The sequence below is a fragment of the Tamandua tetradactyla genome, chromosome X, assembly GCF_023851605.1.
Source record: "Tamandua tetradactyla isolate mTamTet1 chromosome X, mTamTet1.pri, whole genome shotgun sequence".
Lineage (NCBI taxonomy): Eukaryota > Metazoa > Chordata > Mammalia > Pilosa > Myrmecophagidae > Tamandua > Tamandua tetradactyla.
In genome coordinates, this window is record NC_135353.1 from 172,628,829 (window position 1) to 172,700,917 (window position 72,089).

General features: G+C 45.2%; 1 protein-coding gene and 1 long non-coding RNA gene across 7 annotated transcripts; one reads left to right on the forward strand and one right to left on the reverse strand.

Annotated features, from left to right (window-relative positions):
• Positions 1-6,690: 6,690 nt before the first annotated feature.
• CD99 (CD99 molecule (Xg blood group)) lies at positions 6,691-42,428 on the reverse strand. 6 transcript variants are annotated; one of them, XR_013169362.1, is made up of 11 exons: positions 42,285-42,423; positions 27,720-27,749; positions 26,728-26,778; positions 26,021-26,065; positions 24,801-24,860; positions 23,184-23,228; positions 20,448-20,486; positions 17,338-17,451; positions 12,908-12,965; positions 10,413-10,460; positions 6,691-8,966 (listed from the first exon to the last, which is right to left on the reverse strand). XR_013169362.1 is itself a non-coding variant. In XM_077145259.1 (10 exons), exons 1-10 carry the CDS (start codon positions 42,349-42,351, stop codon positions 8,941-8,943), a joined length of 525 nt encoding a protein of 174 aa, XP_077001374.1. In that variant the 5' UTR covers positions 42,352-42,424; the 3' UTR covers positions 6,691-8,940. The 6 variants fall into 6 exon arrangements, 4 of the variants coding, with proteins under 4 accessions (XP_077001374.1, XP_077001373.1, XP_077001375.1 ...); XR_013169361.1 differs by having other exon boundaries at positions 10,413-10,463; XM_077145259.1 differs by lacking the exon at positions 12,908-12,965 and having other exon boundaries at positions 42,285-42,424.
• An 87-nt stretch (positions 42,429-42,515) lies between these two features.
• On the forward strand, positions 42,516-47,172 carry LOC143672174 (uncharacterized). Its single transcript, XR_013169655.1, has 3 exons — positions 42,516-43,081; positions 44,479-44,813; positions 46,775-47,172. It is a non-coding gene; the product is annotated as an uncharacterized LOC143672174 (long non-coding RNA).
• The last annotated feature ends 24,917 nt before the right edge of the window (positions 47,173-72,089 follow it).

A 72,089-nucleotide genomic window follows, 5' to 3' on the forward strand; every position in this document is an offset into this window, starting at 1 on the left:
CTGGCCCGCCCTCCAGGCTGTTCTCTTCCATAGGTATGGGAGGTGCCTCAAGTTCATAAAAGCCAGCCCTACTTCCAGAGAAGCCATTGTCTCAAGAGACACACCGCGAAAGCTGTCCCAGGCACGGCATCTTCCTGAAGGGTGGGGCTGAGCTGAGCTGGTAAGACCAGGCATCGGACGAATGCAAAGCTCAGTGCCTGGACCTGAATCTCAAGTCTCAGCTTTTGCAACTCATAAGCTCCGTGAACTACAAGGGTCACCCTTCAGTTATCGGTAGGTGGGGACATGGTGGCAAGCAAAGTAGATGACACCTGGCCTTTTGTGCTTCCACTTGAGCTGCGGTAGAGCTGATGAGATCACCTGCATTGATGAACTCCATGGTTTCTACTTCGTGGATGTGCGCCCTCAGGCAAGTCCTGCATTCATTCAACCAATGCTTGATATGCACCTGTCCTGAGCCAGGTTGGTACAAGATTCAAGGTGTCAGGTGCACACCATTGAAGAACCCAAAGATGGTTACAAAAATGAGGGGGGTGCAGATGGTTAAACCAGGTTTAAGATATTATTACATCATATTGGAATGCCTACGGGGGATTTGGGGTACCTAGGAGATCCTTGAACTCAGCTTGATACCAGGTAAGTCTTCTGGACAGGGCAGTAATTCCATACTGATCTTAATGCATGGGTGGAGTGGTGGCTTGGAGTCACCTACCCAGAAAAACATGCTCTTGAACTGTTCCATTGCTGTGAGTGTGAATCCATTGCTAGCAGGATATTTTGAGGAGGCTACTTCAGTTAAGGTGTGACAGAACTGAGTGAGAATGGGGCTTATACCTATTATTTGAGTCCTTATAGGGAGGGTGACAGAGAGAAAGAGAAAGCCAGAGGGAGCAGCCAGAAACAGGAAATCAAGTAAACCCAGAATAGAAAAGAGAAGCTGAGAGAGGACGCCGTGTGCATTGACATGGGATTGAAAATGTAAGGACCAAGGATCAATACCTGCCAGCCCCAGAATGCTACATTCTTCTGGGAAAAGCCATCACTTTGCTGATGCCTACATTTTGGACTTCTCCTGGCCTCAAAATCACGAGCCAAAACATTCTCATTGTGTCAAGGCAGTCCATCCCATGGCATGTGTTTCAGCAGCCAGGAGACTAAATCAGGTAGAAGGGAATAGAAAGGGAGGAACTGTAGTCAGAGGGAGGCCAGTAAGAAAGGAACAAGGTAGGCTCGAGCCTGAGGTCAAACTCCAGACGGTACCATGCGTTGCTGAAAAAGACTCATTGATTGGTGATTGGCCAATGGCTGTGCAGTAACTAGTGACATAGAGAAAGAGTGAATTCAATCACGCCACTCTAACAACATATGAGGGACTGCTTATGATACTCTTTATATCCTGGGAATTATATGTTCTCCAAACAAACGTTCTTTCTCCATGTACCTGATTAATGATTTAGGGGTTAGAGGGTGTGTGGATTTACATGTTGCTGCAGTCAACAAAAGATCCATTGCGTTGAGGCTTTCAGAAGAGAGGGCAAATTTTCACCAACACTTGGATGATGCAAATACATAAAGGATGTTGTAAGAGAGTGTAAGTTCACACCAAGACTTACAGGAGGTCAGAAAAGAGTGTGGATTCATACCAAGACTTAAAGGGTGCCTGTTCTAGTTTGCTAGCTGCTGGAATGCAGTATACCAGAAATGGAATAGCTTTTAAAAAGGGGGATTTAATGAGTTGCTAGTTTACAGTTCTAAGGCCGAGAAAATGTCCCAATTAAAGATGGAAATAATCTAATCAAAAGTTACCACCCACAATTGGGTGGGTCACATCTTCTTGGAAACAATCAAAATACTCCCACCCAGCAAAATTGAATGAAGATCAAAGGGCATGGCTTTTCTGGGGTCCAACACAGATTCAGACCAGCACAGTGTCATAAGAGGATGCAGGTTCACATCAAGACTTATGGACCATCAGAAGAGAATGTTGGTTCACACCATACAAAGGGACGTCAAAAGAGAGCGTGTATTCTCACCAATACTTACGGGAGGTCAGAAGAAAGTGTGAGTTCACACCAATGCTTATGGGAAGACAGAAGAGCGTGTGTGCTCAAACCAATGCTTACAGGACATCAGAACAGTGTGGATTCACACCAATAATTATGGGCCATAAAAAGAGAGTGTGGAGTCACACTAATACAGGACATCAGAACAATGTAGATTCACACCAATACTTACAGATGTTCACCAGTTCCATTTTTTTTTTTTGTATGCAGTATGGCAGGGTCACATTTTATTATTTTTCCATGTGAGTATCCCATTATTGCAGCACCTTTTGTGGAGTTTTTATTTGTATATTTGTTGGTTTTGCTTCTTTTTTTTGGGGGGTGGGGGTGGGGTGGGGAGTGCATGGGCCAGGAAGCAAACCCTGCTGTCCTATATGGCAGGTAAGAATTCTACCATGGAACCACCCTTGCACCGCCTTCACCCGTTCTATTTTTCTGGGCACCAACACCATATTGAAATAGACTGTGGGTGAGTTTTCCAATGACCCAGCTGAGATCAGTTCTATTTGTGAACCATTTTTGTTCTGTGGCACAATAGGCTACTGAAAGTGGGAAATGATGGAGGCCGAGTGTCATCTGGGAGGGGCCAAGGCAGACCCTCAAAGCTCCTGAACCCCAGCAATGCCTCATCTCTCTTCCGCTGTCAGAGAACGCCAGCCTTGGCACTCCAGAGATGGGGTTTCCCTCCTGGGAGCCCCAAAGGAGATTCCAGATCAGAGGCGCACAGAGATGCCTACAGAAGATGGAGGGAAGGATGCTGAAGGAAGCAAATCAGTCCCAGTAAATGCTGGGTGAACCTTCCCTTGTATTTTCTTCTCCTACTTCTCCCTCTCTTCCTTCTTCTTTCTCGTTCTCCTTTCTTTTTCTTCTCCCCTTCCTTCTTGATCTTCTCTCCCTCCTTTCTCCTCCTCCTCTTCCTCCTCCTTTCCCTTCTCCTTTTGTCCTTCTCCTCCTCCTTCTCTTTCTCCTTCTTTTCCTCCCCTGGTGAAATCCTGGAATGCGTGCTCCCTGCTTGACACTTTTTAAGAGGAAGATGAATCAGTAAAGGCATCCAGAGCGGACAGAATAGTGACCCTCCACGATGAACATATCCTCACGCCAGGAATCTGTGAATGTGGCATCTTCCATGGCAAAAGGGACTTGCAGATGGGACTAGCTAAGGATCTTGGAGTAGCTAAGGATACTCCAAAGGTATCTCTTTGGAGATGAGATGATATCCTGGATTGTCCACTCAAGGGTGTTTCCATGAAGGAAGCCAGAGGGAAGGTCCAAGGCAGAGAAGGAGTTGTGATGACGGAAGCCAAGCTTGGAGTGAAGGGGACACGACCCAAGATAAGGAAGTGGAAATCCAGAGAATGCAATGGAGCCCCCAAAAAGACCCAGCCCTGCCATACCTCCACGTGAGCCCTGAGAGACTCGTGTTTGGCTCATGACCTCTAGAACTGCAAGAGAATGGATATGCCTTCTTTTAAGCAAACCGGACCTAATACAGCTTTCTTTCTTTGACACAAAGCAAAATGGCACCCATTAATTGAAACATTTTTCCTGATGCACTGAAAATGTCCACTCTCCAAAGTGAAAGTTATCAATACATCGTCGTCATCACCACCAAGATATAAGTGATGTATCACGTTAAGCAACACCATGGCACACAATTACACACAGATCTTTTGTGACTTCTCCCCAAATATCATTTGAATTAGGACACAATTTGATACTGTTCTAGTTTGCTAGCTGCCAGAATGCAATATACCAGAAATGGAATGGCTTTTATAAAGGGGACTTCAAGAGGTTACTAGTTTACAGTTCTAAGACTGAGAAAATGTCCCAATTAAAGCAAGTCTATAGAAACGCCCAATCTAAGGCATCCAGCGAAAGATACCTTGGTTCAAGAAGGCCGATGAAATTCAGGGTTTCTCTTTCAAGTGAAAGGGCACATGGAGAACACAGTCAGCGTTCCTCTCTCATCTGGAAGGGCACATGGCGAGCAAGGCATCATCTGCTACTTTCTCTCCTGGCTTCCTGTTTCATGAAGCTCCCCAGGAGCTTCACATCCAAAGGTCACTGGCTGGTGGACTCTGCTTCTCGTGGCCATGTCATTCTGCTTTGCTCTCTCTGAATCTCTCAATCTCCAAAATATTTCCTCTTCCATAGGACTCCAATAAACCAATCAAGACCCACCCAAATGGGTAGAGACATGTCATCCCCTAATCCAGCTAAACAACCACTCTTGATTAAATCACATCTCCAGGGAGATGATCTGATCACAGTTTCAAACATACAGTATGGAATAGGGATTATTCTGCCTTTACGAAATGGGATTTTGATTAAAACATGGCTTTTCGAGGGTCCATGCATCCTTTCAAACCAGCACAGATACCTTCTGAATAGCAATGGAGCTGAACAGAACTTCTTTCCAAAGATTCTATCAGTTCTCCACGACCTGCTGACCTGAAGGAAAAAGGCAAGAATTCTCAAAGCAACTCTTCGAACACAAAGCTCAGGATTCAAGAAGGCAGTGGAAGGTGAAGGAGGGCGAAGAATTGAAGGGAAAAGTGCGCCCTCATGAAAGATGAATTCCATCATTTCTACATCTCATTACCCCTGCCGAATCACTAAACACCCAGTAAACGTGACTGAGTGTAATTTGAAATAATTAAGTGCTCTACCCTTTAAAAGGCTCACTCTGCACTGCAGGATGGAAATGTTTTGCAGCAGCATTCGAGCTCGACTTGGGGAAACGTTCTCTTTGTTGTTTCAAATTGGCTTCTTTCTATTTAAAAAAAAGTAAAAGAAAACTCTTCCCCACACATAAAATGAATCCTTTATAGGGGAAAAACAAACATTTTTAAGGGTGAGACATTTTACGTAACTTAACAAATCCTTTATATATTTCCATTTCAAATGTCCTCCCATAAAAATTTATTTGAATGGAGCCCAGGGTTTTAACCCTATTTTCACAGTTTCTTTTCAGCCTTCGGTTCTGTGACTGCACCTGATTTACCCATATGTATTCACTGATTAACCCACAAAATCCATCCACTTCAAAGTCGTGAGAAAGGATGAAAGTTAACATTTGCAAAAGGCTCTGCACTTCTCTGATAAATGAAATAATATGTGTGAGAAGGAACAAGAAATCCCCACTCATGAGAACAGCTTCTGCATCTTGGAGAATCTGGGTTTATGCCAAACGGCCCCAAAAGGACCTTTTCTGCATCCAGCTCTTGGCACCTGAACATGTCTGGTGTTTCTGATTTGTTTTCCTTCTGACATCTTTATCAGGAACCTTTGGTAGAAGGATGAGGCACCAGTACACACAGGTGTAGATGATGTGTGCATGTTGGGGAAGTGCTTCCCGGAAACCCACCTGCATAATCCCGCCTGTGGCTGGGTCAGTCAATGAAAGCAGCACATGTGCCTAAAAAAGAGGCTCCTCTAAAGCTTTCCTGATGGAGCCTAAGCACCTAGACCAAAGACACTTGCTGTCCCTCATCTTGCAGCAGGCTGGGGTGAAAGACCTTTGTCTCCACCCCCCAAGCCTGAGGCTGGGGGTGGGGTGTGGGCTGGAGGTGCCGAGAGACCTCAGCATGCCAGTGTAGGAGGGAACAAAGCTGTCAGTGGCACAGCTCACATGGTGGCCTCTCATCCATCCACAGGTGCAGCCACATGCACAATGTACCAGGGCTCCAGCTAGCTGCTAATGAGAGGAAAGTGTGCAGGCAAAATGCATCTGCCCCAGCTTCCTGTGGACCAGAAAGGACAAGGCAGAGGACCACAAAAGTAAGGGCACAGTGCAGCCACGGAAGGGAGTGCAGCAGAAGGATGCCTGGGAGTAGAAGGAAGATTCTTGCCTGGGAGGGAGGATTGCAGGGCTGCAGGAGGACAGAGCCACCTTAAAGGCTTTACCAGGAGAGAGAAAGGGCTGTTACACCTGGAAACCTGCATGCCAGGCATGACGGGGTTGGTGGGTGAGAGACTAGAATAGTAGCTGGCATGAAGTGCAACCACAGAACAGGAAACCAAAGAGGCAACTGGAGACCACGCCAATCCTCACCCGGACATCTGTCCAGACATGTGAGCCCCCTGAGACCTTCCACAAGATTTACCTGCAGGTGCGGTGGGATGGATGAAAAATGAAAAATAGCAGTCACTGGGTGGATGCATTAGATTCAGAAAATCCTTGTACATGAAATAAATACACAATCATTCTGCTTCACATGTGCAAGGCAATGCTCAAAGTGTTTTACCTAAATCAGCATGGGGGTCTGCAAACTCTCTCAGAAAATGGCTAGATGGTGAATATTTTCCTCTTTGTAGCCCACAGGTCTCTGTCTCAGCTACCCGGGAAAGTAGCTGTAGGTGATGCGCAAATGAATGGGTATGCTGTCTGCCGATCAAACTTTATTTACGGACACAGAAATTTGAGTTTCAAGTAATCTTCAGGCACTGTAAAAATATCAGCATGCCTCCTTTGAATTTTTTCCCAACTGTTTAGAAATGGAAAAACCATTCCCAGCTTGTGGACCACTCAAAGGCAGGTGGTTGCAAGTTGTTGGGGGTTAAATGCTACCCATGCAACATAATGTATGCAGTCTCACCAGCCCCACTTTGCAGAGGGACCAGAAAGTGCAGAGTTCTTGTCCTTTATTGACGGTCAATCAGCAGGCCAGTTTGGGCAGACCAGCCAGCAGTTACGAAGGCAGGCTCAAGAGGTAAGAATACACCAGAATCAACTAGATGTCTCAGCTAGATTTGTCGATGTGCAATTAAAATAATTGTCTAAGTGAGTATTCCCTCCCCCTCCATCACCCAGGAAGGACCAGTTGACATATCTCTCAATGGTTCAGATTTATTTTTCTAGGATCCATACTTTGACATCCTTTAAAAAGTACCACTCCGTTTCTGCTTTCCACCTTGAGACAGGTGTGTTTACAACATGATTACAGCATGCCAGTGTTGTCTGCAGAATGGCAAAACAGGTTTATGGATTTTGCTTTTTTAATTGTGAGGCAAATCTGTGGACATGATCAGAGCTGGAAGACGATCCCCGATGATTTCTTTGGGAAGATTTGGCACATTCACCTCTACCGTGATAACGTGGGTTTGTTGTTACATAACCAACAGCCTGAGCACATTGGCTAATCGAGCCCCTGACTGCTGGGCAGCTCATCACGTATGCTGGCGCATGGATGAGGTAAGACTTTTGCAAACCTTCTTTTATGCCCACTAGAATCTAAAATGCCACAGGGTATGTCTTTGCATACCCTGCTCCCAGGAGGTATGCAGCAGGCACGTGTTGAATGAAACAAGGAACAGGTGACCAGAATGATAAATAGGATTTTCTATCACTTTTTTTCTTTACTATTTCATCGACTCCAAATTTATTCAAGAGTGACACCTCTTCCCACCAAGCCAACCCCTTCTCCCAAATCAAGTGATTTGTGCTGGCCACGGAAGCAGGTCTGATTTCAGCGAAACCTGACTTTGATGATATACATTTACTTTTAACCTTACCTTCAGTGATAATTCTTAAGCATTTCACTAAAAATGTCCTCCTCTTCTAAGGCTTTGTGTTAATTTTTCTGAGCTCGTGGTTATATCCTGACAATATCCTGAATCTTCAGGGAAGAAATGCTTATTGATGGGGTCAAATTTATTAGGGAATATCAGGGTCTTTACACTTCATGAAATTCATACAGAATTCAAAAGAAAGCCCCTTTGAAGCCTTCACATGAAAATATGGATTTGAAAAGCCTTTCTGTGTAGGTCTAACCTTACATCGGGAAATGCCTCCAAATGAGGGAAAGCCAGCCTTTATTTCATGGAGAAAGGATGCTTTCAGCTCATTTCAGGATGTTAAAAACTGTATGAGGAGATCCTCTATCACAAAGCAACTTTACCATGTCGTTAAACCGTGCTCTCAGATCAAAGCTGTTGAACGTTTTGTAAAGACTATACAGTTCACAAATCCATGACATCAATCCACACAAAACCCACAAGAAGGCAGGGGAGCATCTGGATGTGGGTGCAGTATCTGGATGTGGGGGAGTATCTGGGTGCAAGGAGTATCTGGATGCAAAGAGTATCTGGCTCTGGGCGACTATCTGGATGCCAAGGAATATGTGGGGAAGTGTCTGGGTGTAAGGAGTATCTGGTTGTGGGGAAGTATCTGGATGCTGGGAAGCATCTGAGTGCAGAGAATATCTGGATGTGGGGACTGTGTGGATGCAGAGGTGTACTTTTCCCTGATGTGGCAGGACAGGTGGAAAGAAAAAGGCAGAGAAAGGAAACCCTGCAAATAAACAGCTAGCACTCAGCTAGATACTTTCTCTAAAAGCCTCTATAAAAGGGTCTTTAAAAGTCACCAAATGGCAAAACACTTAAGTAAAAATTTTTGGCTTCCAATTTTTTTTTAATTAGTCATGAAGAATCTGAACAAATAAAAGAAATATTGAGGCAAGATGCTGAAGGCTTGCCTTACTTTATGAAAAGATGCGTCATGCAGGAATTTCAGATGTGTTTGATATTGATGTCATTTTTGTAAACGGCCCCAGGACGGCGCATTACCTAAGGTTGTTGAATTCCTGGAATTCTATCAAGGTCAGCTTCTCATATCACACGGAGAATCCCCAAGGGCCTTGGAGAATGAACCCAAGTTTGCAAAATTCATCTTGAGTATACCTCATCGGCCCTGCACGGTAACCGGGCAAAAGCAGAGCTCAAGGTTAAATCAAAACGATCTGACATGAGCCGACGTGGCAGGGTGAGGCTGGCTCCTGGCGCTGTTGTATCTGCTGTAAGATGTTCGTTGGAGATGAGCAGAAGGCAAGTTGTCCAATCCCGCTGTGAAGTCTGCTCTGTGTTTTCTCGCAGGTTTCTACTTCTCCGCAAGAGAGCATTGAACTGCCGGGGCAAAGAGGCGACACAAGACGTTGTAAGTAATTCCCAGCTCCCTGAACACCCCAGAACATTTGTTTCCCAAGGTATGGAAGTGGGGGACTCTTCCTGTATTAGTTAAATGACCTCAAAACTCAGCAATGAAGAAAGGAGAAACCTCAATCATGCATGTTAAACAGTTCAATACATTTCATTGCACGCTACAACCTTAGCTTAGCAAGAATGGATACTTCAGGAAAAACAGTGAAAAGGAGAAAGAAGGCATTTTCTATTAGCAAACTTCTCTGGGACAGTAAAAATGTATCTCTAATTTATCAAATTTCAGAATAGAAAAATTTCTGAATGAGGATGCATGCTTTGTATTAGTTTTCTATGATTCAAGGACTAAGTTCATTAAAGTATGAGAGGTTTATTTTGCATTTAATGCTTAAAGGTTTATTTTGCATTTAACACTCAAAACTTAAGTTTCTTAAATTGTTACCACTACACATTTTGGAGGGAGCAGGTGGGATTTGTGAGAGAAAAGATGACCATCATATTTTCCTTCCAGAAAGTCAGACAGAAAAAGCTGGAGAAGGGTGATTCCTTTTTAAGATGATAGAGAAGAGAATGCCACATGAAGATATGTTTAGTCGATGAAAAGCTGAGCATCTTCAAGGGGGCATGTGCGGACAGAGAACTGTCTTCCTGCCTGCTTGAAAACAATATCTCATTTTAAATTTCTTTCCCTGATTGGAAAGAGCAGTGAGCTGGGCAGTGTGTTCTAAAAGTCTCTCGTTGTGGCAAGAAATCCTTCGCAATTGTAATGAGGGAAGTTCAGTTTTCATCCTCTGGGCACACGAATATCTGGTGATGCTGCAACTGGGAATGTCTTGGGAAAGGATCCCAATAAACACTCAGCTAACGTGGGCTCAAACATAAACAGGTCTCATGGGGAATACCAAGCCCAAATACTTTATTCCATTATCTCGCTTTTTTCCCTTAATGTATTTATTGAGAAATTAGCACACACATGCAGTCCAACCATTTTACATAATCCATGGCCCACAATATCATCCCATCGTTGTGCATTCATCACCATGATCATTTTTAGAACATTTGCATCCCTCCAAAAAGAGAAAGAAAAAGAAAAACAAAAAAACAAAAACAGAACTCATGCATCCCATGTCCCTTACCCCTCCATGTCACTGTCCCACAGTATTTCAATCTACCCCATTTTCACCCTTTCTCTTCCCCTATCATTTTTTTTAACACCTCTGTCCCTATCCTGCTCCATGATCTCCCGAATGAATCTCCTGCAAAGCAAGGAGATTTAACTGCACACCTCTAAAGCATGTAGAGGCAACTAGGACTGCAGGCTGGACCCCAAACCCACATTATCCTTGGAAAAAATCAAAGTTCAAACCTCTGGGCTGCTCCCTCACCCCCGCCCCCCACATGCACCGCTCTTACCCAGGGGCTCGGTTTTGGCACTCGGATGGTTTTCCACGTCGGTTTGATCTGCTGAAAGGAAGAAAAGGATAGCCAGAGAGGCTGAATACGACAGGGAACGGACACAGCGAGAGGCACGTAAATCATTCCGACAGCAGTTCTAAATCCCTGCAATCGCGCGCTTGGCTGTGTGTTTCCACACGTATGCGGGTAGGAATGGACACCCTCGTGGAATTCAAATGGTTTTTATTATCGATCTTCCCCTTAAGAGATTTATCTTCCTTCTCCCTAAATACTGAGCTACACATACAGGGAAGCCCGTCAATGAACAGGCACAAAATTGATGAAAATTAGACCCTCGTCTTGAACTGTGTCCCAGATCCACGTTTAGGGGTGAATCTCATCCCCCCCAAAAATGGCAAGCTCAAACCCTAATGCCCAGTCCTGTGATTGCAAAAATCTTTGGAAATCAGGTGTCCCTAACATGTTTCTGAGGGAACATGGCCGAATTTCACGTTTCTGGCCTCCAGAATGTTGTGAGAATAAATTTCTGTTTTTTAAGCACTCCTAAGAGACTAAAGACAACCATTCCCAGTGAAGGCAGTCTCAGTAGATTAGGGGAAAAAAGACCCCCCCACCGCCCCCCCACCCCTCTCCTTGTGCCTGCATTTTAAGCACTGCTCCCCAATATAAACACACATCGTTATCCCCCCAACACTCTCCACTTAGCTTCTCCTCTAATGTGTGGCATCATCCGACAGAATCCAAAATGCTAAGGGATGTGCAGATGAAAAATGTATTTGGTTACTGTACGGTGTCTAAAGAGAACAGAAGTTACATGTTGGAAACGTGAAAGGAGCCACATTTAATTCCAAGAAAGTCTGTTTTCCGTTCACACATCTTTAATATTTGCCACGCTGCATGGGGAGTTAAAATAGCTTTATGAACAAATATGTACAGTACATCAACACGCCTTTTAAGGAAGAGGGTAGAAAAATCTATTGCAATTTGGATGAAGGGAGTCCACTGATCTATAACTCTCTCTCCCACTACATAATGCAAACCGAACCAAAGTGTGAAAAAATTTAAGGCAACAAACCAAGAACTAATCCCCAAAGAGGGGAATTCTAAGTGATATGTTGGTTTTGAGGTGATTTTTTCTTTTTCTGCTGGTTGGGCAGATGGTCCGTTCAATGCAGGTATACTTAGAACAAACAGTAATGGAGTAAAACTGTAAAAATGCATGATTTCATATTGCAAAAATGTCTTCCTATAAAAAGCCACAAATGACTAAAAGGCCAAGTATTGTCTCAAGATCAAGAAAAGCTAAGATTGGGGTATCTTTGGGAGACAACAGAAAGCTCATTCAAAGTAAGAAAGGCTCACAGGACAAGATTCATTTTTGGCAAAAGTCATCTCTAAGCAATGAAGGACAACTCAAATTCTATAAGCTCTGAAATAGCGATGTAGGGAGTGGGCAGAGATAGCAGAGGGCATTTTAGTCTGGAGTTTCAACCCTCCACATTTGTAGACAAGCTATTAGAATGTCTGGTTTCAGGGGCCGTCCCCCAAGATGTTGTATCAGAACTGAGAACCCCTCTGACATATCCTTCAAAGCGTCAGAGAATTCTAAAGGGCATGGGGACGCCGAGCTCACAGGGAGAGCATTTACACCCCACACTCAGAGAGTGTTCAACCCACCTCATGCTTTATCCATCCTACCCCCAAAATCGCACTTCAAACACAATTCCCTCCCCAGGGAAGGGAGCTCATCTGAATCTCAGCACCTGCTAGAAATCAGAAAAAATAATTTCGACACCCAAGGAGGAGAAGGCAGAATTGAATAAAGGAAGGAAAATCCAGCCTTCATGGGTGTCAGTAAGAAAAACGAAGTACACAAGGTCTGAACGCTCAGCTGGAAGTAAGACTGTCCTTCGAAGACCTTCTCAAATGACCTTCAAGAGAAGACATCCTAAGATTTTCAGGTCATTCCCGAAATGGTGTTGTTTCTGAGAACTGGGTGTGTACATATTTGGATATTGGAGCTGGGAACTGCATGGCAGACATTGGAGTGAAAAAGGCACAATAAAAATTCCAGGGTTAAGAAATCATAAGATTTGAAATTCCGTCAGTATCATGGAAGCTCAAATTCTTATGACCACACAGATTTTGGCCAGGCCATGGCAGGGAAGATGGTGCCATGTGTCGGTTGACCTATTGGCAGAGATATACCTGGTGTTGAGTTTCAACACCTTTGTTTTTCTCTTGGATATGTTTAAAAGAAAATATCTGTATTTATCTTCACTTTCTGAAGCTACCTGCCCAATAATATAATGTAACATAATAAGCTGTGAATTAAGAAAGGAGAAAAGACTGAGCATTCAAGAGATGCAACTTGCTCTCTGAGAATCATGTCATGAAAGCAGTTTGCTAGAAGGAGAGAGGCGAACAGCAAACACAAAGGTTTGCTTTGGGGATTGAGGACTCTGAGACTTAGGAGATAAATAGTTATCCACCAGATGAATCTTGAGGTCTGGGCAGGGCTCTCTCATCATCCCTAGATGTTCGACCCATCTGAAAAGGAAGGTTGAAAAAAAAAGAAAAAGTGAACTTCTGATATGTTTGCTTCAGGTATATGCAAGGGTCCTGGGGTTGGGAGCCAGCAGGGTGGAATTAGAAAGCGAGTCTTGGTCTTAGCGGTGAAGTGTTAGGGACTTAAAGACCAGCATAAAATGTGAAGCAAAAATCAGAAGTTATGCATGGAATTAAAATTAGGATGGGAGGAAGGAAAGAAGGAAGACAGGAAAGGAGGAAAAAGAAGACAGAGAAGTAGGGAAGGAAGAAAATAAGAAAAGGAATGGGAAGGGCGAAAAGAGACAGGGAAAAAGAGAGAGAGAGAGAGAAAGAAAGGGGGTATCAAAAAAAAGAAGGAAGAAAAGGAAAGAAAAGGCGGAGGGAGGAGGTGAGGGAACAGAAAGAAAAGGAAAGAAAAGGCGGAGGGAGGAGGTGAGGGAGAAAGGGAGAGAAGGAGCGAGAGAGAAGGAGAAAAGAGGAGATGACAGAAGAAGGAGGGATGGCTAGCCAGGAACTAGCTCAAGGCACCAAAGTATCAAGAAAACCACTTATCAGACAGGAGCACTAGAAAACAGTTGCAGGACACGCCTTGGAGGAGCCAGAATCAGCCACCACGGATGCAGATGGCCACATCTGTTAACCTCGGGATGCAATAGCCAAACGCTGGGCTCGGGGGAAGCAGGAGCAGCCACGTGCGGTTAGTCATTTGAGCCGGTTACGTGAAGCAAACACACCGAAAGGAAAACCCACCACTGGCCCCCACAAACAGCGTCAAGGATCATCCGCTCAAAACCACATTAACATTCTAGAACTACACATTCAAATTTCTAGATACAAATGACAGGTCTCCCAAACGCCGTTGGCCGCGCGTGTTTTAATACTTTAGCTCAAAATATAATAGGGAGAAGCTTTTCAATATACTTATAGTCACATATTATACCGTCAAATACGTGATCAATTGCATTAGAATCTCTTGGATTGTCAAATATTTGATCCATTTGTCTTGGTGTTGGGAAAATGTCTGCTTCCGTTGAGTTTCCTGACAGTCATTTTGGTACACCCGTAACAGAAACTACACATTTTCGTACAAGAGCAGAATTCTGGAAAATTCAACTTTTACCCTCATGGTCCATATAGAATAATAGATTGAGGAGACTGTCCCTAACTCCACGGACCGAGGCATGCTAAATCCACAGCCTTCTTAGGAAATCTCCAAACTCACAGTTATTGGTTTGCAGGTCTTAAAATTACCATCCCTGAAATAAAACCCAACAAATCATCCAGCAAACACTCTGCAAGTTGTAACATCTTCATGTGCCTTTGATGCAGCATGCCAATAAAATATGTAACTGATACAAACATTAAATTTACTTTATAATACAGACGTCAAGACCAAACTGAGCATCAGTGGAGTCCAGAAAACACGCACTGCATTGAATCAGGTTCTCAGTTTTTATAGGAGAATAGTTTCAAATTTCTTTTCACTGTTACCATTGGGCATTGTATCATTAGAGAGAAAACCCAAGTTGCAAGCTCCAGCTTTCTCCCCTCTTCGTGGTTGGCTTTATTTATTCCCTTTTGTTTTCTGCATCTACGTAAGCCCAAGAACACAAAGCCTGTGAAAAACTAGAAAGCAAAGTAAGACTGAAAGTGATGCCTTATGCGACTTAAGCCTAAGAAGAATAACAGATAGCAGAAAATGTTGTAGAGAAATGAACAAAGCATCTCAGTAGTATAGGTTTAATCCTTGACTGCTCTGAGTCCATTTTCAGAAAAAAAAGCCAACAATTTCTACTCAGGGAGAGCCTACTGATTTATGCCTCACCCTTGATGTATGCAGTGGAGGGAATACCTCACTCAAAGACAAAGAGCGAGTACTAACCGGGTAGGGTGGGAAACACTTTGCGTTTCCTTTCTCAATTCCACTTCCAAATTTTTGACCAATCCAAGATTATTAAGACCCCATGTGCTTTTCCAAGATGCTGAGTCTTGGGACACGAATATCAAATAGCACTACAATATTCCAAAGGTTAATATGTCCCGTTCGCAAGGTTATAGAAATCCTTTTCAACTGAAGAATGCAATGTAAGAGTACTCAAGATTTGCCAAAAACAATTGACCTGCGACATCTGTTTAAAGCTGCAGCATTTAACAGTGTGTAGGATTGTAAGCAGAGCTAGGGAATTACAAATAAAACAACCTAACCCCGAGGGAAGATCAAACAAAGACAAAGACCCAAGGCTGATGGGTTGGGGTGGGAAACATTTTAACTTTTCTTTTCCCAGTTCCATTTCCAATTTTTTACCATGCCAAGACTATTAATATCTCATGTGCTTCCCCCAAGAGACAGTGGCTTGGGACATAAATATCAAATAGCACCACATTATTGCAAAGTTAATATGTCCCATTCACACAGCAATGGCAATGCTTTTCAACTTGAGAATCCAATTTGAGTGTATCTGAAGATTTTGCAAAGCTGGTTGCATCAGGACATCTTCATTTAATGCTAGAGCATTCAATACTTTTTGGGGTTCTAAAGAGAGTTAGAGAGTGACAAATGAAATATCACACATCCTTCCTAGAGGACGGATCGTACTTGTCTCTCAGCTAAGTATTAGGGTGTGCCTTGAGACACTTCAGTAAGAGGGCAGTTGGGAGTGGGGGAGTAACTGAAAAGGGAAAAATATTTCATGGAATCCCTATTAGTTTAGCCTCTAATTTTCCCTCATAGGCTTTTTAAAAGTTGATCATCTCTCCATTTGCAAGCAACTCAACCTACCCATTTGATTAACCAAACACGCTTCCTAAGCACCCTCCAGGCAGAAGGCGTGAGGTCCCATATGGGAAATAAAATGCCATCAGCAGCCTTATTCCCTACTAGATCTGTAGAAAACCTCACAGCAAGAAGGGGGATTTACAAAACAACCTAAGTTAGACATCTGAATCCAAAAGCTGTTTGGGACTCTGAACTTCAGGTTATAAGTAATCATGGCAGATACCATAAAATCTGGAATACAGATAGGAAGGGTTCATTCTAATTTCACCTTTACAGGAAGGTGTTCAGACCACCTGGGAATTTCCTTCAAACCCTCAGAAAGCAGAGGTTTACACGGATGAGGTCAACCAAACCTCAATAAAGCCAATGAGGAGGGTCCAGGGTTGGACCAGAAAAGCCAAACCAGAGACCTAAAACCGTTGCTCATGGGAAGTGTGATATAAGACCTGTATAAGGCAGTCCAGAGATGCATGAATAATCAGCCGCATTCAAGATGGAGTTCTCTACTTTATGGTGGATGCGAAAAAACCTAAGAACAAGACCACAAGGTCACAAAATGCCCACTGGCAGAGTTTAAATTACAGTGGTGTTAACTGTGACATCCTCTGCACAACAAAAATTTTCCTGTCTGAGGACCTACTGGGTGCAGGCTGGCATTTGGTCTGATAGAATGGGTAGATATCATCTGGTCTCGGTTTTTATTTTACTACTCATGGGTGCAAAAAGCAATAAGGCTGCCCTGAAGCTAACACTCTTTCTCTAATTCTGAAGAAGATAATGATGATGGCGAATATCTACGATAAATTTTCCGAGCTGGCATTTCTTTAACACTCACTCTCTTCCAGTTGGCATCCCAAGACTTTCACAGCTGACCTTCTTTAATGCCCACATAGTCTCCTATCATCTCCTCCACTTTATAGACGTAAAACCCAACATGGCATGTCAAGACTTTCACAGCTGGCCTTCTTTAATGCCCATATAGTGTCCTATCATCTCCTCCACTTTATAGATGTAAAACCCAAGATGGCATATCAAGACTTTCACGGCTGACCTTCCTTAATGCCCATATAGTGTCCTATCATCTCCTCCACTTTATAGATGTAAAACCCAAGATGGCATGTCAAGACTTTCACAGCTGACCTTCTTTAATGCCCACATAGTTTCCTATCATCTCCTCCACTTTATAGACGTAAAACCCAACATGGCATGTCAAGACTTTCACAGCCGACCTTCTTTAATGCCCACATGGGTGACCTATCATCTCCTCCACTTTATAGATGTAAAACCCAAGATGGCATGTCAAGACTTTCATGGCTGACCTTCTTTAATGCCCACATGGTGTCCTATCATCTCTCCTACTTTATCGATGTAAGACCCAAGAATTGGAGCAGTTATCAATGCAGCTAAAAACAGAGCCAGTCTGGGATCTGTCTCTGGAAAGTCTGATTTGGCAGCCTCCATGATCCACTATCACCACCTTAAACTGGTTGTGTGCAAACATGACTCATTTATCATTGTTTGATGTTGAAGAACACACGCATGTTGTGAGTTAGCAAATGCACAGAGGAAGAGGGGCTTCTGCAGTGAGACTCTTACCATTTTCTTTGAAACACAGCTTCTTCTTCTGGTAAGCGATGAAGCTAGAGATGGCTCCTACCACCGCGACAACCACGGTCCCCACAATTCCAGGGATCACCCCTGGAGAGTCAGCTGTGGAGAGAAGGGCAAGACACGACAATCGGGATCATTCAGAAAGACCACATCCCAGGACAGGCAGGTGGCTGGCAGAGAGGCTCAAACGTGAGAGAAATAGGCTATGACTGAGCCCAGCGTCTTCTAAAGGAAGACCACCCAATGGCAAAATACAAACCAGGAATACTGAGATGCCTTCTGCTGAGTACGATGGCCCATTGAAGGGAAGGATTGCACTCAAAGGAGAGGGGCAAAGGGAAAGAAAACCCAAAGAAAGACAGTGAGGAAGGGGAGAAACTCCACTCCACAAAGACAGAAGATAAAGAAAGAGAAAGAAAGACCGAGAAGTAAATAGAAGAAACTCAACATGAGAGGAGGGCAGGCAGGTCCAGGAGATAAGAATTAAATGGTAGCCACCATTAATGGAAGCCCCAGTTGTCAGTGCATGGACATTTAGACTAGCTTTCAACTTATCTAGAAAACCCCTTTTGGTTCCCGGAAGGATATCTTTGGGTATTAATGCAAATGGTCCCAATTCACCTACTTAAAGCAAATATCTAATGTCAGCAAGAATGTTTAAGATTTGTTACCAGAAGGGTTTTGACAAATTCCCTTTGAATGCTAAGGCATCAGAAACCAAGGAGAGGAGAGGGGAGCGGCTATGACCTGCTCTCCAGTTGCTCCTCAGAGGCTCCCGGGGAAGGCTGCAGGTTCTCCTTGTTCCTGCAACCTCAGGGAAAGTCATGGAGCCCCTCTTAAGCCTGGAGGATTTTCCAACCCAGCCTCAAATGCTTTCCCCTTCTCAAAGGACACCTTCTCCCTGAGAGCAGAAGATCCTAGCAAGAATCTGAATTTGTTTCACTAGGCAGACCCTCCAAAATCCAATTTTCTGGGGAGCCTTCATTGGTTTCCGTTGGGGTGGCAGGTCTTGCCTTCCCAACTCTATACTCATGGCAGGTTCTCATCTCGTAGGGAGAGCTTTCGTGTCAATGATACACCTGCAGAGTCCAATTAAATTGCAATCTTCACTTTCTCTGGGAAAGATGCCCACCTTGGAAGCTTGGAGCTTGGGCAGCTTAAGCATTCCAATTCCCAGCTCTTCATCCCCTTTATAAACATCCAGGCAACGAAAGGGAAGTACCTGCAACTACTGAGCTGTGCGCCAGTAGCCCTGTTTCTTGAAGATGACTGTATAATGATATAGCTTTTACAGTGTGCCTGTGTGATTGTGAAAACCTTGTGTCTGATGCTCCTTTTATCCAGGGTATGGACAGACGAGTAAAAAATATGGATAAAAAAATAAATACTAGAGGGGAAAAAGGTTAAAATAAATTGGGTCGATGGAAACACTCATGGTCAATGAGATGGAGGGGTGAGGGGTATGGTATGTATGCATTTTTTGCTTTTCCTTTTTATTTCTTTTTCTGGAGTGATGCATAAGTTCTAAAAGATGATCATGGTGATGAATATACAACTATGTGATGATATTATGAGCCACTGACTGCACACCATGGATGGAAAGTTTGCATGTTAAGAATGTTGGTATGTCTGCATGTTGTCCCATCAATAAAGAAAGAAAAATTAAAGAGGGCAGCATGGTAAAAAAAAATCTAAGCAATGACCTGTTAATTATTTTCATTTTATTTAAAGGGCAGCTACATCCACTGTTGATCATCATCAAACTATTTTTTTTTAATCATCAAACTATTTTTATCTGCCTGGTATCTATAGTCATTTCGTCGATACTACGGAAAGTCTTACTTCATGGGTCACTGAGGGAAGCAATACATATGGACGTGTTTTTCTACGTTCTTTGTATGGTAATGATGATGATTGCCTCTATGCGCTAAAATCAAGGGAGAATGCCCAAATCAAGGGGCCACACCAGTAGCCTGCCTTCGACAATGACAATCCCCATTAGAGAAAAATAAAAAATTCACTATTTTGATAGCTGTATGTGAGCCTTAGGGGTTTTTTCTTTGACTAGAACAGTCTCAGTAGCCCTTCAAGAGGGAAAAAAATTTTCTGGGTTACAGGAAAAACACTGACTCTCAACATGGACGGTTGGTGACTGGGTTTAGCCTGTTGATCAGGGATTTCTCGCGTATGTTAGTTACATTGAATTAATGCAACTGTATTACTATTAATAGGATGAATAAAAATTATATTATTAGCATATATCTCAACATATATTAAAGTAAAGCGGGGTCAGAGCCAGCAAAAGATTTTCACGCTAAACCACTCTCCTTGACAAAGTCATAGATTCAATATTCCCTACAAATGAGACATTGAAAAATCATGGTTGGAAACAAAGGTGCTAGCCATAAATTTTCTTATGGTATTTCATTCCAAGTGACCTTCCATCTAAAAAAAAGCAAACTATTACCTCTTCAAGGACAGCTTAAAATGATTCCTTTAAAAATCGTAAGAATACATAAAGCCATCCTTTTCATTATTTTCTCATCAAAACGAGTATGAAAAGGGCAAAGTGAGGTCAATTATTTGTGCTCCCGTGTCGAGGAAACAAAAATTCTTAGAGCCAAGGGGGGACTGTGCTCACACTTCCAACTGCCCCCCCCTTGTCATTTATTTGATTCAAAAATGCATTTTATCTTATCGAATGTAATTTTATTCTATCCAAGAGTCAGCGGGTCTGGCGCCTGGTGTCAGCGTTCTCAAGCTTTAGTCACAAGGTCTGGGCAAAGGGGCAAGTCTTCCTCTCATTATCCACAGGGAACCCAGAGGGGGTGGACTTGGCTATCTCTCACCAGCTGAGATGCGTTTTAAAGTGGAGATCCCGATGCCCCCACTTCCTGGGTCTTTGGCTGAGAACCTAAACTAGCTGCTTCGGCCGAGGGCTTGGACACATTGGTCCAAGACTTACCCTTTCCTTGTGCTAGGGTCTTTAATGATCAGGAGGAAAAGGCTCAAGTCCATCTTGAACCTTTTTCTTTCCCATTTTCTCATCAACACAAGCGAGAAACCCCAAGGAAGACGCCAGCACAAGCACATACCCTGCTCCTCTCCATTGTGACTCTGGCTTCCGCCACCAGCTGCAAGAGAGGAAGACTCGTTGACGGCTTGCACCAGGAAGATTTCCGGATAAAGAAGAACTCACACCAAAGGCAAGTCCCTGTTACCATGGGCTGTAGATCTCATGCAGCGGGATGACTAGGGACTTGGGAAGGCTATTTGAATATGACCATTCCACACAGGTGGTTGCTGGAGAAGGTCATCTCAGCTTTAACCTCAGGTTGGCCAAGGGCTTGGTGTTAAGCTCATATATCTGAGAACCAGGCTCAACTCCCATCTTGGACCACCCCAACCTGGATGGACCTAAGAGAGCCTGGAGTGAGCCCTGGGGGTGTCTCAGGCGCCATGTTCCCTTCCCACTGGGCTTGGTGAAGATCCCAACTGGGTCCCTGCAGCCCATCCAAAACACAGAGCATGGCGACAAGCTCAGCCCATGCACACGCCTGTTGGTTTCTGGGTTTGGGGGAACCCAGTGGTCTTGTTAACAATGACCACTGGCAAAGAGCTAACCCTTCACCCCTGGGTGTTTTCACAGTTCCAGCTTTCCCTAAATTTCAGAGACCTTGTCTCACCCCTCCCTCCTTTAATTTTTCCCATGTCACAAGAGCGTTAGACATTTTAATATGTATTTGACTTTAAGCCAATAGGGATACAATTATGAAAAGACTGTAGCTTAGTCTAATGTCTCACCCAGCAATCAGACCTGTGAGACTGCCTTTCATTGGTTTACTTAATATCAGTGACTCAGTTTCTGGGAAAAATTATGCAGGCATTGCATGTTACACAGCTAAAGAGCTACAGTGACACAAAAAGGGAAGAGTGCATGTTAGACAGCCATAGAGTTAGAGTAGTGCCTGTTATACTAAAAGGGGGGAATGCATGTTACACAGCCATGGAATTACAGTACTGCCTGTTACACATAAAGGACAGTACATGTTAGCTAGCCATAAGAAGTAGAGTACTGCCTGTTACACTGAAAGGGTAAAAGAATTTGAACTGCCCATGTATGTGCAGAATTAAATTGAAAAACAGTTTATGTAGATTGGTAACAGTTGTGGGTATGATTTCAATGACTGGAGTCAAAATGGTTTACTGTGAAAGGTTTGCCTGCTCAAGAGGAAGAGGGGGGCATTCTCAGTGGAAGGTAAATGAGATGTTCACTGAGCCTCTCCCAGTCAGTACCCAAGGACGTGGTTATAATGCTTTGAGGACGCAATCATCAATCGATGACAACTCACAATGACAATATTTCTCATGATAACATTTAAAGCAGACGAACAAGGCATGAGCCCAACGTTCTCTTACATGACTGGTAAAACTGTAAGTGATTCCAACCATTCTGGAAAGAATCTTGCAACCGATCACAGGACTTAAAAGTGGCAACCCCCGTGAGAAGCCCTATTCTTAGGAAACCACTTTAAGGGAATAAAAATGCAAGATTGCAAACACATGAGTGTAAGGATATGCACAACGATATCTATGAGAACCCAAAACTGGAATAACTTAAATACCTAACCATGGGAATGGTGAAATAAATTGTAGCATGAAGGGGAAAGACGATGAGATACAAGTGGAAGAGGAGCTGCCCTACAAGGACAGTTCACATAGCTTCCTGGGGGGAAGTCTCTATTAGAGAAGGAATACATACATGGGAGATAATCTGAGAAACCTTCTCCCATGTCATTATGATTCACCATTTAGCCTCAATTATCAGAGAAGAAAACTCTCCATTGCTCAATGGCTATGGAAGAAATCAAGGATTTTCCAATGGTTTGAAGTAGTATGTACCCCAGAAAAACATGTTCTTAAATCTATTCCCTTTCTGTGAGTGTGAACTCATTGCAAGTAGGACCTTTTGATGAGGCTACTTCAGCTAGAGTGTGGACTAGCTCAATCAGGATGAGTCTTAATCCAATTACTGGAGTCGTTTAGAAAGGGAATCCTTTCTAAGCATACAAATAGAAGAGAAAGCCATAGGAAATAAGAAGCCGAAAGTCAACAGAACCCACAAGAGGAAGGAGCGGCCAGGAGAGGCCGCCATATGCATTGCTATACGACAGAGAAGACCAGAGCCAAGGATCACCAGCAGTCAGCCCCAAAATGCCAAAGCATTGCCTTGATGACACCTTGATTTTGAAGTTTTCCCAGTCTCAAGACCACGCGCTAATAACTTTCCATTGTTTAAGCCAACCCATTGCATGGTATTTGCTTGAGCAGCCAAGGAAGCCAAAACACTGCGGAAGGAGTTCTGGTGTACATGCAGAGACCTGCAGTGATCAGGAATTTGAGAGGTATTTTATATCATATACATGAGGCAGGGAATGACACCCTCTTCTCTAGAAGAAGGTCATAAGGACCTGGAGGGCAGAACCAACAGAGTCCTGCAAAGAAGATATGTGGCTGTGATTTAAGCTCACAGTGAAGGCTGGCTTCAGAACTCTTTCTGTCTCTTGAGGTAATTGAAAGGGCAAACTCTCAAGGAAGTCTGGTAGAGGAGATTCCTACGTAGTGCCTAGCAGTGCACTTAATTTACGTAAACACTGCTTATAATTCCAAACTCTTGAGGCATCTGCAAACAGCAGAGCTCCTAAAACAACTTGCAAAAATGTGACTTCACTGAGGGTTAAGATACTTTAGATACCTAGCTACTTTAGAGCAAGTAGGCAACATAGGATGAGGGAGAAAAGAGACAAAGAGGATGGAAAAGGTAACTGTACCTCCGCTTGAAGTCCCATCAGTGAGGTCAGAATCTGAAAAACCACCTAGGAAGGAAAAACACAGTGTCAGAAAGTTCTGGGAGGGTTTTGATGCCTTGGAGTTAAAGAAAAAAGCCATGAGGTTCAAAAGCAGGTTTGGGAGAACCCAATAAAGGTATTAGCATTTGCACACAAACATAAAGGACATGGTGAAGGAAAATCTACTCAAAGTCCTTACCTGTCAAAAAAATCCTGTGAAAAACATTCGAAGACAACAAGAAAATAGGAAAAACACGTTCATAATAACGACTTGCAATAATTGCAATCCAGAATCAATGAGGAAGATTTATAAGTTAGCAAGGAAAAGAGGGATGTCCTAAAATATTAAAAAGGGCAAAGGACATGAACAACCAATACATAAAACAACCAAAAATGGCCAATGGTCATACTGAATTTTTTACATTCTAAAATAAGTCATGAAATTAGAACAATAGTAAAATACTATTTTACATCTCTCCTCCTGATAGGACGTGATGTGACAATAAGGACATTTGCACACACTCCAAGTTGAATTGGTACAATTCCCAAGGCGATTTTGAAAAATACATCAAAAGCTATAAAAGTACTCAAAAAAACTGAGCTGAACAACTTGACTTCCAGAATTCTTTTAAGAAATAATGATAATAAAAACAGTGTACAGAGATGGCTTACGTTGGCTTTCTACTTCATAATTCTAATATATCAGAACATAACATTTTCAAAATTAGAAATGAAATAAAGTATTTAATTATATATATTGCACAAGCATCTATACTTGCCATCAAAAATCATGTGATAAAATGACTAAATGACATGAGAAAATGTTTACAGAATATGGTTAAGCAAACATAATATTACAACTCAGCATGTACAAAAGGCTGACTTTTTTATTTAATTTTTTTTCATTTTAATTTATATATAAAATACTGGAGAGAATCACCATCGAATGTAAACAGTATTTATTTCACAGCATTAGGAAATAGACATACTATATCTTGCCTTAAACACTCAAAGCAAATGCATAAGCAAAAAAAAATCTAAAAATCTGACAATAAAAACACAACTATTTTAAGTAATTTTTTCTCTAATGTGTTATTTTATTTGTTGTGAAACTAATCTGATTAAAGCTTTTTAATAATATAATTAAAATACTTATAAAGAAAAAAAAACTGACATCTCAGCATTCATTCCATTACAAAACTGGCAGTAGTCGGAGCAGTCTGAGAAAACTGAGCTATTTCAGAAAAGCTGACTTTTATAGTCTTTGGGCAATGGTTCAAAAAAAACCATAACTTCCCTGCAGGAAATGCACAAGCAGACACTTTCCTCCCTCTCTCGTCTACATCACTGAAATCTCAGAATCCATTCTTTAGACGGTTCCATAAAACGTTGGAAGTAAGACCAGCAAGCTGAAAATCATATCCCAACCAAAACTACCTCTTCGAAAACGATGCGTTCTACTCCTTAAAAACTGAAATTACCCGACACAAAGCGTTAACAGTGAGCGCCTGCTAATCTGATATCAACCCTCTCTGCAGAAATGCAAACCACTGCACTTTGCAAACCTCAGGGAGGGTCCATGGAGCTCGAGGGTCTTACCAGAGGAGCCAGGTTTGGGATTCGGCTTCGGTTTGGGTGGGTTATCTGGTGCGGGGTCATCTGTGACCGAAAGAGAACGCATTTCGATTACGGACACCAATGGGAGGGCAGTGGCCTCCCTAACCAGGATGCAGAGTTCAGGCTTTGTCCATGAGGGGGACAGAGCCATCGCCCACCAAGTCCCGTCCCGCCCCACCCACAATATTTAGTTTCCTGGATTTCCAAGAGAAATGCCGGCCCGTATCTGGGCGAGCTACAGAATGTACAAGCTCTGGTGCAAAAGGAAAGGATCCCTTGTTCACAGGTCGTTAAGAATTTCAAGATTGCATGCATCCCTCTTTAGCTGATGATGTATTGGAGAGGCTGGAAGGAAGTATCTGAAACTGTAGAGCTGTGTTCCAGTAGCCTTGATTCTTGAAGATGATTGTATAAAGATACAATGTTTACAATGTGACTGTGCGATTAAGAAAACCTTGTGTCTGAGGCTCCTTTTATCCAGGGTATAGACAGATGAGTGGGAAAAAATGTGGATAAAAATAAACAAATAATAGGGGGGACAAAGGTTAACATAAACTGGGCACATGGAAATGCTAGCGGTCAATGAGAGGGAGGGGGAAGGAGGAAGGGATGCGTGAGGTTTTTTTCTTTTTTCTTTTTATTTGCTTTTCTGGAGTGATGCAAATGTTCAAAAAAATGATCACGGTGATGAATACACAACTATGTGATGATGTCGTGAGCCATTGATTGTACACCACATACGGAATATTTTTACATTAAGAATGTTGCTATGTTCTTACATTAAGTTTTATCAATAAAATATCTTTCAAAGAAAGAATTTCAAGATTGCAATAACAGCGCTTGAATCTGAAATGTCTGCACAGGGTACCTGAAGCAGGTACTGGGCAAAGGGCAGGCATATTTGCCGCACATTACTCCAAAGCATGTAAGAGCTTAAAAATAAAAGTAAGTGCACGGGGGGAAAAACCCAAAAATACAACAATGGATTTTCACTGTAAAAAATGCATCCCACCTATGATGTAAAAGACATAAGTCTCTCTCTCTCTCTCATTCTCTCTCTCTCTCTTTTTTTAGCATCGAGCCCAGGTCTCCAGCACGGGAGGTGAGAATTCTGCCACAGAGCCACTGTTACACCAGCCCATCTTTTTTAAATTATAGTAATTTCGTGATAACAAGTCAGGAAACCTAAATTGGGTACTTACTATGTCCTGTACCAGGCAGGGCATCGCTTAAATCCAACTCATCTCCTGGAAGAGGAAAAAGGGGTTGTGAAGACTGAAGTTCCCAAGAAAAAGGGACTGTGAAGACTGAAGTTTCCCAGTGGAAAAGAAATGAGCCCCTCAGCAGAAAAAGAGCTGTTACACCCCACATCCCTGGAATATCTTTTATTTTCCCCCTGAATATCACTCTGACCAGGATCCCCCTAGAAATCCGAATTCCTGATTGTTTCCACATCATCTTCTCTCAGATGAAAAGCATATTAAAAACTATATCGACACTCATATACGGTCATTTATGAAACCTCAAACTCACACACAGATTATACACGTGCCTTAGCCCTGAATATTTCCTCCCGTACAAAAGGACTACCCAAAGAGACAAAATCTCCAAGATGCAGAATAAACGCCTCCAGGGATGTTGGCAAAATGACCCCAAACCATTTCTCAGAAGTGCCGGCATTCCTTAAATCCCTGCACCAGACAGCGTCCATATGACGCCACCATTCAAACAGTATGATAACTTGAGAATATTCATGATACCATGCTATGATGAATGCACCAGAGCGTACGCAGCCCTTGCCATCTGTAATCTTCATATTTACCATCAAAGCAGCCTGTACTTTGGGGAACTGGGACCCAAAAGCCTGTTTCTCTACCCTCTCTCCGTGCCGAGAGCATTTCCTTCTTACCAGAGGACGGGGGCCTTTTCGGAGGTGCGTGGGTGGGTTTCTTACCACTGTCTGAAAAGAAAGACATTTTAATCAGTAGAACTTGGACCTGGGCGGGGAAAAAAAAAAGGTGGGTTCTCAAGGATGTGACTCCTTCCTAAAACTTAGCCTGAGAACGTACAAAGTTGGAAGCAAGCTGTCCGTGCTTCCAGGTGACTGAGAACACAACCTAACAAAATCCCCTTTGGCTCCCTGGTGTCAGAGAGGGTTGGCTCTTGAGCCCTCCTTCTGTGTTGGACCTTTTTTAGGACTTAAAATGAATAAATATGGAGATTTTTAGGGCAGGGAAATTATTCCGGTTGGTGCCAGATGTTGTTCAGGAAGAGCCCCCCCTCCTGCAAACCACAGGCTGCCATTCGTAACAATGTAGCCACATTCATTCATCCTTTGTAACAATATAGCATCGAATGCATCCTGCGAAGGACAGGGGAAAAGGACTGGGTGTGTATGTGGAGGGGGACTCCTTAGGCTGGAACTCCGTACTTTCTGCATAGTGTTGCAGTAAACCTAAAATTGCTCCCCCAAAATAGGCTTCTTATTTTTTAAAAAAAATCTAAGAAAAAGATAAAGGGAGGGGGGAGGGCGAGCATGGGAGCCAGAGAGGTGAAAGTCTTAAATGTTTCCGGGAAACCGGACAGAGGGCAGGTCACCTGGACTGACCCAGGACTGACCAGGAAGGGACAGATGGACAGGAAAAAGGGCCCCAGTTGGGGGCAGGGGACGCTCCCTCGCGCCCGGGAATGCCCAAGTAGGGCTCAACCACAGCCCCCCGAAGTGCCTTGCAAGTCACGTGGGATTTGTGAACACTGCAAGGGAGTATCACCTGTTCCACCAGCAAAACAATATTTTCCCTCATGAGGTCTTGTGATTTTGCTCACCGTTTGTAGATATAGGTGTGACGAGACACGTTAAACTAGTCACTTTTTTGCTTTTTAAATGGCGTCATGACTTACCGGGAAGGGCATCAGATAAATCAAAATCATCTAAAAGAGAGAGAAAAAGAAGAGTCATGTTAGAAAGGAGGAAAATAAACGTGTACTGGAAAATTAAGACAATAACCCAAGTGATCTGCTATTTTCCTCGATTTTGAAATGACTGTGGTACTCAGCAGCTTTCAAAAATCTGTGGTGGGTTGCAATTTTTTTTCTCATGCTGCAAATTCACTTTCAAGCCTAAAAATGCAACTCAAGTAGCCCATCCTTTATATAAGGTATTATGAGTCTACAGTTGAGCAGAACTGAAAATAGTGAGGAAATGTGGCAATTCTGTATGTGTATTAGCCTTAAAAAGTAGGACCTTTGCAAGAGACTAGCAACGTCCAACTTATAATGGAAAAAACATCCAAAGCACAAGAACCTTTCCTTTCATTAGCAACTTGTCTGTAATCCTCCAGACAAAATATATTCCTTGTAGAAACAGGACAAGCTAAAAAAGCACATACAAAAGGAAAAAGAAAATCTTGTATTTGCATAGGGTTAGAAGACTGGCATTATTTTCTTTGCTGTTTGATCCCATTGCCACTTTCCTCATTCAAACAATTACCATACTTTCGGGACATCGCTGATCGATTGGGGGGTGGTGGGGAGCCAAGTTGAGGGAATTATGAAACTACTGGCTTGGACTGTCTGGCCAACTGAAAGACGATGGATGTGGAACGAAAAGTCAAGTTTCTCCATCCCCGATAAGAAAAGGGGACAATGCTTAGCTCTCAGGAAGGGTTAAAGGTTTCAGGCTCAAAGCATCCCACAGATGTTGTCTCAAGATTACAATGTTTCCAAATCGATGGAAACACTAATAGGCACACTGTAGCCCATTGCCATCTCTTGTGTGTGTGTCGCTCTCGTGCGTGTGTGCGTGTTGGGAAAGGGGTGGGAAGTAGCACAACTCCCAGAAGCAATCCATGTTGGACCCAAACCAGGAAGAAATCACAGCCAGATTGTCTCCACCATCTGAGAACGTGGAAATGACTGTTTCAAAACCCCAGAAGGAGCCACGCCCTGCGGGGCACAGCTAATGTCATTCCATGCGGCGTGCAACAGCTTTTTACAAGCTAGCAAGTGGAGGCACCGTGGATCTTAAATGTCCACCAGGCAAAAACGCATCAACTATTTGTCCACAGGTCCTTCCACGCCAATCCCTAGAACTGTTTTAACTCCTTCAACACGTTCCTTGCTTGAAATGATGGCGTCTGGAGCTGTCCTGGATGTGCACGTTAACATATTCTGGCCACGGGATTTCTAAATCTTTGGGGCCAGCCCAGCGTGTCTGAGCAAGCTGCCCCATACAAAGGGATTTCAAGAGTAACTAATCTATTTTTAGTTAAGGCGGAACAGAGAGGCTGGAGGGAAGTGCCTGAAACTGTAGAGCTGTGTTCCAGCAGCCGTGTGTCTTGAAGACGATGGTATAATGATACAGCTTTCGCAATGTGACTGTGTGATTGTGAAAACCTTGTGTCTGATGCTCCTTTTATCTACCTTGTCAACAGACGAGTAGAACGTATGGAATAAAAATATATAAATAATAGGGGGAACAAATGTTAAAATAAATTTAGTTTGAAATGCTGGTGATCAATGAAATGGAGGGGTAAGGGGTATGGTACGTATAATTTCTTTTTTCTGTTTTCATTTTATTTCTTTTTCTGAATTGATGCAAATGTCTGAGAAAAGATCACAACGACGAATATACAACTATGCGTTAAAGAAAAGAATGTTCATATTGTATGTTGATCGGCTTTACTGATAAAAAAAATTTTAAAAAAAAGAGTAACTAATCTAGCCTTTAGGAGAGAAAAGGGGACTTACGAAGACCGTAAGCGTTTGGAAGGCTGAAAACCAACCTACATCCCAAACTCAAAAGTCAAGACAGCTGTTTGGTTTCTTCCCCTACATCTAAACCCTTCTAATTCCTAATAAAGAGAAGATGGTTACACACGCAATTACCAAAGAAACAAAACAGAACACAGCACGTTATACTGACTCATAAACCCAGTTTCAGAAAAAACTCACTCGGAAAAGGGGAAATAAACGGGGAAAGAAAGCACCAGCCTCTTCTCAGATGAAGCCATCACCAGATTCTCGGGGTGCAGCAGCGACGAGGCAGGGCCTCCCCAGCTGCTGGGCAGCCCCTGAGGGGGGAGTGCCACCCCCGAACCCCCCCCCAGGGGAGTTCTCAGGCAAGCTCAGACCCCACCCTACTCAGGAAAGAAGCCAATTTCCCCAAAGTGCCTCCCTCTCTGTGCCAGCATGTCCCACACACATCCACCGCAAAGCATCTCCACGTAGTGGGCAGGGCACCTCGGAGCTCACATAGGGTGGAGGCCAAGCCCCAGTGGAATCCCAGTACCTCCGTTAGAGTGTGTGCCTGTTTAAACCTATTACATACCCCGCAAAAGCCATGTTTTCATCTTGATCCAATCTCGTAGGAGTGATTCAAGACTGTGGGTTGGAAACTTTTGATGAGATTTTCTCCATGGAGATGTGGCTCACCCAATTGTGGGGATACCCTTTGATTCGATGGAGATGTGACTCCACCCATTCCAGGTGGGTCTTGTTTACTGGGATCCTTTACAAGGAAACCTTTTGGAGAGAAACTTCAGAGCCTACAGAAGCGATGCAAACGACAGAAACAAGAGAAGGGACAGAAACCTCAGAGCCCACGGAAACTTCAGAGCAGAACTGACACAGATGTGCACACGTGGAGAACAGAGACACGGATGTCTGGAGATGCTTGGAGCCCGGTAGACATCACCTTGAGATGTTGAGCAAGCCAGAACCTGGAGAGAGCCCAGGGAAGCCAAGAAATGAAAGCAGCCTTGGAGAAGCAAAGTGAGGAACCCACAGGAACAGAGGCTGAAAGCAACGGAGCCCAGGAGCAAGGGACCAGCAGATGCCAGCCACGTGACTCTCCAGCTGACAGAGGGGCTCCTGACCCATCAGCCTTCCTTGAGTGAAGGTAACCTCTTGTTGGTGCCTTAATTTGGCTATTTTCATTGCTGTAGAACTGTACGCTTGTAACTTATTAAATTCCCCTTCTGTAAAAGCCGTTCCACTTCTGCAGTATTGCATTAGAGCAACTTGCAAGCTAGTGCAGATGGTAAGAATCAAAACTTTCACGTATTCTTCTAAGACTCTTCCCCCCAGACTGTCTCAGTTCTTATAACTAGAAGTCTGCATCCCCCACCTCTGTCTGCCCAGGTTCCCCTTTTATAGGATGCACTGCATCCCTCTAAAAGATACACCCATGTCCTAATGCCTCATACCTCCCAGTATACCTTATTTGGAAATAAGTTTCTTTGACTGGATGACAGCGTGTCCTCATCCAATAAAGCAGGATATTTGGACACATAGATAGATGGATAGGAGAAAGCCATGAGAAGACAGAGACCAAGGATGGGACGATGCCTCTGCAAGCCAAGGAACTCCGAGGAGGGCTGGCAACCACGAGAAGCTGGAGGAGTTCAGAAGGAACTGCCCGGGCACCTGGAGAGGGAGCGTGCCCTGACCACACCAGGGCTTAGGATGCCCAGCCCCCAGAGCTGGGAGAGAAGAAATGTGTGTTGCCTCAAGCCACCGGTTTATGGCACAGTGCTGCAGCAGCCCAGGGACCTAAACAACCACCTCCCCAACCGCTCCCATCTCTGCCACGCTCAGCTTTATGTCAAAACTGTTTCGCTTGCAACCTCTGGCCCTGGTAGCTCTTCCTGGGTTGTTTGGAGTCTTGCCACAATTGCACATGTCCCTGTATGTGATTGCATGTGTACTGTATGTGATTGTGTGCACTGAGTGTGCAATTGCACATGTACTGTGTGTGCATGGTTGGGTGTGTACTGTGTGTGATTGCATGTGCACTGCATGCGCAATTGTGTGTGTACTGAGTGTGTGATTGCCTTGTGATTGTGTGTGCACTGCATGTGTGACTGTGTGTGCATTGAGAATGTGATTCTGTGTGCACTGAGTGTGCAACTGTGTGGTGTGATTGTGTGTGAGTGTGTGTGCACTGCACATGTAACTGTGCACTGAGTGTGTGATTATGCATGCACTGCATGTGTGGTTGTGTGTGCAATTACATGTGCACTGCATGTGCAAATGTGTGTGCACTAAATGTGCAATTCCATGAACATTCCTGTGCACTGTGTGTGATTCTGTGTGAACCTGTGTGTGCAATTGTGCGTGCAGTGTGTGATGGTGTGTGCAATGCATGTGCAGTTGTGTGCATCTGCATGTGACTGTGTGCTGCATATGCAATTGCTTGTGCATTGCATGTGTGACTGTGTATGCTTCATGTGTGATTGTGTGTGCATGGCATGTGCTATCTCTTGTGCACTGTGTATGTCTGTACATGCACTGCATATGTAATTGCACATACACTGGGTGTTTGGTTCATCACAATCCATCCATCCCTCCACCAAAGCATGTGGCCGGTCATGACTCCCTCTGCTCAGGGCAAAAGGCAGGGGGCTGGGGGCACCAGCTGGAGATTCCCTTTTCTGATCCCCGGACGGCCAGCAGGGGCTGGGGGATGACAGGAAAACACCACAAAACCTGCTTTCAGGTTCACTCCCTGGAAATGAAACCCCAGCTGCCATTTGGGGCGGAGTTTGCTGGAGAGCTGGAGGAGACCTTTTTTTTTTTTTAAATCGAAACCGTGTTCTGTTTCCTACTCAGCTTGAAAATACACCAACACGTCAGCAAAAGGCAGAAGGCCCGGTGGCTTCCCCTGAGCTGTGCAGTGTGATATGACTCAGAGGGCAGAGACCTCCGCCTTTCCGACGGGTGAGTCACACTCACTCCAGAAGATACACCCTTCAGGGGCAAACCTTACGTTCTTTCTAAAAACAGCCAGCCAGCCATTTGGAGAAGGGCAATGAACTCCACCCAGGAAGCATCACTGCCACACTCGGTGCAGGGCTAGTGGACAGTGTGCAACCGAGAGCCAGCTTTGCCTGGCTTAGAAAGACCCCAAAGCGCCCCTTGGAGCAGATGCCTTTGACTTATCAACCACAGGGCAAAACCCAGGAGCTGGTTTCACTTATGCCAGACATTAAATCCTATCATAATAGAACAGCGGGGTTTTTTTCTAAACAGAAATAAAAAGGCCCATGATAATAAGTCATAGTGCCCACGCCATGCCGCAGGCCAATTTACAACAGAATATTTAGGGGTGAGATTGAGGCGTCCTTGTTTTAAAGACTTCTGATGGGACATCTACTTAGACCAGCTCTGAAGACCAACGCTGGGTGATTTCTATTTGCTTAATGCATTTCCAACCCATCCCCTGTCTTCCATCTCTGCTGCCTGAGTAACCCCTCCCTGCTACTGGCCACAGAGGGGTCTTTGAGTTAAAAATCCACACTCTTCATAGGTGGCAATGGAGACCCCCCACCATCTGCCCCCATCGCAATGACACGACAAACCACAGCTCTCCCCACCCTTACTGCTTCCTGCTTGCTTAGCATCCTGCAGGCAGCAGCTTCTCTGCAGCTGCATCATCACCCACCCCTGGCTCGTTTTCAACAGCAGCCTTCCCCTACACATCCAGCTTCCCCTCGGCTCACTCAGTAAACTTCTGTACAGAGCCAGGACCCAAGAGAAGAACTGTCTGACCCCCTGGAGGACAGGAGTCTCTGCTCAGAGCCCCATGGGGCACAAGACTGACTTAGATCCACAATGACACATACCTCAAGACACCCAAGTCAACGCCTGGGCTGTGATGCCTCCAGGCTAAGAACAGAGGGCAAGGGCCAGGTCTCACATCTCCATAGCTGCAGCCATTGGCAGGGGCAGACACATAGTATTCAATCCAGGCTGGTTCTAGGGATGCATGAGAGAACTAGGACAGCCACAGATGGGTGGGCAGGTTACAGATGGATGGATATGTGGACAGACGGGTGGGTGAATGAGTGCATGGTGGAAATGATGGAAGAGTGCGTGGGTAGATAGGAGGGTGAGTGGACGGATAAATGGGTGGATGGATGGATGTTTGGACGATGGATGGGTGAGTGGATGGATGGGTGGGTGGATGGATGGGCAAATGGGTGGAATGTGGGTGGATGGATGAATGGGTGGGTAGGTGGGTAGGTGGATGGTTGGACGGGTGGATGAATGAAGGATGGGTGGATGGGTGGATGGTGGGTTGAAGGATGGATGGATGGGTGGGTGGGTGGATGAATGGGTGAATGAATGCACAGATGGATGGATGAATGTTTGGATGGATGGATGAGTGGATGGATGAGTGGAAGGTAGGACTGATGGATGGATGGCTAGATCGGCAGGTGGGTAGATGGATGGTTGGATGGTGGGTGGATGGATGTGTGGGTGGGTATGTGGGTAGATGGATGGTTGGATGGGTAGGTGATTGGACAGATGCATGGGTACGTAGATGGGTGGGTGGGTGGATGGACAGATAAACACATGGATGGACTGATGGATGGGTCTATCGATGGATGGATGGACAAGTGAATGAGTGATGTGTGTATAGGTTGGAGGGTGGTTGGACGGGTACATAGGTGGTTGGATAGGTGGATAAATGAATGGATGGATGGATGGATAAATGAATGGATGGATGGATGGATGGGTGAGTGGATGGATGAGTGGAAGGTAGGACTGATGGATGGATGGACAGAGAGATAAATGAATGGATGAATGTTTGGATGGATGGATGGGTGAGTGGATGGATGAGTGGAAGGTAGGACTGATGGATGGATGGCTAGAGCGGCAGGTGGGTAGATGGATGGTTGGATGGTGGGTGGATGGATGTGTGGGTGGGTATGTGGGTAGATGGATGGTTGGATGGGTAGGTGATTGGACAGATGCATGGGTAGATAGATGGGTGGGTGGGTGGATGGACAGATAAACACATGGATGGACTGATGGATGGGTCTATCGATGGATGGATGGACAAGTGAATGAGTGATGTGTGTATAGGTTGGAGGGTGGTTGGACGGGTACATAGATGGTTGGATAGGTGGATAAATGAATGGATGGATGGATGGATAAATGAATGGATGGATGGATGGATGGGTGAGTGGATGGATGAGTGGAAGGTAGGACTGATGGATGGATGGCTAGATCGGCAGGTGGGTAGATGGATGGTTGGATGGTGGGTGGATGGATGTGTGGGTGGGTATGTGGGTAGATGGATGGGTGGATGGGTAGGTGATTGGACAGATGCATGGGTAGATAGATGAGTGGGTGGGTGGATGGACAGATAAACACATGGATGGACTGATGGATGGGTCTATCAATGGATGGATGGACAAGTGAATGAGTGACATGTGTATAGGTTGGAGGGTGGATGGACGGGTACATAGATGGTTGGATAGGTGGATAAATGAATGGATGGATGGATGGATAAATGAATGGATGGATGGATGGATGAATGGATGGATGAGCTGAAGGATGGAGGGGTGGATGAATGAGTTAAAGGATGGGTGGGTGGGTGGGTAAGTTTCAAGGTCCTCAGTGCCTCATCTTGGATGAGTTCACTACCAGGATTCAGAAGCCAGGGAGCCCTCTCCCGGACAACTATTCTCTTGCAGACTGCATTAGCTTAGGTAACCACAGGTCACTCCCTTCCTGCCATGCCTCACAAGTGTCTCTGGCCTGATTCACTAAGCTACACTTGGAGGGTCAGTGTTGCCACCCATGAAGTGTCCTTTTGCTCCCCCATGTTATGTGCTTGGGGACAGCAGTTCTCCATCTGGAGCCCACTGGCCTTGGAACAGGCTTGGCACTGGCTCACCTCACATGGATGGTCAGACATGCCCAGGATAGTCTGAAACTTTCATCTCCTTGCAGTTCTCTCTCCAATTCTATTTCCCCACCTGTATTTCTCTCTACCCTTCAGCACCTTCATGATTTCCTCCTTAGCAGGTCATAACTTGGAGCCTAAGTAGACATTTAAATGTCATCCTATAATTAACAATTTCATATTTGCTGCATTGGAAGGAATCGATCAAGTTTATATGCACCTAAAAAAAAAAAAAGAAAAGAAAAGAAATACTACTACATCTAGTTTTTGTGGGCTGCACTTTTCTTTCACCATCCCTGCAGCTCTTTCCCTCACTGGAGTTCCTTGGGAGTTGCATTCCCAGGAAAAGGATGCAAAGACCGAGTCCACAGAAATGGTGCCATGGGGGCAGCGTGGGGCTGAATCAGCAGGTCAAGGAAGTAGAAGGGGAGCCAACTGGAAGAGGAAGGAGGGTGAAGAATAACCACAGCTGTTTCCGGGAGGGCTCAGTGGGTGATCCATGTGAAGTGGGCCTTGTGATTCACCACCCATCATCCCAGGAGATGGACTCGGAGACAACTGGGCATTTAAAGAAAAACCCACACCATGCACCACCGAGCAGGCCAGTGTCCCTCACCACCAGGAGAAGGCCAGTGGGTTCCTCAGACCACATCCTTGGGTCCCAGCTCATCAGTCCCTGAGCCAAGGACCCCTCAGTACTGGTTCTGGAAAAGGGAAACCTGTGAGAAGGCAAATTCCCCAGAGGTCCGGGTTTCACTTGGCTCTGAAAATGACAGTGTGCCAAGTAACAAAAAGTGACTTTATAGCCTTCAATGACAGATGCACTGGGAACTGTTTCCCATCTTTGTTACGGATTGCTGCACATGTATTTACGTGCATGTGGCAGGGATCCACCTATGCTGGGTTTTAAAAATCAAAAGTTTCTCATTCCAGAGGTGGGGACAGGACAGGGCAGCTGCTTTCTGGGGGAGCCTAGAGGCTGCTGCAGTGACATCCAGGCATCCATTCCCTGGTGGTCGGTACCCACGGACACCGTCCATCCCCAAACCTGGGTGGGACTCCACCATCGGCACAACACTTGCTTCTGGAAGCTTCTCTCCTGGGATTGCCCACAGGGTCTTCAGCATGTGACGTCATCCTTTAGTCTCCATGCCCTTGTCTATAAAAGGACCACAGTAAAGACCTCCAGGGATGCTGCAGAGATGAAATAATGCTGTGCACACCCTTTGAAAAGCGCAATGCAGCACAAAAGAGTGAGCGGGGACTCAATGGAGCATTCAACAGAAATCCAGTGTTGGGGGCGGGGAATGCAGTGTTTGGGAAAATGACAATTCTAGAATTCCTCACCCCCCAAGGGGCCTTTTTATTTTTGCAAATCTAAAAGCAGCTGGGATGCAAACCAATAAATCAGAGGTTGCAGACTGGGATCTGGAGGTCAGCAATGGATTTGGATAAGCTCCCAGGTCACCCGTGAGGACCCCAGCTGGGTCTGAGATACTAGGATGGGCCCTGGCTGGGTGGGTTGAGCAGATTTGAGTTTTGATAGTCTCCTTAGGCCTCAGGAGAGAGAAGGAAGGAAGGCAGGAATGCACAGCAGAGATGCTGGCAGGCTCTTAGCCTGGGCATTGGATATAGCCACAGCTTAACAGAATTGATTTTCTTTGCATTCCTACATATTTTATCCTATGCACTAAAAAAATTACTCTTAGGGGTGCTGGCTCTAGGCCTCCCCAAGTGCCCAAGGGGTCCAGGGGACACAGTAGCTAGGGGCTTTTGCATTAGTTCAGGAAAAACGTGATGGGGATGGGGGAGGGGAGCAGTCTGATAAAAAGAAAGCAGTCATGGAGAAAGGAAATGGGTGGAGGAGGATTTAGCAAATTAAATCAACAGGATTTGCTAAGACATCAGACAGGAGAGGAAGGGGTTGGCAGGAGTGGAAAGTGATGCTTCTGTTTAAGAGCGTGGGCAAATGGTCATATCATAAAAGATACATTGCAATATGGACTATGAATTCTATATCAATGTAAATTTCTCAGGCTTGATAACTCTATTTAAGGTGGTTACAGAAATGAGCCTCCTTGTTCTTAGGAAATTCATACAGAAGTGTTAAATATGAGGGGTGCGTGATAATACAACCTACTCTCAAACGATTAATAGAGACAGAGGCAGACAGAGGTAAAAAGATAATTGATAGATCATAGAAAATAATGGCACAGCTAGATAAAAATGACAGATACATAATAGATAAATGTACAGAGAGACATAAATGGGTACAATTGATATTTAGTAGATTGATAGATCAATAGCAGGCAGATATAGATGGACAGATAATACATAAATGGATGATAGAAAGAATAGATCGACCAATGATACAACAAACTGTGGCAAATGCTAAGAGTTCTAAGTATCTTGGCAGGGGGTATGTTGACATCCTATGTACAGTTTCAGTGTTATTTCTGCAAATTTCCTGTAAATTTGAAGTTCTTTAAAAAATAAAATGTTAGGAATAAAAAAAAGATATAAAAATTCTCTTTCCTGTACCCCTACATCAGGTGAGTTACATCTTGGGGTGAATACATTAAAAAGAGACCATTTTAGTTCATATCCAAATTTGAACCCATGTCTTTCTCTAACAGAAGAAAGCTGAGTGGCAAAATCTGAGCTCCGGAAGCGTGCATAAAACCTCTACTTTTCCAACCCCGTTTACCCTCAACACAACGGGCATTAATCATTCCAGTTCGCTGTGTTCTGTTGAAACGTCTGCATTTTCCTGTCCGCATTTCCTATGGATCCATCTCTTGGCAGAGTACGTTTAAAAGTGTCGCAAACACTGAGTCGAGGCGGGAACCACAGACCAAGGAGTTGGAATTCCTCGGCCGCATTCTCCATCGCTGACTCATGTCTTCCAAGGACAGGGAATTTAACAGCCATCTGCCCTTCCTGCTTTCTCAAGAGGCACTGTGGATTCAACCGATCTCACTTCAGCTTGTTTTTAAAGCACCCCTGGATTGATTAACCAGCGCTTGAAAAAATGCCTATCAACCATGACTCCAACTTCTCAAAATCAAAGGACTCATCAAACGGCTTCATGCAAAAAAAAAGCTACAGGCTTGCCAAAGGAAAGCGATGCAAAGAGGTTTAGATTTGCAATGGCTTCCAAACTATTTGACAACCATCCACGGCAACAGATGCATTTTATATCATGGCCCAGTCCACTCAGACAGGGAAAAAGGCAGCGACGCTTCACTAGGAATGCCAAGGCATGGGTATTACATGCTGATGATTCCCTACTCCAATTATTCACACTGAATTGCACCATGACTCATTAATAGGTTTCAACCCATAGTTTGAGAGACGCTGACTGGAGAGCTTCCTCTTGCTCGTGGAAGGAAAAAGGAAATGGCTGGTTTCCTATTTAGAGGATTTCTCAATAATATCCCTGCGGGGACCACGAGAGATGGTGGCAACACTGAATCACGCTGCGACAAAGCGGAAACACACCCATCTGTTGTCTCCAAAAGCTAACAGGAAAACTAGGCAAAGCACGTGACTAGGAAATTCAAGAAGAGGAAGCCGGACAGGATGTAAAGAAATGAAAAGAGCAAAACTTCTGTAAATGCAAGCAGAAATCTTTGATTAGCTACCGTTTTTCACCCAAGAGACTGGCACAAATGAACAAGAACTGTAAGTGTTGGTTTGTCTGCAGCCAACCCAGAGATTTCACCACACAACGACGAAGCCATGTCCAAAAGCAGTATGGCGGTGCTTCGTCAGATCGAAAACACATGCACACCTTATAAATCACAGCACCCAATGAGCAGACCGGATCTTGAAGGAAAGCACTTTCCCAAAAGCAAAGATCATGCATGCTAACCTCTCCGAGCTGAAATGCGTTAAAACTTCATCGGACACAGCCCCTCAGGGGCTCCAGACCAGGTCTGTGAAGACATTCCAGAAAACAAGCCCACGCCTGCCCCAGGCATTGTTTGTTGGATTTCAGCGGATGGGAATGCTTGCATTTTCAAACAGCACAGGCCGTGGCTCAAATGCTCAGACAGAACTGCCTTTGCTGCTGGCCCCAATTCAGCCTCCTAAATCCATTGTGCACGGTCCCTTCCAGTACGCTCCCATCACCGACACGAGTCGCTGAGCTCCAGTTACGTGAGTTACTGAAGCCGCCAGACCGCCTCAGATGAATGAGATTCAGCCAAGAGACCCGCCCACCAGCATCCTAAACTCCAACACGTGTAAATTCCAAAAGTTATGCAACAGCACTGCTGACATTTGCAGCCAGATAATTCTTTGATGCGGGGGCTCTCTCATGCAATGTAGGACGTTCTACGAGCTCCCCACCGAACCACTTGAAATCAGTAGCCCCCAAACTGTGGCAACCAAAAAACTCTCTGCAGGTATTGCCTGGTTGGAAAGGCTGCCATCCATAAAGCTGAACAATTTACTCTTCCTTCTGCAGCCAAACGGCCCCCACACCCACTTAAGAGAATTCCGGAGGAATTGGGACCACAGAGGAGCCAAGGACACGGGAATCAGACACAGGGGGCAGTCAGGATCCATTGCAAGCTCAACGGACTTTTGTGGCCAGAATGGAAACCAAAGCCAGAGATATATTTCTAATAAGAAAAGTGTCTTCCAAGTTCCACCCACGCAAAAGCAAACCTTCTCTGATAAAACCCCATTTGCATCTTTGGAACAGTCTGTTCCTAACCCTATCCCCAGACCCCAGAAGGCTCAGCTTCTGTGTGTGTGTGTGTGTGTGTGTGGGTGTGGAGACCAATGTATACCCCAGGCCAGTTGTGTTCTCTGTGGGAGAAGCTGGTGCTTTCTGACCCCGTCCAGGCACCCCCTCCACGTCCTCTATCCCTTTATGACAAGATGCAATCCTGGATAGACAGACCTTCCTGTTGGTAAGCACCTAGGCAGCCAAAGGAGGCCACTCTCAGCTAACACTGCCACAGATGGGCTTAACGGCGTCGTATAACGGCTCGTGTGGAAGCCCAGAAAACATAAGGGTGCTTCTGTCTTGGGACCCCGCATCTGCCAGTAAAACCGTTACCGTCGCTACAAGCCCCATTCAGTATATTACTAGACTAATAGATGAAAGGAAAAATGCAAAGGTGGTGCAACACAAACAGTGAACCCTCACGTAAACTATGAACTCACTATCTACTCAACAGTACAATGATGATACTATTCTTTAATCAGTTGTGACAAATGCATCACACGAACACGAGGTGTTCATAATGGGGGGGGCATACGTTTTTATACCTGTATTTTATGCATGTTTTTCTGTAAAATTCAACAAGAAGAAAACATTCAAGCCTTCACACTGTAACATTTGCTCCCCTGAGCTCTTACAATTATGGGACAATTATATCTGATGGCTTCTATCTTATTTTCCTATTCAGATATCTCTCTCCCTCAGTAGACTGTAAATTTTAGGAAGACCAGACACTTCCCTCACTCATCCCCCAAGGGCCAGGCACAAAATGGGTATCCAGCAGTGAATGAATGAATGAATGAATGAATGTGTGCATAGCTGGAGAGAGCAGGGAAAACCCCCTTCACTTGTCTCAAGAGGAACAGGGAAAACCCTGGCAAGAAGTCCTCTCGTTTTGGGGAGGTGGGAATAAGGAAGGGTTTTGGGTAGAAAATGAATAAGGAGGGAGGTCTGGCTACAAGCTATTATGATCTTATGGCTTGTTTTCACATCGGACCACATGTCATTCTTTCTCAAATGCCACTGAAACTAACAATAGTGCTTCAGTCCATGTACAAACAAACTCATCAACCAGCCCCCAAGTGCCCGGCAGGGGCTGCCATTCCCAGACACATTCTTGGGGCTTCTGCTCCAGCTGCCAGGCAGACCTCACAGACCTCCTTCTCATTCCTAAACCGTGACCAGCAGAGATAAGGCCAGGCCGGGATGACGCTGCGTGCAGATCTGCTGAAAAATGTGTCCATACTCAAGTGGGAGAAAATAAAAAAGAAGCACCGTGAAGTGGGGAAAATGCGTTATAAAATGCTACAGCCAGTACCACCCTAGCTTCTAGTGAAAAAAGGAAGAGAGAGAGAGAGAGAGAGACAGAGAGACAGAGAGAGAGAGAGAGAGAGAGAGAGAGAGAGTGCTGACCGGACTTTCTGTACTCAACGTTACAGGACTATCGAGGGGCACACATGTACCCGTACGTCTCTGTACCCGGGTCCCCAACTTAGAAGGGCCCCGCGCTCAGGAGACCCCGAAATCCTGGTGGCACGGAGACGCCCAGGACTTTCCTATATTTTCTGGGCCCTCCCCTTCCCGGCCGCGGCTCCCTGGCCGCTTCCAAAATCAGGCCCCGGGCGCAGGGCGTGGCACTGGGGGCCCCGGCTCTCAGGCGGCCTGCGCGCGGCGCCAGGAGAGTCTCGGGTTCCTGGGGCGACCCTGGGAGTCACAGCGACACCGGGCGCCTGCCGAGGCGCAAACGCGGGCTCGGGAGAGAGAAGAAAGTCCCCCTGCCGTGGCGCAGGAGGGAACAAGTTCTGTCCAACGTCAAGAGTTTGCGACTCGCAAACCCGCGCGGCAAGTTCACCCCAGTGCACCCCTGGGGAACGTACGGCCGCTTCTTGGGGCATTGGCCGCGCCCTGGGGGCACCGCGTCCCCCGCTGGGAAGGCCCCGGCGCCGCCCCCGCCGTTCCTGAGCCCTTCCACGGCCCGCGCGCCCTCCCTGGAGCCCCGACCCGCGTCCCCCGAAGACCCCCCGCCCTCGCTCACCCTGGGCGCGCGCCAAAGCGCTCAAGAGGCCGACCAGCAGCAGCGCGAGGACGGACGGCCGCGCCATGGTGCGCCCGGAGCGCGCAGCGACAGTTCCGGAGTGACAACTCCAGCGGCCGCGGCGCGAGTGAACTGGGCCGGTCGGGGCGGGGCCGCGGCGAGGAGGGTGGCTGGCGGGTGGGTGGGGGTGGAGTGCTCCCGCCTCCGCCTGCTCTGCCTGCGTCGGGCCTCTATCTCCTCGTAGCCATTCCGCGCCTCGGGGAGCCTCGGGGCGCCGAGCCTCCCGGGCGGGAGCCGCGGGAAGCCCCTTTGGGGGGGGGGGGGGTCGCAGGGAAACCCTTTCCCTCTACGCGACAGTGTGGACCCCTCCCCACCCCTAACGAGGATCCCTCCTTTTCCAGTTCAGCGTGTCCCCCTTACCCGACCCTGCATTCAAATAGGCCTGAGCAACAGGGCGCGCAGCTCGCGGGGGGCTGGACTCGGGGCCTTTGGGAAACAGCGCGTGGACCCCTGTGCCCCAGCCGGCCGAGGGGCTTCCCTCCCAGGCGCCTCCGCGTCTCCGCAGCCCCTTCTCCCCCAAGGCCGGGGCTGGGGGTTTAGGTGGGGGAAAGGGAGCGTCTGGCGGCGGGTGGGGGCGGGTCAGCGAATGCGCCCCCCGCCCGCATCCTGCTTGCGGTCTCTGGGACCAAGACAAGGAAGGACAGGCCCTGGCAGCTGTGCCATGGCTCCCCAACTCTGCTCCCAGGCCCCTACAAGGGAAAGTGTTCCTTTCCTATGATCACAGACAAGAAGATCAGGTAATTGTTTTTTAATCCTTTTTATTATATAGTATGACATATATACAAAGCAAAGAAATAAAAAAGCAGTAGTTTTCAAAGCACTCTTCAAAAAGTGGTTACAGGACAGATCCCAGAGTCTGTCATGGGCTGCCATACGATCCTCTCACATTTTTCCTTCTGGCTGCTCCAGAATATAGGAGGCTGGAGGGTTTATATATATTTTTACCATCACAATTGATTTTTTTCCTTCCTTTTTTGTGAAAAATAACATACATACAAAAAAGCTATAAATTTCAAAGCACAGCACCACAATTAGTTGTAGAACATATTTCAGTCTTTGACATGGGTTACAATTTCACAATTTTAGGTGTTTACTTCTAGTTACTCTAAAATACTGGAGCCTGAAAGAGATATCAGTTTAATGACTCAGCATTCATATTCATTTGTTAAGTCCCATCTTCTCTGTATGACTCCACCATCACCTTTGATCTTTCTATCCCTCTCTTTAGGGGTGGTTGGGCTGTGGTCATTCTAAATTTTTGATATTGGAAGGGTCTGTCAATAATAAGGGGTAGGGGGTGGGCCACAGTGGCTCAGCAGGCAAGGACGCTTGCCTGCCATGCCAGAGGACCAGGGTTCGATTCCCGGTGCCTGCCCATGTAAATAAATAGAAATAATAATAATAATAATAAGGGGTAGGGAGATGGAACTATCTGATGTTCTGGAGAGGCTGGGCTCGGTTTCAGAACTTATCTGGACCAGGGACCCATCTGGAGGTTGCAGGTTTCTGAAAAGTCACTCTAGTGCATGAAACCCTTGTGGAATCTTATATATTGCCCTAGATGTTCTTTAGGATTGGCTGGAATGGTCCTGGTTAGGGGTTGGCAGGTTACAGGTAGCAAGGTCTAACTTAAGCTTGCATAAGAGCAACCTCCAGAGTAGCCTCTCGACTCTATTTGAACTCTCTCTGCCACTGATAACTTTATTAGTTACACTTCTTCTCCCCCTTTTGGTCAGGATGGAATTGCTGATTCCATGGTGCCAGGTCTGGGTTCATCCCTGGGAGTCATCTCCCTCGTCACCAGGGAGACTTTCACCCCTGGATGTCATGTCCCATGGAGGGGGGGGAGGGCAATGATTTCACTTGAAGAGTTGAGCTTAGAGAGGCTGAGGCCACATCTGAGCAACAACAGAGATCCTCCAGAAGTAACTCTTAGGCATGCCTACAGGTAGTCTAAGCTTCTCCGCTACCTACATAAGCTTCACAAGAGTAATCCTCATGATCGAGGGCATGGCATATTGAGTTGGGTGTCCCTAAAGGTAATTGTTTTTTTTAAAAGAAGGTCCCTCAGGAACCAACCTGAGCTGAAAACCTACATTTCTCTCTAATCAACCCCTATAGCACTCATTCTCAGCCTGTGAGCACTTTCTGGTCCTCCTTGCACAGTCTTGGATTCCATGCCGGACATGGAGTCCAGGTGAGTGCAGACAGGAGGACATCAGCGGCTCTCTTTCTGGAGCAAGGGAATCAGAGCTCCTGCAGCCATTTTGACACATTGAGGCAAGTCAGTCTCAGGATGAAGCAGTGAGATGGAAGAAAGCAGGCACTTGAAGATATGCTGAACTCTGAAGGCATCTCCCTGTCGGTTCTCCAATTCAGCACCACTCTTTCCAAAAGACAGCTCCAACCCAGCTGATTTCCACCCTCCTAAAATGAGCTCCTTTGTGGCTGAAACTTCTCTCCCAACTGGTAAGATTCCAAAATGCACCCAGAGGCTGGGTGCATTTTATTACTGAGAACGTAGGTCGAGATCAGCACCCATAATGAATGTGCATGCATGCTCCCTGATGCCAGACTTTTAAATGCATATTCAATATGAAGGACATTTTGAAGACTTCTGTTTCTAGTCCATTAGGATTTTTTTTTAAGTGGTCCCTTTCTTGGCTGAAAGCAATGAGGTCCATAATATTTTGCAGGCATTTCAAAACTGGCTTCCAGAAGCTCTAACTTCCAGAATGAAAATTAAATCAACTGCAGAGTCCTTCCATGCTGCTGTATGGGCTGAACCGTGCGCAATGTCCACAGTCTCACCATTTTTGATGCACCCAAATGGCTTTTTGGGGGGATTCGGGCTAACCCTGTGTAACTTCACGGCCTGAACTTCCCTATGGGATTTGAGCTTTTTGCTGTCCTCATTGAGTTTCTAGTTGTTAATCCATCTGACGTTAGTTATCATACCTCGCTCTGAAAGCGACTTAGAAATACAGATACATAGCGTCCATCTACATGCACACAGTTACGCACGAATTTTCCTCCTCTCCCATCTTCTGAGTGAGACACTTTGTTGCTTGGTTCCTGAGCTTGATTTGCAGATCTGGGCAATGGATAATAATAATAGTTGCAGAAATGAAGACCCCACTGGGGGGGGGGGGGGGGGGGAAGTGCAGAAGGCAAAGCTACCCAAGGCAGGATGTGGAGTTTTGCAGAAAGGAAAATCTGAGAAGGAAAATCTTTAGGAAATCGTAGGGTCACGTCCTCAAGGAAACTCCTCCTCCCCGCTCCTTCTTCTCTCTCTTTCTGAATAGGTATTTTAGGGATGACTAATTCCTGCTCCAGGTCTGAGGCACTGTTGGGCCTTTTACCTTTGTGTTGTGCAAATTGGGATGGAGCATAGATGCTTCCTGGCTCCATTCATGTTGGCAAACTCTCTCTTTGCCCCTCTTTATTGCATTAGGGGGTTTGCATCCCTACTTCTCTGTCTGTGGCCTTCAGGGAGAAAGGGTAGCACTCCTCATGGAAGCTGGAGACCAGGGGCTCTGGAGGTGGGACCACACCTCTGCCCAGGCAGACTCTCACAGCTGCCACCTCCTTGCATCTGTTTCCCAGCTGGAAAATGGGAAGACAGGAGAACTGGAAATTGCATGAACTGTAAGAGCTGTGTGCAGCCATCAGCCTGGGCTTGCCCAGGCCACAGGGGGTAGGTGGGGAGGCGAGACTGGGCTTGGGGTCCCCCCACCCCAGGACACGGGGCTCCATCAACAGCCCCTGGGATCCTGATGGGACACCCACAATCCCACCTCCAAGATCCACATGTCCACATACTCTCTGCAGGTGAGAACTTAGTCATGGACCAAGAAGGACTTATTTAACCAAACACCCTGGCTGGGTCAAGGGCACCCATAAAATACACTGTCAGGATTTGTTTCATCTAACCACATCCTAAAGAGCCCTTTAAATCCATCCTATTAATGTATTTACGAGGGCAGTACTCTCTGGTGCTCGTTTCCCACATCTGTGTCCCTCCACCCCACCCTACTCAGCTCCTGCTCCACCTGCTCTGTCTTGGCTGCCCGAGTTCTTTGGCCATTTCCTTCTCAACGAAACCATGGCATGCTCAGCCATTTGACAAATGCTTCCAGGATACCTTCTCTTCTGTGGGAAGCAGCCCTGAATTCAAATAGCTGTGGCCCTGGCTACTTAGACCAGCCTCTTTTGTTTATTTTCAGAGCCCTTGATTTATGTTTTTATTTGTTTTTGTCTCAGTCTCTCCCTAGACCTTGTTTGTACCTCTCCACCTGGCTGAGAGCCCAACACAGAGAGAAGGAACATTTAGTTGCTCCATTACTCAAATGGATACAAAGAAAGGAGCTCACCACAAAAGGCTGGGCATTTAGATAATGAAACGCCTCCTCTTTCTCCTTGCCCTGTAGGAATCCACACACACTGTGGTGGTTTGGAGTTTTGTAACCAGAAAAACATGTTTTCTTCAACTTCACCCATTCCTGCGAGTGTGAACGCTTGTAAAGAGGACCTTTTGATGAGGCTACTTCAGTTAAGGTGTGGCCCAGAACTATCAGCATGAGTCACAATTTCATTACTGAATGCCTTACAGGGAAGGCCACAGAGAGAGAGACAGAAGCTGGAAGTCAACAGGAACAAGAAGCCAGGAGGGGCCGCCATATGCATTGTGTGTGACAGAAATCTCAGGATTTCTGTCACAGGCCATCCCAGAGCATGGCAGTCTTTTGGGAGAAAGCATTGCCTCGAGGATTCCTTAATTATGCACTTCTAGCTTCAAAATGATGAGCCAATAAATTCGCATTGTTCAAGCGAACCCATTGCATGGTATTTGCTTTAGCAGCCAGGAAATTAAAACACACACACACAAGTAAACATGCATATATATGTCTACATCTGCATCTACATCTAAATCTACATATATATATATATATCCCTACCCAATCATTATCCACCCAGCAACCCACCCACCCATCTATCACTCATCCATCTGTCCATCCATCCACTCACCCGCTCATCTTTCTTTCTTTCTATTATCTATTTATCTATCCATCATTTATCTAATCTTGAGCATCTATTATCCATCTATATATATCTAACTATTTATGTCTCTCTCTATACTACTCAACTATCTGTTAGCATTATCTGTCTATTTCTATCATCTATTATCTACCTAGCCATCCATCCATTCATCTATTTATCTAACTTTCTTGCTATCCAACTCTCTTGTGTACATGTGAGACTCTAAGCCACCCAGCCCATGAAACTTCTCCCCTCTTCCATAGTAAGGAATCTTGATTTTATCGGTTGTGGCACTGTACCAACTCAAAAAAATACTTCTCCAGTCTCCTTCCCAATTAAGTGTGTCCATGAAACTAATTTCCTGTCCATGAACTACATGTAAAAAGAAGTTGTGGGGTGAAAAGTTTTTTAAAGTTCCTCTAAAGGGAGAGTGTTATGGATTGTATCATATTCTCCCCAAAGACATGTTCAAGCCCTACCTCTAGTCCTGTGGGTATGAACCAGTTTGTAAACAGGACATTTGAAGGCGTTATGGGTTAAGGTGAGCCCAAATTGCATCAGCATGAGTCTTCATCCTATATGACCAGGGTCAATGTAAACAGAGGCGATTTAGGCACAGTCACGAATGAGTCACACATGGAGAGAGACGGCCAGGTGATGGAGGTAGAAACCAAGTCATGGGTTGCTGGCGAGCCACCATGAGAACGCAGCAGACTTCAGAGAAAGAGTGATGCTGTCGACACCTTGATCTTAGACTTGTAGTCTAAAAACCTGAAGATGATAAAATCTTGTTGTTTAAGCAAGCCAGTCTGCTGTACTTTGTTTCAGCAGCCCTGGAAAATTTAGGCAGAGATAATTGGCAAGGGCCCCTCGCGTGTACCGCTGAGTCATTCTGCACCTGACTGGAATGCCAAAGCGATGCATGCAGTTGCAGCAGCTAGCTTGGAGCCAGAGCTAATCTAGAAGATGGCGCCAGGTTTTAAGGAGAGCAGATTAAAAAGTAAAGGATTTGGGATTTCAGGTGGCATTGCGGATGTGCCGTGTCAGCCCTGGGCTGACGTCATACATGGGAAAGAGAAATAAGCGTTCATTTTACCCTTTCTTGAAGACAGCTTTACCCCAGCTTTATTTAAACTATTTTAATTTCTGGCTTCCATCACCAGAGGCTGAGCCCTACTGTGAGATCCTAGAGAGCTGACCAACCAGGTAAGAGCTACCTGAGCACATGTCTGATGCTTGCTACCCAGATGCTAATAAGAAATTTCCTGAGTCAATGGAAGGGTGGATGGATGAATGGATGGGTGAATGGGTGGGTAGAGGGTGGGTGAATGGGTGGGTGGGTGAGTAGATAGATGAATGAATAGATGGGTGGATGGATGGGTGGGTGAGTGGAGTATAGATAGAAGAGTGTGTGGATGGATGGGTGGGAGAGTGAGTAGGTGGATAAATGGGTAGATTAGTGGATGAATGGCTACTGGGTGAGTGCATAGGGGGGTGAGTAGATGGGCGGATGAAGGATATATAGATATGTAGATGGATGGATGGGTAGATGGACAAAAAGTGAAACTTTTACTTGACACTCATGCATTATTTTATAACTTACAAACTTAAATTGGGAAGAACCACTGGTATTTTCCTCAGTGTTCACAGCAGGTGAAGATAAAGAACATGTTATATCCTCAACTTGTATATGCGGGAAACTTGATGGTTTAACTGCACCCATCCGTGGCCCAACCCATTTTTAAAATAGTAATTGAATGGATTTAGTGAAGTCTTGAATGCATGAGTTTTATGTGGATATCTTTTTTCCCCTCTTAACTGTAACATAGGTTGGATCTTTGGCAGAAATTAAGGGATGTAACAAAGATGTATCATATACAAACACCTACTTTATTGGTAGAGCTAAAACTTGATGGTCATTTGGCTCAGCATCAAGAAACGTCAACTTCCCAGAATCCTAAATTGGAGACATGAGTCCAGCTTTCTCTAAGTCTCCTTAGATAGATAAGCAACCCTGTGAATTAGAACCATATTGGCTGTTAGCACCATGCCAAAATGGTACCATGTCCATGATAGATATGGGCTGAGCTGGACATAGACATGAGCAGGAGATAGAAGTTCCTAGGATGAATGTGAGTAAATGGCATGTTGCAAAAATTAACACAGGTATTGCTTCCAAAATATCTCGTTGTTCCAATTACCATGTGTCACAAGCTACCCCAAAACTCAGTGGCATGAGACTGCCACTGTTCTGTTCTTTGCTCACAAATCTGCAACAGGGGCAGATCTTGGCCAGGGTGGCTTAACTGCTCCATTCAAATGCTGAGGACTGGAATCACTTGCACGTCTACTCACTCCCATTTTTTATGGTTGAGGCTGGATCTAGGCTGAGACCTGGATGGGCTTCAAAATTTGTGGGGTGCAGTGCAAAATGACAATGCAGAGCCCCTTGTTCAAGCGTTATCAAGGATTTCAAGATGGCGGGTGCAGAGCATGAGACCAAGGGTACGGCGTCCTGATCGTCGGGTTCTATGCAGCAGCACAGATTGTGGAACTGGGAAGACAGCTCTGGCAGGATCTTGATGAGGTTGTCACCTAGTACATCTCCGTGTAGCTTCTCTTTGTGGCTTGGGCCCCCTTGTGACATGGTGATTGGGCTGCCAAGGTGAGTCTTCTCAGGGAGAGAGAGAAAATCAGATGAAATCCTTATCTTCTTTGAAGTCACATTATCACTTCTGTGGCACTTGATTCATCGAGGCAGCCATAAAGGACCAGAGATTTCAAGGGAAGGACAATTCGAATCCACTTCCTGATGGCGCAGTGCAATGTTCTCAAAATGTAAGACCAGAAATATCACTGTGGCCATTTCTGGAAAATAAAATCTGCTTTTCCAGTGATACGTGCATCCTAGTTGTAGAGTTGGATCACGCATATTCCAGCACGCTGAAGTGATATAATTTGAAAAAAATATGTTCATTTATTCAGCCCATGCGTAATAGTACATACTGGGTGGGAGGCCGTCTTGCTGTACATACTGAGCATGCCAAGGTCCCAAGGTCTGACATTGTTGTATCATCCAGATGGATGGTCTTGCATCCCTTCTGAAATAGAGTTGCTCTCACCCTGACGGTGATGGGGAACCCCAGAAAAATGTTTAAAAGGTTGGCTACTGTTTGAAATGTGGCTGAAAAATCATAGCCCTAAAGGCAGAATAAAACATTGTTTCATAGAAGGAAAGAGAAAAAGAAAGAAAGGTAGGAGATTTCCACACCCACCCAAGAGAGAGATTCTGCAGCCTTAACTAGGAGTAAGATGGAGAGAAGAGAACGAATTCCAGAGACCTCTGGGAGGAAGGAATTTATTATTATCATTATTTTAAATTCAGGTCAGGGTTATTGACGAGCAAAGTAAAGAGTATGAGGATGCATGCCTCCTCATCTTTCCAGCTTTTAAAACGTTTACGTCTTCCCCAACAAAGCAGAATTTCCACTTGTTATTAGCAGGTGTGACTTTTTATGAACTTGCCAAACGTGTCTGTTTGAGTCCGACGTATGTCCCAGATGCAATTCTAGCTGGTTAGGGCTGGAAGAACAGCTGAGGGTTAAAAAGATCGTTCTGCACCCAAGGAAGGCCATAAATGATTTACAATGGAGGGTGATTTCCTGTGATAGCGTTTGTGGTTAGAAAGTGTTTGCCAGGAAACGCAATGTAGTGCCCCTTCTTTCCTTGACAGGTCCCCCCAAAGCCTTCCTAGCTCAGTGAGTGCCTAGACCCCATTGCATCTTCTGAGATCCACCACGAGTCATGGCTGAAGCCATGGGTTTGCAATCCCTTCTCATCCAAGTCTCCTGGACTCCACAGTCCTTCCTTTTGGGAGGATTCATTGCTTGAGATATCATTGTCCACCCAGCTTGCAAACTCCTGAGGCCAAGGCAGCAGCTTAGCCTGGATAATGTTTATACCACTGCAGTGGTTTGAGCCATGTAAGGAGGTGCTGAATTTCATTCAGAAGTGAACAATGGATTAAGGAATTCAATGCGCAATTCGTTTTTTTTTAAACCCAAATTACTGTTCCAGTTGGTAAGTTTCTGAACTTGCACTATAATGAATTGCCTGGCAGTCATCCCCTTTTACGTGGTTCACAATTCTCAAGGACAGGCTGTCTTGGGGCAAGTTTGTATGATACAGTAGATTGTTTGGACAAAATGGCAATTCTCTCCCTCTATCAGTAACCTTTACGCTGTGGCTTTGGGGCTTCTCCCACTAAGAGGTGGAGACCATTTCCCAGTCCGTGAATCTTCTCTGGTCTTGTCATTTGCTTTGTTAACGAAATGGGACAGAACTGAGGTTGGCTATTTCTAAGCCTGGACTTCTAGAGCCCTTCCATGCCTCAGTTCCTTTCCTTTGAAACCTACCTGGATTCCATATGCATAGGCAGCTGTTGCTGGGGAATGAATGACCACATGGAGCTGAGACCAAATGTTCCATCGGAACCACCCAAGTTGGGCCTTCCCGGGTTCCCTGGCAACTGACCACAGACCCATCAGTGAGTTCAGCTAAGACCAGAATAACTGTCCAGCTGCAACCAGCCCAAATGGCCCAGCCAAAGAATCATGAGGGAGATAAATGGCTATTGCTTTAAGCCACCAAGTTTTGGGGTGGTCTGTCAGCCATAAGTGAAAGCGTATGTCTACATTCAATAGGAGTTACTCAGTTGCTCAGATGCCCTCAGCCCTCTTCTAGGTCTGAAGATCATGGCGTTCTCAGGCTGGCTACTGGTAATCCTTGGCTCCTCTGCCAAATGACAAGGCACGAGGCCGCGTCTCCTGGTCTCTCCCTTTTCTGCATCCCACTTCAGCTTCTTGCTTCCTGTGACTTTCTCTCTCTCTCTCTCCTGTGGCTTTCTCTCTCTCTCTGTCTGAATTTCATTCTTCTTATAAAGGACTCTAGTAATAGGATTAAGACCCATCCTGGCTGGGTTAGTCCACACCTTAACTGAAGTAACCTCATCACATGGATAAAAGGAATCCATTAAAACCTCCACAGGAATGGATAAAACTTAAGAACATGTTTTTCTTAGGTCCAGACAATCTCAAACCACCACAGATTTTCATTTCGAAGCAACTGTAGACTCGCAGAAAGTTCTAAACAACATTCCGTTCCCAGGGCTGGGAGTGAGGACGTAGGCATAGCTTTGGGGAGAACATGATTAAATTCAGAACAGATTCCTCAATTCAGTTTGTAAATCACAACTCCCAGGTCAGAGGGCAGCGTGGGGAAGGGCAGAGAGAAGATTTGAGCTACAAGGAAAAAGAGTCAACGTGTCAATCTAAAACCTCCCGGGTGAGGACTGGAAGTCAGGAAAAATAATGGAATTCTCTTTAACTGGAATTTCATCCTTAGGCATCATCAAGCCAAGAATACATTCAGCTACTGGAAGTGGATGATTGTAAAATCGTTTATCTCTGATCTCGAGTCATAGAATGTTTCTATACTTAAAAAGTCAAATGAAAACCATCACAGAAACCATCACCACCAAAAGCCTTCTAAAGTGCATTTGGGAGAAATGGAATGAGTGAATATGTATATGAATAAATAAAATAGTCATTAAACAGAGGACAGAAGTACATTTGTCTTCAAGAAGAGTAAATATTCCTGGTGCCTGCCGATGCAGGAAAAAAAAAGAAGAAAAAAACAGAAGAAGAGTAAATGATGCCCCAAATAAAAATATGGAGTTGAATTTTTGGAGGATGGTTTTCTTCTCGTGTGGTCTTAATGATTGTATAGTTTTATCTAGGACTGGAATTTCACTTTAAAATGATGAACTTTTTTCTGATTGTCAGTGTTTCTTCTTGGTAGGACATACTTTTTCTCATCTGTCTATGGTAAGGTGAAGTGGGGACAAGTGACTCCTAGAAAATTGAGAAATTTTATTCATCCTTGTACAAGTGTTTGAAACACATTGTGTAATATATACATATCAGTTTTGCTTAATGTAAAGAGAGTGTACAGAGGGAAAGGAAAAAAAGAGAAAACAAAAGCATAGAAGAAAAACATTTTAGTCAAAACTCATGGGAAATTTTTTCAGTTGGAATCATAATTTTTTCCTGTTTAATCATTTTTCTCCTTTGTTGAGGAAAAATAAAAGTACCTCATTTTCAGTTGCACCAAACATGTTATTTGGCTTTATTTTGCAAGCAAAGGATCTTCTGGGGAATGGAGAATTGTTGACCATGTTTTTTTGAGAGAGCTGGAAGCCAAAAGAATGAGGTCATATTCTAGGGAGGAGAGAATTTTTATGACAGCTTGGACAGTGGACACTGCTACCCTGAAATCCCGGGGTCTGAGACCCATAACTCAACCTGGAATCTGGAATCATTCTTGGTGGAGAAAATTATTGGTTTTAAGTCTAAATGGGTATTAGACCTAAAAGGCACAGATCTATGAACAATGCTGAATTTGCAAACTGGTTAAAGCACCAGCCAGGACTTATTATTTGGGGTCTCTGAAACTGCCATCACGATTAAAGTTAAGGACACTTTTGTTGATTTATTATGTGCTTCTAGGTGGCACGTGCTGGTTGTAATCATTGGCACAGGCACAATTGCAAGACCCATTTGTTGTCATCTAAGTCTGTGGGAAGTCTTGAATGTGAGAATTAAGTCCGTGGAGCTCTGGAGAGAGTGGTTGCGTAATGAGGCTTACATAAAGAGTCCCAGGCAGTGAAGCGACTTTCTCCTGGTTAAATTCTGCTCCCAGTTATGAGTATATTCAACCACAATAACAGAAACCAGAAGTTGATGGTTTAAATCCAGTGGTTCACCAAGTTTAATGCGCCAACAAATCACCACCTGGGGTTGCTGTTAAAATACAACTTCTGATTCCCTCCGTCGGTCTGAGACTGCATTTCTAACATGCTCCTAGGGGATACTAAAGCTGATCATCTAACGACAGCACTTTAAGTATATTGAGGCTTAAGCTGATTTGGTAGTAATGGTTTATTAGTGTTTTTCCTCATATAACAAAAAATTCAGAAGTAAGCACTCCAGGGCTGGAGAAGTTTTTAACAAGGGCGTTAAGTATTCAGAATTCTCAAAATGCAACACGATGCAACCATTGTGGAAAGCAATATGGCGGCTCCTTTCAAAGTAAACATAGATTTACCATATGACCTAGCAATTCCGCTCCTAGGTACATACTGCAAAGACACGAAAGCAGTAAGTGCAGCAGATCCTTGGAAACCAATGTTCACTTGCAACATTATGCACAATGGACAAATTGAAACAACCCAAATGTCCATCAAGAGATGAATGCATCAAGAAAATAGAGTCCATCCACACAGTGGAATATGATTTGGCCGTGAGAAGGAGTAAAGACCTGATACATGCCGCAACTGGGATGAACCATGAACACATTATGATGAGTGAAATAATGAAGGCACATAAGGAAAAATACTATATGATTCCATTTATGTGAAATATGTAGAAACAGCAAATTTGCAGAAACAGAAAGTAAATTGGGATTACTAAGAGATTAGAGAACCGTGAAGGAAGAATTGTTATGAGAAAAAAAAAGATAATATGGAATGAGAGAAAAAACTAAGAATCCAGGCTCCTTCTGTATTTCTGTTTCATTGTCTTTGGGTTGTGGTTTTTTCTCCATGACCACTAACAATGGACAAAATCAGGAGTCTCCTAGCAGGAAGTAAGGGAGAATGGATATTGAGTAAGTAAGGAATTGGCTGTCTGTGGCACAGCGTACCCCTTGGCTAACTACCACATCATACACTTTTTACACTTCCCACCTATATAGCTTATTGCATGCAGAGTTAATTCCAGGATATCTTGTGTGCTAGTTTGAAACTGTTGTGTACCCCCAGGAAAGCCATGTTCTTTAATCTTCATTCAATATATTGGGTGGAATCTTTAGATTGAGTTGTTTCCATGGAGATGTGACCCACCCCAATTGTGGGTGCGACCTTTTGATTAGATGGTTTCCATGGGATGTGTGTCCATCATTCAAGGTAGGTTGCTTACTTTAGTCCTTTAAGAGGGAACCATTTAAGTAAAAGTTCAGTGCTAACACAGACAGAGACATTTGAAGATGCAGAAAGAAAACACCCCTTGAGGAAGTTGCTTGAAAACGAGAAACCAGGAGAGAAAGCTGGAAGACATCTCCTTGTAGCCTCCCAGCCGGTAAAGGTGTTCCAGATCCATCGGCCTCTCTTGAGTCAAGGTATCTTTCCATGGACACCTTGGTTTGGACATTTCTTATGACCTTAGAAATGTAAACTTATAAATTAATAAATCCCCTTTATAAAAGTCAACCCATTTCTGGTATATTGCATTTTCATTAGCATTAGCAAACTAAGACAGCATGATAATCCTCAATCTTTTCCATCAGATCCAGCTGTGGTCCTTAGGGTAGAAAACCAGGACCCAAACACAGTGAGACCCCTTTTCGAGATCCCATATAGGAACCTACCATGGGTGCTGCCAAAGAGATTCCTTTGTTGAGTGGAATTAAACACATCCTACTGTCCTTTCCAATAAGATGGTCACAAGTCTGTATTCTTGGTGATGTTCACTCTGCACCCACATCTTTTTCTTCACCCTTTGGGTAGGGGCATCAGGGGACATGAGCAAGTCATAAAGCACAAAAATGTGGGTTTCACTTCTTCTGGTCTCCCCAGATCAAGGAGGTCTCCAGTTGCAGACAACAAACTAGAACTCAAAATGCTCTCAGATGATATTACAAGGATGTGACGTTCTGGAAAAGTTTCTAGAAAAGTGGTGTGGTGCACAGACCCTAAGATGACCTCCCTTCCATGATCTCCACCCACTGAAGCTCATGCCTTAGTGTCACCCCACCCCACCCCTTGTTTGTGGGAAGAATTGTGACTTGCCTCTAACATACAGAATATGGTTATATTATGTAAGATTCCATCTTCCTCAAGATGTATTGTGCTCTCTATGCCACTCTCTCTTTCTTTGAAGAAGCTGCCAAGGATGAAGTGGCCATGTTGGAGAAGCCCATCTAGTAAGAAACTAAGGGTAACCTCTGGTGGGAGAGTGGTCACCACCAGAAACCAAAGCCTCAGAACTTCAGCCACCAGGAAAGGAATTCCATGGAACCTGAGGTCAAACCAATAACTTGAGGATGCCTGAAAGTCAGTCCTTCCCCAGTTGAGCCCCTGATGAGACTTCAGCCCCAGCTGATACTTGGAGGGTGCTCTTGTGGGACCCCGAGACAGAGAACCTAAGCCGTGCCCACTGGACCGGTCTCTCTTATATGCCAAGTTGGCTGGGTTGTAGTGTCCAGCTAAGAGATCAAACTCTCAAATCAGTGCATATGTGGAGGCATTTTGTAGAGTTGGTCTACCGTCAGTTGACTTTACGTCAAGGAGCTCACCTCCATAATGCGTGTGTGCCTCATCCGATCAGGCAGAGGCCTTAAGAGCAAAGCTGAGGTTTTGCTGAGGAAGAAGAAATTCATTAAGACTGCAGCATCAGCTCCTGGTGGAGAATTTCCAGCCTACCCTAGAGATTTCAGTCTTCATAGCACACATGACCATGTAAGCCAAGTCCTTGCAATCATTCAGTCTTACATCAATTCTATGTATATATGTAGAGAGACATTTGTATATAGTAAATATGCATATTATATATAGATACATATTTTTCTGCTCTAGAAACTCAGTCTTGCTGTCCATCTTCTCCTCCAGAGAGAATTGTCCTGCCCCCTTCCTGGGCCCTGAGCTTGTGATGGGTCACCTGGGGGCGGGTGCATCTGAGAAGTCCTCTCATTCAGACTGCAAGGGAAGCTGGGAAATGCACATTTGACACACCTCACTTGATTCTACAGTGGAAAAGTACCAGACACAGGAATTTTGTCCATGTTTGGACAGCCCAGGTGTGCTACTTCCTAATAACCCTAAAACCATTATGACTTTTTAAGAGGGTCATTTAGCCAACTTCCCACTCATGGAATTGCTTCCACATCAACCCTCTGCCTTGGCCATGTAATCTGTTTTTCAACATCCTTATTAAAATAGGAGTCTCCCCCCATCCTCGGACAGCAGTGAATATCTTTTAGTGTCTTTGGCGCTAGATGCCCAGCAAACATTTGTCAATAATCATGCAAGCAAACATCATTATTCACGTTATTTTTCATATTGTCTTAAATTTCCTTGTCCTTTTCCCACATTTCCACGCTTAACCCGTTTCAGTGGCTTCCTACTCATCTCTGAAGGTTCAAAAATTTGAATGGGTTCAAGGCATTAAAAATTCACAGGTGCAAACACAACTTTTACTCAGTGTTAATGAAAACAACCAACATATATTTCAGTTTTATTTTCTAATGAAAAACTAAAATTTTCCAAAAAAAAACAAAAACAAACCCACACCTACTCCCACTGGTATGAGTCACTCGGCATCTGGAAAATATTGAGTCTCATCAATTATATAAAGTTTGAGGATCCTTCCTTACTTCAGAGAAGATGTGTCTGGAAACCAGTATAATCCAACAAGAAGGACCCACATCTGTGTCCTGACCTGAAAAGAAAACATCTGCAGAGTCGGAAATTCTAGATTTTATTTATTCCTAAAGTGATGACAAAAGTAACTGAACATTGTTATTTTTTTGGTCCCATTTGGCATTCTTCTTTAACACGAGTGTAGCTGGTGGAATCGTGTCTCCCAAAAGGATATATTGAAGTCCTAATTTCCGTGACCCCAAAGTGTGTCCTAGTTTGGAAATAAGGTCTTTTTGCAGATGTAAACAAGTCACAATGAGATCATACTAGACTAGGGTGGGTCCTAAATCTCATTACTGGTGTACTTGTCGAAAAAAAGGAGGTTTGGAGATAAAGAGACACCGATAAATGGACGAGGCCATGTCATGATGGAGGCAGAGCTTGGGACGAAGCCGCCACAAGCCAAGGGACTCCTGGGGTCCCCAGAAGCTGGTAGAGGCAGGAAGGAGCCTTCCCTAGAGCCTCTGGAGGGGACACAGCCCTGTCCACACCTTACCATGAGAATTCTGTCCTCCAGAACTGTAAGCTATTACATTTCTGTGATATTAAGCCTCCCAGCTTGTGGTAATTTTATACGGCAGCCTCAGGAAACTCACAATGGGTGTAGCAAAACCACTGGCAGGTAAACAAGTGAGCAAGACCCCCAAGAAGCAATTCTGTTCCATCTACTTGATCCAGAATGGAAAAGCCAGACATCTTCTGCTCCAGGAAAGGGATCCATCATGAGTATCATTTTAACTCATTCTCCCAACGTCATTGCTACTAGCAAGATTCGGATACCCTCCACCTGGACCCTCGACCTCAGTCTTCAGACCCTCAATATGTTGAGTGGAAACACAGAATCCCACATTCTGCCCCACCCCAACCCCCGAACGAATAAGTCAGAGGTTGTACTTGAGCAAGGTTTCCTGGAGAGTCCTGATTCCATTCGAGATAGGCTGTCCTGAGCTCCATCATGCCAACCCACTGTGCCCCTGTTGCCAGGTTGAATGTTCCAGAACATGGGGATGGCCTTGGTTTTGGTGGTGACATATAAACACGTGAGTTTCATCACTCCACATTCAACCCTGAGCCTGCCCACCACTTCATCCTCACCCTTTTCTCTTCTTATGCTCCCTCCAACACCCCTGGATCCAACATGCTCTTTATTTCTCCTCATTAAATCCCACTTTCCACCTAACTAACCTTCATCTTATCTTAAAACTTGACTTACCATCCCTTGACCCAAGATCCTGTCTCCTGAGACAAGGTTACACCCTCTAACTTTTTTCCATAACACCCCAAGAGTTCTGGGGCAACTTGTATTTTGAGTCTGTCTTCACTGAGGTTGTTCTCTCTTAAGTCCAAGGGCTTAGATCTGTGAAATAGGGCAGAAAAGATAAAATCTCTGACTGAGCTAATCAGTCAATCAATGGCTTATGTCAGGAGGCTTTCAGTCAACCGTGAGCTTTCAACCACATTTAGTGTCAGCAAATCAGGGCCAGCCGGTCAAATCCAACCCTCTGCCTATTTGGGAGGTACGCAAGCTGGGACTCAATGTTGCACCATTGAATGATTAAAAAAAAGCCATTCCACTCTACGAGTATCACCAAAGTCAATTGCAAGGTGGGAAACTCTGTTGCCATGCATGACTGATTGGTAGCTCAGAAGAGATAAAGAGCCCCCAAGAACACATCTGGCCCTGGCATTGTGATTTGTGCATGTGTGGGGGGTGATTTCAGGGGGTTCGGAGGGAAAAGGAGAGAGGAGAAGGGGGTTGGGGACCCTGTACTGTGCCAGAATCACTTTTGCAGCTGCCGTTGTTTCCAGTGGTGGCGACTTTTAGATGGAAAAGTGTTCGCGGCTGCATGATCTCTGGAAGTTTCATTTATTCCAAGGAGCTGGGTGTCCTGGGCTGAGGCAGTGGAATCACCAGGACACCATCCTAAAATGTAAGACTTTGTCCCCTGACACCACAAAGACATCTCTCTGGAGTGCGAGTTAAGAATAAAAGAATCTCTGTGCAAGCAAATCTGCCTCTGGGCCATTCTACATCTCGGCTGTGTTTCACAGACTCCAGGAAATACCATATAAGAGGGGATGAGAGGTTCCCTCAAACCCAAACTGCCCTCAGAAAGCTACTTTTGGTGAGAGGCTGCAAAATCTCCACGCCCAGCCAAGCCTTCCCGAATAGGCCATACAGCCCCGTGCCTGCCAGCACCGTAAAACTATAGTCTGAACTCACCGGCTTTCTTTCCCCTACCCCTGGTCCCCATTACATTCCTACAATAGAAGAATTTCACAGCCTCACATGCCCTCCTGGGAAACCTTAAAATCTCCTTGGACTGATTCCGCCCTCTCCCTCACCACCCCTCTCTGGGAATCCATGGCCAGCTCCTGACACCTAGACCCTCAGTATCTTCTTCTAGTCCCACCTTCCCAGCCAACAGCGCAGCAGCCGGTTGTGTTCTCTGCTGCTGACTGGTCTCCCTCTCCCAGGCCTCACCGTTCTCCCTACAGCTGCTCTGGGACATTGCTGGGACATAAACCCCATAACTAATGGCATAATCCTTTCTTGGATAATCGTGTTCTCTCCAAGGAAACCTCTCTTAAACCCTTGCCACCTTCTGCCTCCTCAGCTCTCATCGGCCAGCCATCTCCATGCCACAGCCCCCTGGGTCTTAAGAGAGCTGAGCTGCTTTGGGGACCCTTCCCCAATCTGGTCTTTCTCTCTTCCTTCCCTCTTCCCTTTCTCTCACCCTACTCCCTCCCCACACCGTAAAACACATCCACGCAGCCACATACATAAGCACAAACATTGACCAGCTGCTGCCCAGACAGGGGCACCAGCTAAGATGCCATTCTCCTGGGCAGTTTTTTTCCTTGTCTTTTCCAAGGACAAGGGGGAAAAAAGCTGAAAAAGATGAAAAAGTAAGGCAAATCAAAAAAAGGGGTGGAGAATAAGGTGCACAGTGAAATAAGCTTCTCCACCCAGCTTCCAGCCCTGCATCCTTCCTATAAATACAATCATAAGACCTCAGGGAGGTTTCTGATGAGCTGATATTTTCAGGAAGAATCGCTATAGTCAGGAGACACCTTAAGATGAAGTTAGGATGAGGGTAGCACATGCACTGAGGGTCAGAGGACCCAACACCTTCTCCATGAACTTGGTGGCATGTGCAAATCTGAGCTCCCTTGCAGCCAAACCAAATAGGGCAACCAGCTCATAATCCATTCAGATTGCAGAAAATGCATCCTGGTTCCCGGCCCAGGAAGGAAAAGGGCATTTCTCCAGTGGGTTATTAAAAGGGATCCCTGCACAGTGAAATAAGCTTCTCCACCCAGCTTCCAGCCCTGCATCCTTCCTATAAACACAATCATAAGAACTCAGGGAGGTTTCTGATGAGCTGATATTTTCAGGAAGAATCGCTATAGTCAGGAGACACCTTAAGAAGTGGCCAGGTCTCAGCTCTCGTGTCTGAATTAATTTATGAAGAAGCCTAAAGGTTTCTAGAAGAATGGGTAAACCATATGTTTTTCCTGCAGTCTCTCCCAAATGGGTCTTGGCTTCATCCTAAGCAGTGGAGAGCTTCCTTCGTGACTCATTGGGTTCGATGCTGACTGCTCTAAATCTCAGCTAAGCCGGGAGGATGGAGCTGATACATCTTTGGAAAACTACAGGGCCCCAAAAGATCAGGAATTGCCAGCCACCCAGCCCAATAAAAGACGAGGGAGGATTTGTACGTATTTATATCCTGCCTCATTTCAGAAAGCTCGGGGGGTACCTTATACATAACTGCACCAAAGTAAAGAGACGAGTGAACTGGTGAAAGGAAAACAAAGTCATGAAGCCAGAAGTGGAGTGTTAAAATGATATAATCGATTCTCATTGCCACAGTTCGATACTAAAAGTTACCCTAGAGCTTCCTGGTAGCCAAAGCAGAGAAGGAAATAGAATCAGACACAAGATATGATATGGAAAACACAAACTGGTTGCTCAAAAGAAGCATCTTTAGGACTGGGACTTGATGGAAATTCCTTTCAGGGAATTTCACAGATTTGACGCAGCTACAGTAACTCACAAAGGAGCATTTCACAGGAGTATTTCTTGATAGGATTTCATGAAAATGCCAATCTAGTAAAAGCAATTCTATCCGGGTTCTAGGAAGTACAGAGCTGGTGCACAGTGTTCTGATGTGCTGACCTGTTTCTAGAATAAAGTTTAGGATTGTGTGAGGCAGGGGGAATCTGCACATCCTGCAGAATCAGGAGAGAGGAGCTTTGGTTGAGAATCCGACGCAGCACAATTGTCAGTCCCTGTGACTTCTCTGGCGTCTTCCCTCCCAACCCCACAGCCTCGCCTCTCACGTGGACCCAAAGCTCCCATGTTGAGGGTCTTGCAATCCAATCACAGAAGATGCTGTGTGCCTGTCCACCCCTCTAGCTTTGAACATTTCCCACCGAATGCTCCTTGTGGTCTGCCCCAGCCGACACGTGCCTCCAGCACAGAATTCCCCAGGCATGTCCTTTGAATATTCTATCATTTGCAACATCTCATCTTTCCAGAAATTAGGATGATCGACAAACGCTTGAGATTATTAACCTGTTTTTAAATGACTATAATTGGAGGGATATCCTTTCAGCCACAGAAAACAGAGAACAGCTTCATGCTTGAGTTGGGGCAAAAAATGCTTTACGATAAAATCATTGTGCTAACTAAATTAGAGGTACAAAGAGCAAGTGGCTGCTTCGTTCCTCTGGAGTGGACAGAGGCTGAAAAATCCCTCCCACGTGACCACAAAAGAGCAGATTTACCCTCAATGCCTCTTCCAACCTCATCATGGATTTCTGCATGGAATTTCATGGCAACGGATACATGCAAAACCGCAGATTCTTGCTCCATTCAAATGTCCTAAAATGCTTCTTCCAAGAATGTCTCAGATGACAGGTTCACGGCAGGGAAGCCGACTGTTTCTAAAGAAAGAGCTGCATTAAATTTCCTCTAATGGAGAGATGTTCCAGGGTGTCTTTTTAGTAAAAAGTTACTCAATCACTGTTGGAAAGAAGAGACGCAGTATTGCAGAACGAATTCTCCCACTTTCCTCTTATATAATGGGATTTTCAGTCTGGTATCCTAACAGATGCTTTGCTAAGGGGAGGTGGGATAGAGAATTGTGAAAACAACTCACATGCAAATGCACGTATTTGCACATTCATCACTGACCCCTCCTGAGCTCCCGGACACCCCAATAAGAGATGCAGAAAAGAAGGAACTCATGCTGGACGGCATATTTGGGCTCCAGGAAATCTTATTCCACATCTGCCTGAAATTCAAAAAACTCATCGGACTCATACGAGTGGCTGATAGTCGTTTGCTTGTTTTCCTCCAGTTTATCTGGTTCTACCTGTTTTGAGATTTCTGTAGCATCTATAAACTTTTTGCAGAGCGCATGGTATATTGTTGAGCCAAAGGGCAAATTATTTGCTCCCCATTACTCTTAGATTGTGTGTGCAAGGATGTGTGTGTATGTGAGTGTGCATGAACAGATTTAATCTATTTTTGTGATAGAAACTTTATGGGTAAACATGTCTGCACCCTTTCGTTGGCCCAGGATGTGGAAAACACTTTATGAAATTCTATTTTGTCCTTTGTTTCAATACTATAATGGCGGGAAGGTATATGGCATGATGCATAAACAATTTTTTATGCATGCTTCAGAAATTTGTTTTACCCACCCAGGAAAAAAACCATGAAGGCATTTAATGCTTGAATTTACCCAAGAGACGCTGACTCATGTTTCAAGAACAAGCTACTAATTGAATAACCTTTTTGTCTGTTTTCCATGGTTTTTGTCAACTCTGCTCTATCAAAACTGACAGAAATGTACTTCTATGCAAAACAGTTTTATTACCCAGACTGCCCTTTTTGAAAACAAGCCAACGGACATCTTTTCATGGTAAATATTCTGTAGGGAGCACATTGATATATGAAAGAAAGTTGACGCATGAATCCCAATTTCACCAAGGAGACATTTCTTCTTCTCTCCCCAGTCACTCTCTGCTGTTAGAAGCTCCTCTCAGGTCCATGCTCATCCGGGAAGCCTCTGGCTCAAGAGTCCTGCCATGGGGGTTGTGCCTAAATGACCTTGATCTTAACCTTTGTCATCCTTCCACGTATCTGACAGAAGATGTAGTCATGCCCATCCCATTGGGTTTTGGGGGAGAGTCAATGAAATAGATTTAAAGACCCCTGTACTGGGAGATCTGTCATGAAGGCTGTCATGGGCAGGTTCATGTGTCGACTTGGTCAGGTGGTGGTGTCCAGTTGGCTGGTCAGAAAGCACTGGCCTATCTGCTGCTTTAAGATCATTTCATGGGCTTCAATCATGACCATGTCGGCTGCATCCACAGCTGATTGCATTTGTAATCGGCCAAGGGGAGTGTCTTCTGCAACAAGTGATGTTTAATCTAATTGCTGGAAGCCTTTTAAGGTGGATTCAGAGGAGACAATCAAATCACTCTTCCTGCTTCAGCCGGTGAGACTCTCCTGTGGAGTTCGTCCAGACCCTTCCTTGGAGTTGTCAGCTTCCCAGCCTGCCCTATGAGATTTTGGACTCTTACATCCCCATGGCTGTCCAGCCAGCCTCTCCTGAGAATTCATTGAGGACCTTCATTGGAGATACACTATTTCTCTGTGGGCGCTGGTCTAGGGGAACGCCTGAGGGTTTCCAAATTTCCAAGAGGACCCTTGAGCCTGCATCTTGGTTTTATTATGTTCTTCTAAAGCTGTGATGAATTTTTAAACAATTATTTAAATATATATATACTTAAACAACTCAATTATATAGACATAGGAATTCTAAGGGCGAATCCCCCAAAAGTGGCTAAAGTGCATCTCTGAGATCTGGCCACTTGTTGGTTAAGAGAAAAGACTTGCTTTTCACAGTTCCCCCTTTTCCACTTTTTGAGTGTTTTACCATGTGCATATTTTCATCGAAAGACACTCAGAAAATAAAATCAAAATCAGAATTCTGTAAAGCTCTGTCATTCCAGAATGGAGGTTGATCCAAAGTTCCCATAAAATTCCACGAGGACTTGTGAGCTATCATCGAGCTTCATTTTATCCGTTTTCCAGTCCTTCTATCTGTCCACCCATCTGTGTCTATCTATACATCTCAACTCAATCTTCTACTTATCATCTACCTCACTGTATACCTTTCTATCTATCCAATTATTAATCTATTGACCAAAAGTAACACGGAAGAGACTACTTCACAAATATCTTGGCCATGGTTCTCAAGTTGTTCCCAGCAGGTAGAAATCAGAAAAAGGGATTTTACACCAGAGAAGGGGGTCTGGGTCCCCAGTGAGGGGCGGTTCTCTTCACTCCTTGGATAAAAAACCAGTGATCCAGATGGGCATGTTTTGGCACTGCCTGGAAGGACGAGATGACTTAGAGAAGGAGAAATACCTGGAAGAAGTAAGGCTCCTCAGTTGGAGATGGGAGGTGACAGCAGAGCTTAGAAGGAGATTTTTTAATCATTTAAATGTGTATCCAGTCATCTGCCCCATTACCTCACCTTGTCTTCCTTGAAAGGGGACAGTTAAAGGTCAACTCTTTGAACTTTGGGGAGCTGCCCCTGGTGGGGTGCCCTCTGTAATTGCCTTTTTCACTGATATACATGACCAAAGGAGCTGATATCCTCAAGCACCCTTGCCAGTGTGAAGCTATCTTGTACCCCAGAAAAGCCGTGTTTTAATCCTGACCCAATATAGTGCAGGCACACCTACTGTTTAGGGTGGAAACCTCTGACTGGATCATTACCATGGAGATGTAACACAACTGACCTTTTGGTTGGATTCCTTCCAGGGAGACATGACTCACCCAGCTGTGGGTGTGAACTTTTTGATTAGATGGAGATGGGACTCCACCCATTCAAGGTGGGTCCTGATTAGTTGAATAGAATCCTTTAAAAAAGGAAACGCTTTTTTTAAAAGAATTTTTATTGTCAAACCTTAACAAACACACAAACATTCCATACCTGCTGTACAATCAATGGATTATATCATCACATAGTTGTGTATTCATTGCCATGATCATTTTTTGAACATTTGCTATTTCAGCAAAAGAAATAAAAAAGGAAAAAAGAAAAAACTCATACCTGCCATACCCCTTACACCTCCCTCTCACTGACCACTACTATTTCCATCTACCGAATTCATTTTACCCTTTGCCCCCCTCCCCCATTATTTATTCATTTTTTATCCATCTTTTTTACTCATCTGTCCATACCCTAGATAAAAGGAGCATCAGACACAAGGTTTTCACAATCACCTAGTCACATTGTAAAATCTATTTCATTATACAATCATCTCCAAGAAACATGGTTACTGGAACACAGCTCAACAGTTTCAGGCACTTCCCTCCAACCTCTCCACTACACCATCAACTAAAAAGGGGATATCTATAGAATGTGTAAGAATAACCTACAAGATAACCTCTTGAAATCGCTCAGCCACTGACCCTTTATTTTGTCTCATTCCTCTCTTCCCCATTTAGGTCAAAAGGGGGAATATTTTGAAGAAACCTCAGATGCAGACGCTTGGAGAACAGTTGCTTCAGAGCCAACGGGACACCCAGATGTTGGGAGAAGCAGAAAGAAAATACCCCCAGGGAAGCTGGTTGAAACCAGATGCCAAAAGACCAGCTGTCACCAGCCACATGTGTCTTCCCATCTGACAGGGTGTTCTGGACCCATCAGCCTTTTTTGAGTCAAGGTATCTTTCTTTCCCTGGATGTCTTAGTTTGGACATCTTCTCAGTCTTAGAATGGAAGACTTGCAAAAAGTTAATAAAGCCCCTTTTTAGAAGCCAACCCATTTCTGATATATTGCCTTCTGGCAGCTTTAGCCAACCAAAACACACCCCAAAGAGAATGCTAAAATATGCACTTAGCCATTTAGTGAAGATATTATTTTAATCACTGAAACACAAAACTCAATCACTAGTTGACTGTACTGGCCAGAGGCAAAGCTAAGTCAGTGTCCTCTCTCTGCTCCCACTTTGTGTCTTTTAAAAGTTTGCATTTTTATAGAATCGAAATCTCCATAATATATTTATTTTTTGGGTAATGAGAAGACAATGGTCTCTTTATATTTTTAGGATAGAAGAGAACATCTTCTGCCCCTGGGAAAATATTTATGAGAATCATAACTGAATGGGGAATAGGTTTTCCTTTTTATTGTCCTTCTGCATAACAGATTGTCCTGTGTGTTCAGAGCGGTACCTCATTAAATATTTAAAGCTGTAATCAAGGAGAGATTTGTCATCCTAAAATGTTTCCACAAGCCAGACAACAATGGGAGATAGGTTTGTCCCTTCCATACATCTGAAGAGCGAGGCTGCCTGCTGGTTTTAGAAGGTTCTGCTGATGTGGCCGAAGGCGCTGGGATGGGTCACATTAGTGAGATTTCCAGCCGTGAAGGCTACATTCTTCAACTATACTCTTGCATTGGCTTCCAATGGGGTCCTGGACCCTTGGAAAGCTGACCTTGGCAGCCATGCTTATTTGCAAATAGCTGTGGTAGCTCTCGGCACAGCTACCTGGTGGTGCACTGAGGAAGCCATGGGCTTTGGGGAGCCTTTTAAATAGCAGGTGGAAAAAAGCTGTGCATGATCAGTAAGGAGGATGTTCCATTGAAAATATGGCTCCGACATGCCAGTGAAAGAAATCACAGTGAAAACAGTGCAACGTCTCTAGCCTTAGAACACAACTGGAAGTAAGACATCTGTGAGTATCTGCTTTGGACCTTATCCTGGAGGAAGGGTTTTTAGACCTAACATATTTTTGGGGAGGGTGGAGGGGCAGTGCATTGGCTGGGAATCAAACCTGGGTTCCACGCATGGCAGGCGAGAATTCTACCCTTGTATCCCCTGGACCTAAGGTATTTTTAAAGGCATGTGTGAGTATGAACACATAGAATGGACAAATTAAAATCAGGGCCTCATTTTTCACATTAAACCTTGTATTTTCTCTGCAAATGGAATAACGTGATTGTTTAAATCAGAACATTCATCCATTATTCCTTTCCACCTTCTCTCTGTCAGAACATGTCCTTGAGCTGGGAATTTTGGGATGAGCAAAGCACCATCGAGTTTCTCTTGGAATGCAGATTCAGAGACCAGCAATTAAACAAATAGATTTGCAATATTGTGTCAAGTGTTGGTAAGACCAGGGATAAAATATATTTCAACATTTACCGAGAAGGGCTTGTTTTCAGTAGTTCCTTTCACAAAGGAAATGAGGGAAAAACGCACGTGGAATGTTAACTTGGGCATGCATCAGCAGAATGCAAATCAAAACCACGAGATGCCATTTGTCTGCGGTGGAACCATCGTAACACAAAGACAGACAAGACCAGCTGTTGGCATGGTGTGCGGAATTGAAACCCTCAGACACTGCTGGTGGGATCCTAAACAGAAGCAATTCCTTGGGAAAGAGTCCGACAGCTTCTCAAAAAGTTCAACACAGCATTATTACGTGACCAGCCATTCCGCTCCACGATGTGCAAAATCGTGTGTGCCGTGGTCCATGTGGCATTATCCACATTAGTGCAAAAGGTGGTGATGGCCAACATGGCCATTGAGTGGCGAACCCAAGAACGCATCCACAATAACCTCCATCCAGCCTGTGCAACAGGACTCGGGCACGAACAGGGATGGATTTCTGATGCGTGCTATAGCATGGAGGGACCATGAGACCTTAGGCTGCGTGCAAGGGACTGTCCTAAAACAGCGCACGCTGTGGGCTTCCAGTCCAGCAAAGCATCTGGAATAGGCAAATCGACCCAAAGTGGGTTAGTGGCGTCTTGTACTGGGGCAGATGCGGGATTTGGGGAGGGGGGCAGGGGTGGTGGATGAGGGATGCAGGGTTTCTATGTAGGGATAATTAAAAGGGTTTTAAAACTACACTGGTGCTGGTTGCACCATGCCATGAATACGGTAAAAAGGGCTGTCACGTGAAATCGGTGATTTCTACGGCGAGTGCATCCAACTCGGTAAAGCTGTTGTTTTAAAAAAGAGCCTGGGAAAAAAGGTGTAGCACGGGCGTGGAGGATTCAGCCTGGAGACAACCTCGCCTGTGGATGCAGTGCTGCGGGCATCCTGGCACCCGAGTCCCCCTTCCAGGAGCCGGGACGGGCCGTGACCTTCCCTTGGAGCAGGATGGGCTGCGACCTTTGAATGGCCCAGGATGCGCTGCGACCTCTGAACAGATCAGGACATGCCCTGACCTTTGAACGGACCAGGACGTGCCGTGACCTTCTGATGGGCCAGGACATGCTGTGACCTTCCCAGGCACCAGGAAGTGCTCCAGCCTGCCAAGGAGCCAGTGCTATGACCTTCCCTAGGAACCAGGAAGTGCAATAAATGACCCCAGGAACCAGGAAGTGCTGTGACCTTCTAATGAACCAGGAAGTGCTAGAACTCTCCCTAGGAACCAGGAAGTGCTACATTCTGCAAAGGAACCCAGAAGTGCTAGAGCCATCCGAGGAACAGGAAGTGCTGTGACCTTCTAATGAACCAGGAAGTGCAATAAATGACCCTAGGAACCAGGAAGTGCTGTAACCTTCTAATGAACCAGGAAGTGCTAGAACCCTCCCTAGGAACCAGAAAGTGCCACGACTCTCCTTTGAAACAGGAAGTGTGAGCAATGAGGAAGTTCAAGACCTGATGTACCAGGAAGTGCAACAACTTTCCCCAGGAACCAGGAAGTGCTGTGACCTTCTAATGAACCAGGACACGCTATAACCTTCCCTAAGAACCAGGAAGTGCCACGACTCTCCTTTGAAACAGGAAGTATGAGCAATGAGGAAGCTCTATGACCTGATGAACCAGGAAGTGCAACAACCTTCCCCAGGAACCGGGAAGTGCTACAGCCATCTCAGGAACCAGGAAATGCTGTGACCTTCTAATGAACCCGGAAGTGCTAGAACACTCCCTAGCAACCAGGAAGTGCTGTGACCTTCCAATGAACCAGGAAGTGCTATAACTATCTTTAGGAACCAGGAAGTACTACTGCCTGCCAATGAACCCGGAAGTGCTATAATAGGTCTTAGGAACCAGGAAGTGCTACGACTTCCTACTGAACTAGGAAGTGTTGTAACTATCCGTAGGAGCCAGGAAGTGCTGTAGCCTGCCAATGAACCCGGACGTGCTATAATCGACCATAGGAACCAAGAAGTGCTAGATACTGCCAATGAACCCGGAAGTGCTATAACTGTCCCTAGGAGCCAGGAAGTGCTATGATCTTTCAAGGAACCAGTGCTATTATCATCCCAATGAACCCGGAAGTGTTATTACTTCCCCTAGGAACCAGGAAGTGCTACAGCCTGTCAGTGAACCAGTAATGCTAGAACCATGTCAATGAACCAGGAAGTGCTATAACTTTCCTTAGGAACCAGGCAGTGGTATGACCTTCCAATGAACCAGAAAGTGCTATAACTGCCCCTAGGAGCCAGGAAGTGCTATGACCTGCCAGTGAACCCACAAGTACTGTAGCTGACCTTAGGAATCAAGAAGGATGTCCACCTTCTATTTACCCGGAAGTGCTATTCCCATCCCAGTGAACCAGGAAGTGATATTATCCCTAGGAACCAGGAAGTGCTACAGCCCTCTGATGAACCCGGAAGTGATACATACTACCTTCCATTGAGCTAGGTAGTGTTTGTCGTGAGGAAGTTCTATGCCCTTCCAAGGAACCAGAAAAGTCCCAAGTGTTAAAACCTTTCTTAACAACCAGGAAGTGGTACGACCTTCCGGTGAACCAGGAAGTGGTATAACGTTCTGGTGAACCAGGAAGTGCCATGACCTTCCGATGCAGCAGGAAGCGTTCTGACCTTCCTTGGCAACCAGGACATGCTTCGACCTTCCTCGAGCACAGCAAGTGTCATGACCCTGTTTCACCGAGGAGGACACGTGGCCTCAGGTCCACCGAGGTCCCGACCTGGACCTCCGACCCATGGCTGTGACGCGGTGGCCCGGAGCCCGCACTCGGGGCCCCTCGGGTGGGTCCAGCCGCTGCACAGAGCACGGATCCCGCTCGGGGCAGGGAGGCCACACCTCCGCTGCAGCCCCCGCACGTCCCCGCCGCAGCGGGGCTGTTTCCTGCACTCTCGAGAGGCTCGGGGTGCCCCTTCGGGGTCATGGTGCCGCCCACCGCCTGTCCGTCTTTCCTGGCAGGAGTGACGCGCCCACAGACAGGTTCAGCTCGCGGCCAGCCTTCCGCCTGGGTGTTCCTCCAGTTGTCCTGTACGTCCAGTCCACGGGGCGGAGAAACAACAGCCTTTGCCCAGCTCCTCTTCGGCACACAGAGCAGCGACTCAGCCTAAGAAGACACCGTAGCGTCGAGGGCTGGAGGACGCGAAGAGAAGGCATTCTGCTTCTTTCTCATCCTGCGAATCTTCAGACGGAAACACTGGCCCTGGACGTGGGCTTTTAAGGTCTTCAAATCAGACGGTGTCTGTTGGCCGAAGTGCTCCACGCGTGGCACCAAGAACTTCCCCAGAAAACTAGCGCTTTCCAGCTCCTCCCACCCACAGGGGGTTCCACCGTGACCCCCAGCTGACAACGCCCATTTCCCAAAGCCGTGAGGTGCTGTAGCTCCTTTGCACGTGGCCCCCCTGGGAAGGGAGGAGAGGAGTGTTAATGCAAGTGTATTTACATTCCACGTGTCAGATCACTCCTCGACCCGAGGGTCCCACATCTAAAACCAGTGTTTGAAGATCCCAGCCAGTTTGCACAGTTCGGCTCAACTCTGTGCCCAAGGTGGAAGAGACATGAGTTTCCTGCGCCTGGCGGGGGATTAGGAACAGCCAAGGGCTGTCTAGAAATGTCCTTCCCTGGACCAAATGATGTGTGTTCCCAAGTAGGTGGGGTCCCAGCCTGTGTCTCTAAGGATTTCCTCCGGATGGTTCTGATCCAGACAGCTCAGGGCTCAAGGGGTTACCTCTGAGGATCAGGGGTGAAGGGCCCCTCTGTGTGGGATCATTCCAGGAGGCTGGGAACTTCCCCTCTGCTTAATGCCAACCCTTAGATGCCTGAAATGCTACAAAGAGGAGCCATCCTTTGTGCCAAGCATTGCCCAGACTCTCTATTAGCCATTTTAAATCAAATATTCCCAAGAGCTCAAAAGT

Excerpts from the sequence above, each read along its gene's own strand:
- CD99 (XM_077145258.1), bottom strand. The coding sequence starts at position 42,351 with ATGGCGCGGCCGTCCGTCCTCGCGCTGCTGCTGGTCGGCCTCTTGAGC. Across the intron at positions 17,452-20,447 it reads TCACAATGGAGAGGAGCAGG|CTGACTCTCCAGGGGTGATC; the intron begins GTATGTGCTTGT and ends TTCTCTCCACAG. Across the intron at positions 8,967-10,412 it reads TGCCAAAACCGAGCCCCTGG|TTCAATGCTCTCTTGCGGAG; the intron begins GTAAGAGCGGTG and ends TTGCCCCGGCAG.